General features: G+C 32.0%; 2 protein-coding genes across 5 annotated transcripts; one reads left to right on the top strand and one right to left on the bottom strand.

Annotated features, from left to right (window-relative positions):
• Positions 1–16,952: 16,952 nt before the first annotated feature.
• Positions 16,953–48,886, bottom strand: LOC100261775 (uncharacterized). 2 transcript variants are annotated; one of them, XM_010654146.3, is made up of 16 exons: positions 48,526–48,886; positions 48,333–48,435; positions 46,621–46,689; positions 46,350–46,505; positions 46,178–46,251; positions 45,138–45,240; positions 44,710–44,752; positions 44,096–44,158; positions 41,543–41,769; positions 38,305–38,425; positions 38,113–38,216; positions 37,727–37,840; positions 37,477–37,647; positions 37,206–37,349; positions 36,981–37,126; positions 16,953–17,374 (listed from the first exon to the last, which is right to left on the bottom strand). In XM_010654146.3, exons 1-16 carry the CDS (start codon positions 48,596–48,598, stop codon positions 17,223–17,225), a joined length of 1,863 nt encoding a protein of 620 aa, XP_010652448.1. In that variant the 5' UTR covers positions 48,599–48,886; the 3' UTR covers positions 16,953–17,222. The 2 variants fall into 2 exon arrangements, with proteins under 2 accessions (XP_010652448.1, XP_059593979.1); XM_059737996.1 differs by lacking the exon at positions 16,953–17,374 and having other exon boundaries at positions 36,990–37,126; positions 37,232–37,349; positions 48,526–48,873.
• Positions 48,887–53,787: 4,901 nt separating this feature from the next.
• LOC100246153 (trafficking protein particle complex II-specific subunit 130 homolog) lies at positions 53,788–57,711 on the top strand. 3 transcript variants are annotated; one of them, XM_059737995.1, is made up of 4 exons: positions 53,788–54,003; positions 54,692–54,782; positions 54,899–55,023; positions 56,998–57,711. In XM_059737995.1, the coding sequence occupies exons 1-4, from the start codon at positions 53,944–53,946 to the stop codon at positions 57,073–57,075; spliced, it is 354 nt and encodes a 117-aa protein (XP_059593978.1). In that variant the 5' UTR covers positions 53,788–53,943; the 3' UTR covers positions 57,076–57,711. The 3 variants fall into 3 exon arrangements, with proteins under 3 accessions (XP_059593978.1, XP_059593977.1, XP_059593976.1); XM_059737994.1 differs by having other exon boundaries at positions 56,965–57,711; XM_059737993.1 differs by having other exon boundaries at positions 56,956–57,711.
• Positions 57,712–72,089: the final 14,378 nt, after the last annotated feature.

Here is a 72,089-nt window from a genome sequence, read left to right as displayed (position 1 = left end):
TCGTGGAAATAAGGATCAATTGTTTTTTTATTATTTAATTTTATTCTATGACTTAAAACAATTCAAACACAAAATATATGCTAATTAACATTTTAATTCTAAGGTGTTTTAGAACATACCTCAAATTTAGATGTTCTCAAATTCTTTTATCAAGTTGATGAAAGGTAGCTTGAATACCAAATGTCTTTTATCTAATGACTATCTCTTTAGATTCTAACACATACATAAATGTGAACTTCTCTTTCACCTTAAGGGAATGGAGGTTAGGATTTTCTCTCTAGAGAGTAGAAGATGAAAAATTGTTTAAACTTAAGGCTTAAAATGATTTATATAGATCACTGGTGGGTTTAAGTAACTAGGATTTAGGGCTCAAGTCACTTAGTCCATACTATTTGATGCTATTTAATTAATTGACCTATTAGATTGACTCCAATTAATTGAAAAACCAACTAGAACCCATAAGCCAGTTAATTATAAGCACATGCACAACTATATGCTTATATATGAGTATCCTTGTGCATACATATAATCAATTAAAAAATTCTCTTATACCACAAAAGGATGTGAATTTGAGTAAGGGTCATTGACTAATATTGGCTTTCTTAGAATCAAATTCTAAAATTCACTCAACATTCCATTAAAGAGAGTCAACCATTTTATAATATTATGTGAAAATTAAATTAAGATAAAATTAATTGATTATCAATTAAATAATTTTTTGAGTTTGTAACCTACTATTCATTACATGCACATTTCCTATAAATTGATGTTTGTAATCTAGCAACTACTTTGTAACTATCAATTTTATGAGATTATTTCTCAAATTCTTAGAATCTTAGATCTACCTATGTCATCATCAATTGATGTACTCTTGCAAACAACGAACATATTAAATAGACTAAAGGAATTATTACAACCAAGACTTTCATGATCATAAATACTTAGGATCACCTAGGTGGACATACTGTTTCAAACCCATAAAACTATAATGGTGTTGCTATTGAGAATATCTATTACTACTTTTTTAAACCACCAATCGCCCAATCCATAGGGAATATATGATCACATTAGGATCTCCCCCATAGGTTAAAGTCACTAATGACCTAAGCACTAGTGCAATGCTCTTTCAAGGTTGAAAACCCATACAACATAGTAGCTTAGAGAAGTGATGACAACCTAATTGTCATTTAGTCATGGCTCCTCATAAGTGTTGTTCAATATGTAAACATATATATTATTACACTCGCTTTAGGAAAACTATCTTGCTAACCAAGACAAATCACCTCACCACTTTAGAGATGGGTCACTATAACTTTTAATGGATTGTTAAATTCCATGACCTAATCATAAACAACTTATTACTTTGTAAGGAACTTATGACTTAAATCTTCCATGCAACTTCTAATACACTTAAGTCATACATAGTAAAAATGACACATAAATAAAAGCTCCAATAAATCAAATAAATAATGCAAGTAGGATAGAAAAAACAAATGTTATATAATAAGTCAAATTGTTACATTATGTCACTTCTTTTAAAGGCTTTATCCTAACATTGTGAATCCCATTCCTCATTAGCTTTTATTAGTTCAAATTGTCATCTTCTTAATAAGGTCTTGATTATAAGAAGTACACATGATTAGAGAATAAAACATTATAATCTTAATGTAAACAATTATAACCCATGACATGGTTCTTTGTCAAGCTCGATATATGATTCTTATAAACATTATAATCTAATACATTAGTTTTAGGTTGACAATTTTGTTCAATTTCTTACTATCATAGGTGCATCAAATTCAATGGATTTAGAGTTGATAAAGCATAAGGTATACATACATTTGAGGTTATTAAGGTTTGACAAATGACAATTGAAAGTTAACATGGGTTTATTTTGATCGTACAGACGAAAAATAATTCCAAAAACTAGTTTCAGACATGGAATCTTTAAACTCCCTATAGGGAGCATTCAAATGCTCCTTAAGAAATAATTAAATATCCACACCAACATTCAAATGTTCTTAACATGATGTTTGAACATTGATAAACCTAGGTTTTTTTTTTCAAATAAATATTTAAATTTATTTTATTGAAATGTATGCACATGAGAAAATCATCTAAATAACCATAATACTTGATTTGTTTATTTAGTCTGCTGATTTGATATGAATTAATATATTTTATTCTTTATCCTCGTAGTATATATAATTTAGACTATGATCATGTAAAAGAACTTAATAATAGGTTGTATGTTCAATGTAAATAATTTAGAAAACTGTGATAAACTGCATACTTTAAGGAAATGTAGAAAACCATCTTATATTATTATAATATATTACAATATATTATCTATTAATATAATATATTTGATTTATTTATTTATAAGTATTATATATTAATTAATATCATTTTTTAAAATTTTCATTTTATATATTATTTTAATTAATTTTAAGTTATTTAAAGTAAATAACTTACCGTTAAATTATTATTTTATAATAATGAATATATATATATATATATATATATATATATATATATATATATTCTTAAAATTAATTTAAATTATTTCATTAGTGAAAAATAATTCACTCATTGCCTTTAGAGACGTTATCTCTTTCTATCCAAAGGGTTTCACCCATGTGGCTTGTAAATTTAAATTTTCAAATAATTATTAAGAATAGATAAAATTAAAATTCAAAATTCTTATTAAAAAAAATCATTACATTGAGAATTATTAAAAGATGATACCAATCATTATCAATTTTTAAAAATTAATAACTCAAATTAATTTAAAAATACTAGATTATTAATATTTAAAAATTTTATCTTTAGAATTACCATAATACATTTGAATTTTGCAATAGTGATAAGTAAAAGAATAAAAGTAAAATAAGTATCAACAATAAATTCACATGTGGGCTTTTATCAAACATAATGAAAAAAAATTATTACTCCTAAAAAAAAATTCAAACATTAAATGATATTGATCAGATTTGAAAAAGTTACCATAATAATTTTGAGTTAAAAAATTTTATTTGAATTAATAGAGAAAATTCTAGATCACTATGAGAAATAAAAATAAATTCATATGTGAGTTTCAATTTTTATCCAACATAATAAACTAAATAAAAGTTTTTTGAAATATTAAATTATTAATATTTTATGAATGTGATCTCTAGAATTATGGTGAATAAGAAAAATATAAAATATGCCTATAAAAAATAAATAAATATTAGTAGTATTTGAATAAGACATTAAATTGTGAAACCAACAACACTAATGCACGTGCACCATACGTGTTCAACTACTAGTTAAATGAAAAACAAAAAAAAAAATTGATTCTTAGATGAGATGGTAGGATAAAGGAACACAATTTTTTTTTAAAAAAAAAATTAATTGAAAAAAAATTATGTTTCTTGAATCTAAACACCATAATGTGATGGTTAAAAATAATTTCTTATTTTGAAGCTAGATCAACTTAAAAAGAATTTAAGAAACTAAATGCAATACTTAACCCTACTTTCAAATTTTTAATAGAAATTATTCAAAAAGAGAAAGCTTCTAGAGACAATAGAAGTATGGGTTACATAAGTAAGTTTGGAACTCACACAAATGGAAATATTATTTTTATAAAACCTAATGAAGTTCCTCTTGTAGGGAATCCACCTCAAAGCATGTCCCTAAATGCACTACATGTAAGAAAACTAAACATAATGCCAATAAGTGCTATAGTAGGCTCTTTGAAAATATCAATCTCTTATTAATAGACTAGTGAATGAGTCTAATTCTCTTAGAAATCATATTTTAAAAATCTAGGAATGTAATTTGTCTCATACTAAGCCTAGGACAGGAAATAGTACTATTAGAACATCTCCAAAATCTAGGTAAATTTGAAGCAAAGAAGATGATTTAATTGCACTTCAAAGTTCAAGCCAAGTATGTTTCATGTTCACTCTTTTATATTCTCCTAGGAGTTTATCTCCTAGAAAATCTTTGGAAGCTTCTTCGTCAAGTTAGCATATTTTGTTCTATATGTTAGGGTCCAATCTTAATTCTTTTATTCTTTATCCTTAATGTTAAATCATTTTAGAAGTCTTTAAGATTTTTCTTTTTGGTTTAAGACTTCAATCTTATTGTACTTAGGTTCTCTTCATTGAGTATGGATCTTGAATTTAAGGGAAGAAATTAGCTACATATGTAGATTGTTTTTTCTCTTTTGAATAACTTAATCATACATTTAGAATTTTATATCTAAGGGGAGTGTTACATATTCCTAAAGAAAGATTGGATATTATAGATTTTAAGATCTTGAACTTAGGGGAGCAATTCTTATAGATTTCAGAGGCTAGATCCAACCTCTTAGGACTTACCATTTCTTTATTTGTTATTGTTTTATTTAAATTTTTTAGTTTTATATTACTTTGTCATATCTAATTTGAGTTATTACCTATATTTTTTATGTCTCAAATTGGTTAATAAATGATTTGATCAAGTAAAAATCATTTTGAATATTTTATATTGTGATAATTGATTAATAAAACTCATAAGTTGAAATTATCACTTCTATTTATTTTCTAATAAACATTTGGCCCAATTTATTTGTTAAAAATAATTTTCGTAATATCCAGGTGACTACATGTTTGTTCTATTCTAAAGTGCTTAAAAAGAAAATTTTATTAAAATATTCATAAGTGAAAAGGGTTTTATCTTGACCACATTTATAACTCTTATGTTTAAGCCAAACTTAAAAACCATCATTTGAAATAATGGAAACAAACCCAAGCTCTGATACAGGCCTAATTAAATGTTTGTGCTTAATGCTCATAAATTTGGGTTCCTCGCATCTAACAAAATTAGAAATTATCAAAAATTGATATTAAAATTATTGAGAAATTCAAATATCACACGATATGATGTGTGTGTGTATATATATATGAAATAAATTAAGTTGTGTTAAATAGAAATTGTCTAGAATAGATACGAATTGAATGTTATCACTTACCCTAAATTAATGTGATGATATAATGAGGTTAATGAATTGAGGACTTTTGGCAGTTAGTAATTATTTTGACCTATGGTATTGATCATACAATTAAAACATATGCCTTATTCCTTGTGAGGTTGGAAAGTCATTGATTTTTATATATTATTCATTCGATTCATTTTACAATTTTACAAGCATTTATTCTTATGAAAGTTTTGTTAATTTAAGAGTTATTGAACTATTTTCTTAAAATAGTAATTCTTAGAGAGTTAAAGTCATCCTAATGATATTCTTGGGTTTGTTAGGTAAGTTTGTTCACAAGATTTGTTGATGAGATATGATTTTGGTCCCTTTAGACATTTCATACATAGGATAGGGACTTTGGATGTTTGAACATCATGTTGTGGACATTTGAACAATCATTTTTAGCTTGAATATCCAAACATTCCCTATTAGATGTTTAAATTTTCTTGCTTTCAAAGGTGTATCAATAGTCACTTATCTCTTCACTTGCACAATTTCTTTCTTTGTTCCTTCCAACACCTATCCTACACATTTCTAGAGTTGTTCTCTCATGGATTTGAGTGATATTTATTTAAATCTAGCTTTATAAGGCTTTAGTTCTATCCCAAAACAGTTTCATTTTTACACTTTCTCATGTTTGTTCTTATTTTTCTTGGTTTTCATTTATTTTCTCATATAACTCATAGTAGAGGTGGGTCTAGGAGTAGACGTACCTCTAGATCTAGGTTTCCTTGTACCTAGATTCCTATTCATCATATGTACATTGGTGATGACCTTTTAATTCATTACTTCATTATGTAGAGCATGAACCTACTTTTTATATTTAATTCTTCAAGAGGTGTATTAATCTTGATTGCTTGATGATCTAATTTGATTTTGAGGATACTACTATTCCCTCTATTTTCCTTAAGTGGGGATGGGAGCCCCTTATTATGTACCCTTATTATGCTCAAATGTTTTATGTGAACATCTAAGAGTATCTTTTTGGAGTCTAATTTCCCTAGTTAATGTATGGTTTATCATTCACAATGACTTTTAGGGCAATTTTCTAAGCCCTTGATATTAGACCCTTCTAGGGTATTGTTCTACCTAATATTCTAGATGTCTCAACCTCTACTAAATCTAAGGCCTTATCTTGTTCTTTACATGAGAAGGTATTCCCATTGCCTATTTATATTCCTAGAACCAATGTGGTCAAGCCAACTTAGCTTTTAAGTATGTTTGGGTGTAGTACCTTTTATCCTACTTCTCATCTCATCTAAATATGATGTTCTATTGCCCAATTTATTCATTATATTTTTATCGGGAAAGAGATAGACTTTGGGCGATTTATTTTGGATTTCATGGGGTCATATACCTCTTATGCTCAAGTTGGTGGATTAATTATCTTTCTCGATTCTAATTTCTCAAATTCTATTAAAGCATAGACTTGAGTTCAAGCATGATTGTCAATTTTCTATCAGCTTACCCTAATTTATAGGACTTCTCAATCTAAGCATGTGAGTCACATCACTTCATATGGGGCTGAAGCAAATAAGAAGGATGAGATTTAAGTTGCATAGTAAGGCATTTATGAGGTAGGTGCTTTTTGTTGACCAATTCAGCCTTCATTTGATTGTGCTAGAGGTTGTGGCCATGGAGTAGCTTCTATCTTAGCTCTAATTATGACTCTAGTGCTAGTTGTTGTTGATCTTTCCATTCTTGATATGCTTCAATAGGTTGTATGCACTATAGATGGTATTGCTATTACTACAACCTATATCGACTCTCATTTGGTGTCTATAGAGCAAGATGTAGGGTGTAGAGGAGTATCTCACAATTTTTTAGTCTTTGTTTGATGTAACTCCATATTTATTTTTTGATGTATTAAGGTGAATGAAAGAGTGTTTTAGTTTGATATACTTCTCTCTTTATTGTTATATTTTAATTCATTCATTATCAACCACCTAACATGCATGTATTATGGATTTTTTTAGCACTTTATTGTATAGTTTATACTATCTTATTCAATCTTTTACTATTTGCATTGATCTTCATTTGTTTGTTTATTCATTTCCTTCTTTATTCATCATTTGTGATAAAAAGGGATAATAACACAATTTTGTGCTTTTTAGTTTTATTTGATTCATTTTATTATCTTTCTTGTAACACATTGTATTTCATGGGTGTGTTGTTTATGCTTATGCATATTGTAGGTGATAGAGTTTGTTGCATAAGAATTGGTTAAGACATTGATTTAGAATTAGGTTTAGTGAAGTTGTTATGAGAGTATGGGGAGCCTTATTGTTCTATTTATTTTGTTACAAAATTACTAGAAATGATTGTTCATGTATTAGTTATAGGTTGACAATTTTGTTTCATTTCTTAGTATTATAGGTGCACTTATTCATTCTCAATCAAATTTAGTGGATTTAGAATTGATCAAGTATGTGAAGTATATATGTATTTAAGTTTATTAAGGTTTAAGGAATTATCATTAAAAATTAAAATAAGTTTATTTTGATCAAATGCATAAAAAACAAAGACGAAAATTAAACACACAAAAAATGAATATAAAAACTAATTTCATATATTAAATGTTTGAAGACCCTATAGGAAGCATTTAAACCTCCTTTAGGATGTTCAAATGCCTCCTAGGGAACACATTCAAATGTCCACACTAACATTCAAAGACTCCTTATTAGACATTCAAACAAAATTGGTCAATTTTTTTTAATAACTTATTCAATCTTCATATTTTTTAGAACATTTTTGTAAAATTTAAGGTATAATTTCTTTTCCAACACCAAGCCCTAGGTTTTTAATATAAATATTTAAGTTTGTCTTGTTGAAAAAGATGCAAATGAGAAAAGTCATCCCTATAGCCCAAGGGTTTCTAAATGGTTTTCTCATGTTAATATAGTGGTTTAATTTTCTTGTGCATGAAATTGATCAACCTTCACTCATAATTGATATACTTGTGAAAAAAATAAAAACAATGATATAGATTCTAAACATTAGGGTTATGTCACTTGGGCTATCCATTCAACCTCTCTAGATGGTTTCATGTATCAAGATAGGTTCTTTCACAATAAAGATTGATAAAATATCCAATAATTTAATGTTTCAAGAATAAAAAAAATTGAAAGTTGAAAAAAATATGAAATTGATTTGTTTCAATTGAAACAAAAAAAAAATTAATAACCAAGAATCAAAGCAATATTTTGGTTTTGTATCAAGTTAAACTAATAAAATTTCGAGTCCTAGTCTACTGCTTAGCCCAGACTGAGTTCACAACCATTTGCACTACCTAATGTAGCTCCAAAGTTATTTTTTGATGTATTAGGGTGAATAAGCGAGTGTCTATAGTTTAATTTACTTGCCTTTTTATGGTTGTATTTTAACTCATTCATTATCTACCACCTACCATACATGTATTTTGGATTTGTTGGCATTTTATTACGTAATTTATACTATCTTATTCAATTTTTCATTATTTACTCTAATCTTCATTTATTTATTTATTCTTTTCCTTCTCTATTTGTCATTTTTTTTTTGGTTTTGTTTTCTTTCTTTCTTTTTTTTTTTTTTTACAAAAAGGAGACGTAACACATTATTTGAGTTATTCTATTTTATTTGAGTCATTTTATTATCTTTCTTGCCACACTGTATTTCATAGGTGTATTATTTGTTGTTGTACATATTATCGGTGATAGATTTTGTTGTGTAAGAATTCATTAAGACATAAGTTTAGAATTAGATTCAATAAAGTTGTAATGAGAGTATAAAAGGTCTCATTATACTATTTATTTTGTTACAAAATTGCTGAAAGGGAAGATTGTTAATGTTTTTAGATTAACAACTTTATTTCATTTCTTACCATGATGAGTGCACTTATTCATTCTCAATCAAATTAAGAGGATTTAGAGTTGATAAAGTGTGAGGTATGTTTGCATTTAGGTTATTAATATTTAAGGAATGATAATTGAAAGTTTAATGTGAGTTTATTTTGATTGATGCATGAAAAGTGAAAACGAAATCTAATTTGATATATTGAACGTTTAAATGCCCTATAGCGAGAATTCAAACATCCTCTAAGATATTCAAATACTCTCAAGGAATGTTCAAATATCCACACCAATATACAAACACTCCTTATTGGAAGTTCAAACATTTGTTAATTTTCTTATTAAAAATCGATCAAGCCTTCATTTAAGGCATTTTTATAAAATTAAAGGTATAATGGTTTTTTAACTTGAAGTCCTAGGTTCTTAAAATAAATACTTAAGTTTGTTTGTTGAAAAAGGTGTACATGAGATGAACCATACCTATAGCCGTAAAACTTTATTTCTTAATCTTTCATGATAAGTCTTGAAAGAAAATTGATATTTTGAGGTTGATGATTCCACATGTTGAAGCCTTAATGCAGTCTTTTAGGTAATCCACTAAGGAGTATGAGAGAGTGTTTCACCAATAACATGGAAAAGGAGTATAGACACTAAAGGTATAAAACTCTAGGGAGTAGGAGTATTGGATTATGTAAAACCATGTATCATTTTCTTATAGTGAATTGATTATAGTTGATAGACCTCTCATGATTTTTCCACATCTAGTTGTTTTTGTAGGTCCTTTCTCACGTTATATCTTATGTTAATAATAGTATGGTCAAATTTTCTTATGCATATGATTGATCAACTTTTGCTCAAATTAAATAAAGACCTTGATATAGATTCTAAATATTTGGGCTATTTCACTTGAACCATCATTCATCCCCTCTATGTAATTTCATGGATTATTTGATAATATTTTGAAATAAAGATGGATGAAATATCCAATGAGTTAATAATTAGGAAAAAAAAAATTGAAAATTGAAAAAGTATCAAATTGAACTAATAAAATTAGAAAAATTCAATTGAATATATTTGATTTGGCTCTATTAGGTGGGTTTTTTTTTTTTTTGGTTAGTTAGGATATTTTGGATTGATCAATTTGACATTTTTTTTGTCCATCCCTACAAATTGAGGTTATGAATTTTAATTTTAATTTACTTTAGAGTTTCTTTCTTTTTAAAAGTTATTTAAAGTAAATTTAAAATCAATATTATAGAAATATGTTTCTAAGTAGTGATGTTTGTATACTTTTTATTATTATTATTATTTTTAGAAATAAAAACTCTTATATCAAATATGAAAGTCTATTTGGTTACTTTTGATAGTTCTCTGTGTTCTCAATTTAATATTTTTGAAGAATAATCTGAAGTTGTTTTTCTTGTTTTCTACATTGCGAACTAAAAAAACACAAAAAAAAAAAAAAAAAAAATGGAGAACAAAAAAAAGTGCACACACACATATAACAAGCCACAAATCCACAAACCCTCAAGGATGCAAAATTTGTGTTTCCCAGTTTCCAATGCCGTAATCTGAACTTCACATGGGGCAACAAGTTATGTAAATATGTGTGTGTGTGAGAGAGAGAGAGAGAGAGAAGAGGAGTGGGGAAATGGAGGTGATGAGAAGAAAGGTGAAGAGAGGAGTATGGAAGCAGCAACAACCATGAGAAGAAAGAGGAAGAGATCGTGAGAGAGATCTTAGAGGAAAAAGAAAAAGATTGAGATGAAAAAATAATTTGGGGGTGAGGGGTGGGTATGCAAAAGGTTTTTTTTTTTTTAAAAAAAAAAAATTATTTAAAAGGCAGTTTTTATATTAAAAATGGATACAATTTTTTTTTATCTAAAATTATTTATATTTTAAATATTAAGTTGATAAAAAAAATATAATTTTAAAAAATTATTTAAAAAAATAAAATAAAATAAACATGCTGAAAAGACTTTATATTTATAGATTAATTTAATTGTCAAATTATTTTTATGTTTAAAAAATATTTATTATTTTTATTTTAAAAATTAGAATAATTGGAAAGGGTGTTGGTGGGATAAGGTTTGGTGGAAAATAGGAGAAAAAAAATGGACAAATAGTTAAAGAAAATTTCAAATAAATATATCCTTATAAATCATAAATCTTTGAATAAATAATATTTCTCACCAGTATTTAAAATAATAAAATATATCTTATTTTACATAATCATCAATATTTTCTTTAAATATTTTCATGCAATGTTTCTACAATCAATTGAGACTACTAACAAAAGTTTTAAATTTGAATTATAATATTTTATTTTATTAAAAAATCTAACAATTTATTGAAGGGGATCACCTTATTGTTAATCCTCATTTAGTATGAAATTTAACCGTCTATTATTATATATAAAAAAAAGAATCAAAATTTAAAATAAAATAAAATAGTTAAAAATGTAATTTGATTTTCCATTCAAATCCATCACCCTCTCATTATTATCATTTGTTAATTTGTTTTCATTATTTATATCTTTTTTCATAAATTGAGAGAAGTTACGGAGAAAACATTAAATTTAAAAAAAATTCAAATATATATATATTTTTTTACTTGTTAACTCAACTAAACATGATTTTTCTATTTTTGAGAACAAAAGTTATTTTTCAAAATCCAATTTTCAAACGTAATTTTGTTTCTAAAAATAGTAAAAACTGTTATTAAAAAGTATTTTTTTTTACAATAGTTTTAAAAAACATCAACCACACCACCCTAAATTTACCTTAAATTTTTTGAAAATCTTTTCAAAATTTTAAAAATATAACAAAGTAAAAATTTGTTGTATTTCTAAATATACAAGAGATGCAACTTTTTTTTTTTTTTTAAATTCATACATTTTTGTATAAAACTTCTTATTTTTAAAATAAAACTTCTTAGTTTTGCATACCATAAAATCTTCATAGGGTACTTCCAAATAAATAAAAAATAAAAAACATTGGTAAAGACAAAATTGATATAGTATTAACATATCTTTGAAATAATCTATCAAAAAACTACATTGTTTTTTTTTTTTTTCCTTAAATGTACGTAGGAAAGATTTTCAAGTATCCTACCAAACCAAAAACAAATGGTTAACTACCATGTACATGTTGGTTATGGCCCATTGGAGTGTGACCCATGGTCAATAGGAGAGACCACTGTCGGTGGCTTTGGGGCTTGCCCTCCTCCATTGCCTTCCTTTCACCTTACTATTATTGTTCCTACTTCATTTAGTTTCTTGGGACAATGAAAAAATTTCATTGGAGTTTGTGGTCGAGATGAGGAAGGGTTTCTTCTTTTGTAGACAATTTATTGTGGGTTTGCCCCACATAGGGCTAGGACCCCACTTGTACATTGTGGTGGTGAGGCTGCACAAGAAATGGTGTTGTGATAAATTAAATAAGACTGAGAAAATAATAGAGATGATGTTTGTAGTTAATGAGATGAAAAAAAGAAAAGAAAAGGATGATGTGGGCATTGCTACCTACCCTGTTTGAGATGGAGAACTCTTTTTAATATTTTGAATATGACACATGAAAATTGATTTATGCTTCCATGGTACATCCATTCACATAACTTAGGAAAATTTTAGGCTATGTTTGATTGCTAAAAAAAATTATGGGAATATGTGACGAAAAGAAAATAAAGAGAAAAAATGAAGAAAAATAAAAAATGGATAAAAAATTAATAAATTATTTTTATATATTTTTTCAAATTCTTTATATTTATTCTCTCTTATTATATAAAGATTAAATAATTTTGAAATACATAAATTTCTAACACATTTTAATTATATTTTATTTTCTTTCATACTTTTCAAAATAAAACAAAATATGAGAAAATTATTTTGTTTAACAATTTTTTATTTCCTTAGTACATAGCCTTAAGATATCAAATTGATATATATTGTCAAATTGATATTTATGGAAGATGCAATTTGGATCATTTAAAGTGTATAGTAAGATTTAGTTCATTGAATGATGGTATAAATATATGATATTAAGGTATATATATATTGGTATTATTTATTTATATATATATATATATATAACTAGATTTAAGTACAAAATAATAGGTTTAAAATATATACATAGCATATTATGATTGATTTTGTTTTTTAATATACAGCCAAATTAATAATGTAGCAAGACTTAGGATTTATTAAAACATTACCTAAATGGTGTCGAGTTTTTTCAAATAATTTGAAATCAATACAAAAGTTGAAAAATATTGAAATGTTAATTAATTTTATTATAATTTGACTAAATATAAAAAATAAATTAATCACATTTAATAACTAAGTTAGTTTAGTGAGACCGTTGTAAATTCATTGACCCATGAAAAACAAAAACAAAGGTGTCATGCCTCTATAAGATGATTTAGATTTTAAAGTTCAGTTAATAATATTATAAATTGATTGAATAGTAATCTAATAATTTGTTTAATATAATTATGTTACTTTCAATAAATTCTTTGGAAAATGCTTATTTAGTCTTTTTATAAATAAAATTTCAACAACTTTTTCTTTTTCAAATTTATTTCAAAAAAATCTCATAAACAATTTTATTAGAAAAAACTTCAAATCTCATATAGTGTTTGTTTTATTTTATTTTTTTACTTAATTTTAAATAGAACTTAAAATTAAATGGTATTTAATAATGTTAAGTATTAAATTATTTATTTTTTTAATATTTTATTTCTATTAAGTATTAAAAAAAATCTAATATGTTATTTTTTTAATTTAAAAATAAATAAATATTTTACCTTTTATTATTCAGCCAAAAATTTATAACAAATTATAAAAAAATTAGAAAAATAAATAACATATATTCTAAAAGCAAATTGCTTTCAACAAAAAATTTTAAAAACAAACAACCTTTGCATATTTTGTCATTAATGACTTCTTTTATGCTCTATTAGTTGCAATTAAAAGTTAAAAATTAAATGGGATGCTTAAGTCAGAGACATAGGAAGATACATAAATAGCAAATCAAAGTTTCTTATGCAACCATAACAAATAATAATAATAATAATAATAATAATAATAATATAGGGACTAAGTACAAACACCAATTATTTTCTTGTTTGAGGTTTTAATAAAATTAGAATATTTTAGTACCCTATATTTTTTTTAAATTAAATCTTAGCATCAAATATTTTATTTGAAAATAAAAAATAATAATTTTTATCTGAAATTTGAAACCTAAATGGTATTTTTGCATGTATATGATTCAAATTTCAGAAAAATTCAAACATATTTGGATTTTTAATTAAAAAAACACCACCTAAATTATGACATCACTCTTTTGTTATATTTTTATTTTTAAGATTTATTTATTTATTGTGTTTAACATGAAACACCACTTTCTGAGTTTATTTCTGCTTCCTAAGGATAAACCCTAAAAATTTTCTTGATAGGGAGTGTGATACTGATGAGGGAAAAAGATCATCCATTGTTCTAGTCTCCCAACAAACTGAATATATGAACTTGGAAGAGGGTAGAATGAAAACCCAATGTAATTCTCTCATATACCCATACCCATATAAGGAAAAAAAAAATTGAGGAAAGGATTGGTGGGTCTTGAATTGAGATCACATTAATGATGAAACAGGCCTCCAGATTAAACATTGACAATGAGTCTCACCCAAAATAACAAACAAATAGTTGGGTGATGGGTCTTTCAAAGCATCATGGGAGGGTTTGTTAAATGGGTTTAAAGGGATAGGTCTCAAAAGGGGATGATGATTGGTACAGCCCACACATACAAGAAAAGCCTAACTTGATGACAAAGCCAAGCCACCAACTCCCTTTTGGACATAGCTTAAGAACTAAAGAAGATAAAGAGGTTCCCACTTCCACTTTTTTAGGGTTTTTTTTTTTTTTTTTTTTTGTATATAGTATTATACTATTTTTTCATAGGGTGGGTTGTGACAATATGATATGAAATGTTGAAAGCTTTACAGGTTGGCTGATTGGGGCTGTTGGAGGAGATTAGGCATCATCTCCTATACATCAGGGCTTGGCTTATTGCTTGGCATACCTAAGCAATGATTTAATATAAATACTTTTATCATGGGGTTAAACCCTGCTTTGAAGCCATGTTTGGATTCACTTTCTGAAGGCTAAAAAGCTTTTCTTTTAAGTCCAACATCTATATGTTAAATATTTGCATGATTTTTAGTTATTTTAAGGGTAGTTACGAGGAAGGTATAGATATTATTTTGTGTTGAGTTATCAAGGTTTGTAGTGGACAAATAATATGTAAGCATATTTAGGCTTGGATAGTTTTTGGTTTTTAAAAATTAGAAACTGTTAATACTGTTTATCCATTATTTTTTGGAAACGATTTTTAAAAATAAATTGAAATAGAAAACAATTTTTAAAGAACAAGTAGGAATTGTTTTACTGATTTTTAAAAAACAAAAAGAAAATATGGGTTCTTTGGTTATATTTTTTTGAACTTGTTTTTATGTTAAAGAATAAAAAATATTTTTTTAAAATAAATTTAAAAAAATATGGTCAAATGGGCCGTTAGAAAAAACAAATTTTAAAAAATATGATCAAATAGACCCTTATAATTTTAAAAAATGATTTTTGAAATATAATAGCTTAAAAAATATTTTCAAATATATTATAGGCAAAAACAAAATCAAATTAAAATTTATGTTTTGAAAAAACTTCGGTTTAATTTTGAAATTATCTTTTATTGATGTCTCAAATGGTATCATAGATTTGTAAATAATTTGTAAATGACCACATTTTAATTTTTTTTTTTAAATTACTGTATTTTTTTTATTAAAAAACCCATAAAACAAGCTTAGATATCAAATTAAACTTTAAATTAACTTAAAAACTTAAGTAAAACAAGACTCTGATGCTATGTTAAGCTAATGTTGTACTTAAAAACTTATTTAGGCTTTTATTTTAAGACTCAAAAATTGTTTCATACCTAATAAAACTATGATGAGACCAAAATTATCCCATATAGGTTCAATGATAACTTCTACTTTTTGCCAAAGTGAAAAAGCAAAATGTCATCCCAAAGAAAACCTAAAAAAAAGTACTGAAATTGTGCACTTGTTAATGAGTCTCCAATTTTGGAAGGATGGATTTCAAAGTTACCCATATGCATCATTCAAGAACATTTTCCCAGGTGGGGCACCTCCCTTTGAGGACCATTCTTCATAGAAAAGCTAACATTCACAACCCAAGCTCCTCCATTTCCTCAAAAGGAGATGTCTTTATCATCTTTTAGCTATACAAGTCAGTCCTCCAGGCCCTACTTTAATCTGAAAGGAAAAGAACATCAGAGCAGTTAAGAGAACCCTCACATATATGCTCCTAACAATGGGACCTAGTAGCAAAAGACCTTACAAATCATAACACAAACTAATCATCCAACCACAAATTTTCTTTTTTTTGGGTACCAAAACTCAGAATTTATCCCATACCATCATTTGTGATGATGGTTTCCCTCATTTTTCATAATGTGCCCATCTTGTTTGAGGTCGAATTAGCACCATCAAGTGCTACATCAAAATCATTTGCCTTCCCCTTGATGTCTAAAACATATCGTTGTTGATAATGACAAGTGGAAGCGAGCAATTAGCATAAACTATTGGTGTCATAATTCTCCTTGTGTGATTGTACACCTGATTTAGCCTCACACCTACTTTCTCTTTTGATTTCGTTTGAAGTTTGTGTTTCCTGGGGATCTTGATTTGCAAAACAATTGAGATTAAGGCAAAAGAACACCTAGTGAAACGACCTAAAAGGATTCTAGGAACCCAATACGGTTGGAGGTTGGGGTTTCTGAAGCACTGGGACATCTATCAGGGCAGTGGTACCATTTTCCCTGACAAATAATAAAAATAAAAACCCAGAAAATTGACTCTCTAAAGTGTCCCTGAAGTGTGTGTTGAAACTAAGGGCACCAAAAGTTGAGAGGGTAAGTTTGTTGGGGATTGTCAAATAAGTTCGTATGCAGCTTTCTAGAGCATATATCATTGTCAATGCAAGTCATAGCCAAAATATAAAATGAAAGCTAGTAAACGAAAATCGTGATAAGAGAAGGATGTACAAATAGTGAAATGGAGTTTCATTACTAATAATATCTCCTGATAGTTTACAGAAGCATCACCTTATGACTAGCTAATAGACTGAATGCACAGATATATCTTAGATCAAAACTGTGTGTATGATGGCTATGACTGAGAATATGATTCAGTAGCTATGAAGACAGAAGGCAATAAATTACACACAAGTTACATTACGCAAGCACAACACTACCTAATTTTGTTTTGGATAGACAAGAAACTCTAGCATGTCACATGTAGCAGCCACGCATCTATGGATCATCATCGTAAGGTTCATCTGCAGCAGGCAAAGGCGGAAGAATCACGATGGGTCTTCCACGATGTTGGAATTCATCAAACAATGGAGCATGAGCAGACTGACAGAACCGAGCATTACCCCTCAAGTCCAGACGCTCAAGCTTACCTGCATAATAGCGAGAGATGCTAAAACATTCAAGCTGTTTCAAATATATAAAGAGGCATTCAGACACCGCAAGGAAATGAAATTATTCCTCTTTGTTTCACATAATACTTTAAATTGGTGGGTATCTATTAATTTTTGTCGCATTTGAAAATTGGTATTGAGATCCTTGGAATTTTAAGAGTTTAATAATGCCTCCCATATTACAGGATGATCTGTGCCCTCAAATGCCAAGAAAGAAATTGGCAAATAAGGTGAGTATTTAATATAGAAGCGCCAAAAGTGATAGTGCATCAAAGTACACAGGATGTATACAATGTCTAAGACACAGCCAAAAAAGAGGGAACACAAAAAAAAATACTTCCTCGGTGAGAACCCATCCAATAAAAAAAATCAATCAAAGATATTGAGCCTTCATTAGTGTGCAACTTAATCCATAAGAAAAGATTACTATGATAAGAGTTCTTCAGTCTTTAGTTAGAAGGCTCCTCATTTTCAAAAGAGCTTCCATATTGTCCAAATATGCACAAAGAAGCAGCTCACTACACCTTTTACTTTTCCCCTACAAACCATGTCAACCTAAGAAAGTCTCTTTGACTGTGGAGGATATCATTTAAAATATGCTGAATAAAGAAAACAACTACTGCCATAAAAACCCTGTCTAGACATGGTGAAGGCGGATGTGATCAATAAATTTTTTCCCAACTTTACAAAAATAGCATCTATTAACTATCACTCTCTCATCTGAAGCTAATCTAAAGTTAACACCTTTTATCCTCCCACGCAAAAAAAAATTCATTTAGATGGTACCTACGAATTCCAAATTACTCCCAATGGAAAGGGAATTGTACTCTCTGACTCCAAGATAGAATATAGAGCTTTGACAGAAAAGGTTTCATTCCTTAAATACGTCCAAACCATTCTATCCTCTTCTCTATTCACCAACTTGTGTTGCAATCTAGCGAAGAAAAACTCTATATTGTCCAGCTAACAATCATTCAAGTGCTAGAGAAATAGAGATGCCCATGACTCCTTGACTTGTTTGTTCCCATAGGTTCGCATATTAGGGCTCTTTCAATATGGCTAAGGCATATAATAAGATGAAGGAAAACACAAAGACTCATTTCCACACCATCTATTCTTCCAAAACTTCACTCTCCTCCAATTACCCACAAAAAAAATGCTTTAACATTAAAGAGATTCCGATCCTTCATGATTGCTTTCCATAAATCACCCCACCTATAATGTGCTTCTAGAGAGCTTCCCTATTGGATGAATATCATCAACTCCACTTACAAAGAAGGGCCTTACTCAAATCGGAAGAATGGCTTGCTTAACGAATGACATGCAAAATTAAACTGGTAGCCGATTCAGGCATCAATCATGTTATATGACAAACCATTAAGCTTTCTCTTAACCTCAGATTCAAATCCTTGACCTTCCTAAATTGGGATGTTGCAACCTGGAGACTTGATCATGGAAAACGACAATCTTCTCAGATAAATAGCTGTCGAAGCAACCATTAAGGAACATAGATACAAGTGTATGTAGAGTTCAAATGAATTTTTATTAAAATGCTCAGAAGGACAGAAGTATGGCCCATTAGATAAACTATCTTCTAGGATCAGATCCAGGAGGCAAGACAATCCTCTTAAACACCAATCCCAAAACCCAAGCTTACAAATGCAGTCTATCTACCTCATGGTTCAAAGTCGCAATATCGGTCATTCACTCAGGAGGTCTCCAAGGCACATCAGCCTCAACATCTTAGATTGGTATCAGGTGATACTCAAAATATCTTAATTTAAAAACTTCAAAAGTTCTAAAAGCATTATTAAAATTATCACAAAAATAAATACAATCACATAGACTAAAATAACAATAATATTAATACACGCACACTACATATTAGATAAAAATAAAATAAAAATAATAACATTCTTAGCCAGATCTGTCCAGAGGCCAGACATTGTTTCAAAACAAATATTTTCCTGAGATTTCTCAGTTGAATCTAATCTTCTGTGCATAACACCACAGTATTGTCTGCGCATAGCAAATGAAGGCAGCCTTATCCTCCCTACCCCTCCTGATCAAAGCTGGCTAAATGCTAAGCAATTTTAGGAGGTAATCTATGGCCTTGTATGAGGAAAGGCCTCAACATTCCAAAAGTCTTTCAAATCAAAGTGAAGATTCCTAAAAAAATTCTACAGAGATAAAGAGATTGAATGCTAGCTTTAAAAAAAATAATTAAATGAGACTTGACAAATGCGTTTGTTTGGAAAAATGGTAACTGAAAATAGAATGGAAAAGATGAGAGATTGTTTTGAGCCCAAATTGAAGATGAGAGATTATAGTTTTTAATAATTCAATATGATAGTTCAATCTTTATGTTAAAAAATTTATATATTTTTTGAAAACTATGTGTTTGTATGCATATGACATATGGGCAAATATATTAAATAAGCACCTAAAAAAGAGGACAGAAACCTAGGAACATAGGATACATACAAGAAGCACCAAAACCCAAACAAGAAAAAAAGAAGCATGTGTCCCTTCCCAACAAAGAGCTCAACCCATCCTAAACCTATCTATAAAATCTAACAATAAAATAGCAATCCCCAAAGGGCATGTTCAGTTATGATATCTCCTATCATTCTGGAAGAGATTTAAAAAAAGAAGACTTTTAGCTTCAAAGCTGATAACTCAAGCCTTAAAATAATCCTCTCATTCCAGACTTTTCATAAACACCAAAAAATGCTCAAGAGTGGTTGCCTTCCACACTTGTACTTTCCCTTACAACTACCATGCTCACTTGATAGGGTCTCCTTCTCAAAAAAGGGGAGGACCCATGAAATACCAAAAATAGCATAAAATCAAAACCCATAAACAGCACACTACATCAAAATGTTCTAGAAGATGATTAACCATTTGCTCATCAGTTGATCAACAATCAGAATCTTCTCCACAGTTGCTTGCCAAGCAAGGAACCCTACTTTAGAAGATAGGAAGGATCACTACACCTACTTTACTGGTAAGGAAAAGGGGTTTGACAGAGAAAGGACCATGTAAAAGGATTTAACAGTGAAACAATTATTCTCAGAAACATTGTGAACTCCAGCCCTCTTCCACATGCCAATAATCTGCTACCTTTATCACTCCATTGCCTAACAACAAAATAAATCTGGAAAGTGATCCACTGCAGCAGCCTCCCAGCATCAATATCAATCCAAAACTTCGTATTTTTACACATAGATGTTATCTTGTAAAACACATTGTTTTTCTATTTTTCCATACCTTATTGTGTATTAGAAGTTTTTTTTTAAAATAGTGAAAGATAAATATAAAAAACATGCACACCTGTGCATATATATTGGAAGCTTGAATCATAGAGTAATATATAATCAATTTCATGAAAAATTTGTGGAATTTAAAGATTTAAACTATATGTGCTTATAGTGTTCTTGATATATAAAATCCAGAAAATTAAACTTACAAATTTTTAGATTTGATTTTTAGATCCAAATTATAACTAAGCATATGTGCTTATATGTGTTATTGATATATATGTCTATAAATCATCTCCAAAATTCCAATTTTTCATGTCCATCATTATTCCTTCACTACCAAAAAAACAAAAACCCAAATCAAATAAAACTAATATATTAAGTACAATTTTATTCACCAATCATCATCATTTTCAATGTCAACAATTAAACCATTCAAAATGAAAATTGTGGAATTTAAAGATTTAAATCTATGTGCTTAATATGTGTTCTTGATATATAAAATCCAGAAACTTATTTTAAATTTGATTTTTAGATCCAAATTATAACTAGGCCTATTTGCTTATATGTCTTATTGATATATATGTCTATAAATCATCTCCAAAATTCCAAATTTTCATGTCCATCATTACTTCACTACCAAGAAAAAAACCCAAATCCAATAAAACTAATATATTAAGTACAATTTTATTCACCAATCACCATCATTTTCAATGTCAACATTTAAACTATTCAAAATGAAAATTGTTCAATATTCATAGTAATTATAAATTTATTTTACTTCTACTATGACCTTTGATGACAAGAATGTGGCTTTTTTAGGATTATTTTACCTCTCTTCTTTTTGTTATCAATTTCTAACTTTTTTGTATGTTTTAAACAATTAATATAATAATTCTTTTAACAAAAAAAAAAAAAAAATTGATTTTTCCTAAAAATTTTGAAAAATAGTTGAACACATACATATCGTTATATCATACATTGTTTAATATATATATGTATATAATAAGATACACTCAAGATAATATATGAATTATGATACGTATCAATTTCAATAAATGTGTCATATTGTTGTATTGTATCATGCATCATAAGTTTTTAACAATTATGATTTTACACACTACCTTCATAAAAGGACAAAAAACACTCCACCCCCATCTAATAGCTTTTCAAAGCCCCAACCCAAGGGCTTCCCTTTCCCTTTTAGAGCACCAAACTCCTACTTCCTCCCTAAAATTGCCCATTACAACCTTCCTCCATAGTCTTACATTCTCCAAAGCAAATCTCCATAGCCACTTTCATGACAGCACCTTGTTAAGGATCAGCAAACATCCGGTATCTAAACCATTTTTCTCCTCTGTAGCATAGACATCCAACCAATGGGCTAGGTGACAGCTCCTTTATATATCCCCACTTCCCCATAGAAACTATCCGAAGCTTTAAATCTGTTGTGAGCATAACAATGGAGGAAAAGAAGTAGCACAGTAAACCAGATAAATTATTTTTTATGAGAGTCAACCAACATCCCTTAGCAAGAAGCTCTCAAATTATAAGTCCCCATTTAAATTTTCTTGTCTTAGGCCCTAGTTGATGTTGAACTGGCACTACTCCTGACCACAAAGCCTTCCAACTGGCCTACACCCTTCTCACATAAAACAAACTAGAAAAGCCTCCTTTTTCATATTGAATGAATATGGGGAGAGGACTCAATTTCCAGGAAGATCATATCTAATATTTGTCTTCACTCTAGAAATATATTTCTACAATAAGACCCCAGTATTAAATCTACTTTTGCCAAAAGCTTGTGTATGCACGCATAAACCTGATGTCCTTAAGTCCTTTCCCTCTTTTCATTGGGACCAGGAGAACAAATGTAGGCTAAAGCATTAACATTCTACTCAAACTCGCTTCATGTCTTTGAACACACACCAGGATCTCTAAAGAAAGATCCTGGACAAGCCATAATGATGAGGAGCCTTGTTCTCGTAGTTAATTTAAATTCATGTTTGAACTTCCTCCTCTTCCAACGATGTTTCTAACCCACTGCCTCCTGCACAACTACCAGTCATTAACTTAAAATGATCAAGAGCAAGTCCCTGAATATCTTATAAATACAACCTTTTTCAGATGCATAATCTCCATTAAAAAATTTAATCTCATTCTTTCCTACTATTTGAACACCATCAACCACAAAAGTCCGGATGTAAAATGACAATGGGAATTAACCCACAAAGAACTCAGTATTCTGGTTGCCTGCTTTTAGCCACTACACACTAGGACTTTTTGCCTTCAAATAATTTCTTCCTTTTTCACCAACTTCCAAACTCCGTTCAACAAACTCATTAACATCAAAAGTCAACAATTTACAAGATAATATTAGATTCAACGAAATAAGCAATTTTTTTTATCAGAATCAAATAAGCAAATTTCAAAGCATACATCCTTTTCCTAGTTTATTTTTCTTAAAATTTTGAGCTTTTCATCCAGCGACCCATCAGAAAGAGCATTCAATATATAATTGGACCATGAGTCATCTTCTAAGACTTTCATACCATCTTGGAATAATTATTATGGAAGGTACTATTTTAGAGCACCATAAAAAGACTCAATTTCCCATCAAATGAAATCATAAAGAAATTTTCACTCTCATAGAATTCTCTCCTTAATCCTATTATCACTCTCTCCAACCACTCTTACTCTCTAATCTAGTTTCCCCTCGAACTCTTGACACTCGCCTTTCCCGTTGTAGTTGACAAAAGTGTTCAAGATTTTCAACAATAGAAGGCCTAGCACATGGATGGTATAATCTCAAAAGTTTGAGAGGACAATGAATTAGGTTTGAGAGTCGAGAGGAGGTTGGAGAGAGTAGTAGTAAAATCAAGGAGAGAATTTTTTTCTTATTTTGTTCAGAAAAAAATTGGACCTTCTTATCATGCTCCAAAATAGTAACTCTCATGTTAATTATTCTATGATGGCCTAGAAGTCTATAGAGATGACATGTCATGAAGACACAATGGTCTTACCTCCCTTTCATTTTGACCAAGAGAAAATTAATGCATGTAAATCTCCCCTTGGTGAGCCTTTAACTCTAGTCGCCAAATCAAGATCTCAAACCAATCCTAAAATGCTAGGTGATGAGAAGGCTAACAAGTCCAATTTGAACCCCCAAGCCTTACTCTTGACTCAAGGAAGCATATTAGCATCAAGCTACCATGTCAAGGGTGCTTTGAGGGGATATAGGAGATTATCTAACCACAACTATTTTGGAAGAACCATTCACTCTTTCCTGTAAAAGGAGTTAAAAAAATCATTCTTCTAAAGTACATAAGGTGTCATCTTGATGAGGATGGACATTAGTGTTAGTTAGAATTAATTTAGGATTAGTGTTTATTGGAGTTAAATTAAGAGTAGCTAATTAAGTTATAGGAGAATTAAAATTAGAGTCATAGTCATAATAGGCTATTAGAATTCTAATAGACTTTGGATTTCTCAAAAAAGCCTGTAAATAAGGTTAATTAATGTAAACCAAATTAATTAATTAGTGATTAAATAATATTAGCTTTTTGCAAGTGTTGCAATTTTCAATTATGAGATTCCATTGATTTTCTTTTAAGTGAGACTCTTAGAAGCCCTTAGTAAGACTCGAAGGTTTCTATCTCTTCTTCTTTGTATCTTTTTTTATCTATATTTTAATTTTATTTTATTTTTCTCTACCATAAATTTTATTCCTTATTCCTCTCCTTAAACCCTAAAAAATAAAAAACCTAGTCCACCTATCTGATTGTATCCTAAAAAATAAACAACCATCCTACTATTATCCTGCAGCAATTTTGGTATCAGAACAAATGTTCTGGCTTGAAGGCGTGTGCAATTAAGGAGCAAAGCAACTTATGCAAGCATGAGTTCAAAAAATATTTCTAATAATCATGATGTCATTATAACACACTTAAAGGAAATTTCTATCACACAACAATCCCATCAAGATACAACAATATAACTAAATAGCAAACTTGATGAGATCATGAAGTTATTAGAAAAGAGTCAAGAAAAATGCTCAATTGAAAATGAGACTGCAAGCCATCACTTTGGACAATCGCCTCATAGACCACGTGACGAACAAGGCAATTTTACGATGGAAACCAAAGAAAGAGCAAAATCTTTGAGCAAGATGATGATGTGACAAAAAAGGTATGCCTTGAAGTTGTTGAATTTTATGGAAAATTAAATCTAACATCTCCATCTCGCCTAAGTTTGGGCAAATCTATATTTTTAGAAGTTATAGGTATAGCTCAGGAGATGGGATTGGATTCGGAATTCTAATTGGCTCTGCATCATTTGGAACTAAATAAGTTTCAGGGTCTTGATTTCATATTTGATTAGTATGCTATGCCTAAAAGTAGAAAAGTTCATTTTGTTAAGGCAAAGTTGAAAGGAGTTGCATGGTGGCATAATATTGAGAATCAACTTTATAGAACTAGACAACCACCTATAGACACATGGGACAAGATCATGTTGAAGATAAAGGAACACTTTCTCCCAACAAACTATGAACAACTCATGCACATAAAATTGTTTTCCCTTAAACAAGGTACTAAATCAATTGAACAATATATGGAGAATTCCATGAGTCAAGCACTTGGAATTAAGTGTGGGAAAGTGATGCTCAACTTGCAACTCATTATAAAGTTGGACTTTGTATGGAGATTCAATTTGAGATGATAGTTGCACACACTTATACTGTGGATGATGTTTATTGAGTAGCCTTTAAAATAGAAGGGCTCAAGCTTTGAGCTTCCAATCGTCCTAGTTGACAAATTGGAAGCACTTTCTACAACCAAACAACAAACAAACCATTAAACACAACAAATTTCCAAACTTCTAACCATGTGAATGTTGAGGGGAGCAATCAACAAGCTTTGAATGTGCCTAATACAAATGCTAACAGTGCTGTCAAAAGCAAAAGGTGACGTCAAAGCAATAAGACTCCTTTTAGCCTAAGGCAAAAAGCAAAAAATAAGGCGATAGCCTGATTATAATAAGATGATAAAATATATACATATATTTACCTATTCGATACTTAATCAAGATAAGCTTAGTCTTTTACAATCAACACTACTAATTTTTCATCCCTCGTGATGTTTTACAAAATTAATAAAATAGTAATAATTATTCAATGTGTTAAATATTATACCCCACATCATAAGAAACATCATATTATTTAAAGATATTCATCTTGTCTAAATACATATTCTAATTTTTCAGACATCTAAAAATCAGAATAAAAAACAAAATAAGAGAATGAACATCTTAGAGAAGTTTTGGACACTATCATCATAGTCATCATTGAAATTAAAATTGTTATTACTTCCATCAAGACTAGAATGAGCCCTTCATTTTATTATCTCTATGATTGATAATATCATATTTCATCTAATACTTTGTTTAATCCAGTGTTAAATTGAATGAAATTATAATCTAAGTATGTTTAATCTCAACTCATGGTCAAAGGCAACCGCCTTTATGCCTTGCGCCTTATCCCAAGGCGATTACTTAGACATTGCCTCTTTGAAGCTACCTTGCCTAGGTCTTCAAGAGGTGATTGTTATTTTCCCCACCTAGCTTGATGGCCTAAGTGACCCAAGCAATCGCCTTTGATAACATTGGATGCTAATAAGGGTAAAACTTTGATGAGTACTAAGATAAAAAGGCATGCATGACTCCTTAGTGCTTTAAGTGTGGTGGGCATGGTCATTATGTTGTTATGTGCCCAAGCAAAGGTTTACACTTTTGTGTTGAAGAACCAAAATCTAAATTAGAGAGTCATCCAAAGGAAGAAGAGTCCCGCAATAAAGATTAACTTAGTGAAGAATGTGATTACTATGATGGTATGACAGAAGGTCATAGTCTTGTAGTGAGAACTTTGTTAGTTGTCCAAAAGGTGAAGAGCGAAGAAGATAAACGATAGCCTTTTCCATGCACGTATCTCTTGCCAGGGGAGGTTATGTACCATGATCATTGATAGAGGTAGCAATTTGAACATATACGAGTTTGTGGAGAAGCTAAACCTTAAAACAAAGAAATATCAAACTAAGTAGCATAGGTTAACTACACCTCCATTAAGTTTTCGTTGTTTAGTCACATTTCTTTTTGGTAAGGACTTTGAAGAGTCGATATAGTGTGAGATCCAACCAATAAAAGTAAATCATATTTTGCTTGGAAGACCTTGGCTTTTTGATAGAAGGGTTCAGCATGACGACTATGAAAATATATATACTCTCATACACGATGAGTGTAAGAAGATCCTTCATCCAATGAAAGAAGTCTTGCCAATTAAGAAGTCAAAGGAGGCGTAATAAAAAAATGTGTTTACCATGTGTCAATTTGAAAAGCAAAGCATGGAAACTAAAATTATTTTGACTCGAATGGCTTAGGATGTGAATGAATTTAAAGAGCAAGATAAGGAATATCCAATAGAAGTACGAAATATCCTTGATGACTTTTCCGACTTGTGGACTGTAGAATTACCTAATCAACTTCCTCTTATGCGTAACATACAACTTACCACAAGCTTGTTGATCACACATAATTATTTTCAGAACTATCAATTTGTTTCACAACTTTGGAAACTCTCTCAAAATTTGATATTTGTCTTTTATGAAATTGAAGAAGTTTCAGACATCTAGAGATCTTATCTTACCGTGGTGCAAAGTTAATGAAGAAAAAAGGATGGAAGGCATTGCTAAAGATTTAAACTAATCGTGGAAAATTACTAAAACCCAAAGTCAAGTTTTTTTCAAGTTAAGGGGAATTGATGAGGATGAATACTAGTTTTAGTTGGAATTAAATTAGGATTTGGAGCAAAATTAGGAGTAGCTAATCAAGTTTTAAGAGAATTAGAATTAGAATCATAATAAGTTATTAGAATTCTATTAAACTTTGAATTTCTTAGAAAAACTTATAAATAAAGCTAATTGATGTAAACCAAATTAATAGACTGGTACATGTGGACTTCGAAAATAAGATATCAACAGTAACACCCCTGCGCAAGTAGTGTCCACAATGGCAAAGCATGCTCACACACAATCATATTGAATTTTAGAACTCATCCTTGATTGAAAAATTATCCTGTAGGCATGCAAATGACAAAGTGTACTCTACCAAACAATTTATCATGAAATTATAAACCTTTGACAATTGGATCAACATTAAGAAGGAAAAATACTAACTCACAAATTCATTTTTTTAATCACTTTTGCTTGGAAGCATATGCACTGAATTCTATAGCCACAAAGCGTGTTATTTTCTTTGTGTAATTATTTTAAATTTTGTTTCCTAACCAAATCAAGAAAGTGAGATTCTTAGAGTGCAACAAAGGAAACACAAAGCCCCTTGTGTTCATCTAGACATGGCCTCTTTCAATTGGAGAACATTCTAAGCAATTTTTTAAGTGATAAAAATATAAATAAATAAATAAAGAAGTTGTTATATCTCCAAAATTTTTATTTATTATGTTTATCTGTTGGCATTAAATTGCAAGAAATATAAATTTTTTATCATCTTTCATGCATATCCAGGTAGGAAAATTAAAATGAATTAAATAGTATGATTTTTTTTTACTTATAAATAAGTCAATAAAAAGCATAATGAATTCTTAGGTGGTTGACAACAACCTTACACAAGGTGGTTTGATAACAACCTTTACTCCATTTTTTTTTCCTTTTTATTATTATTACTATACATATGTTTTTTTCTAATTTAAGTCAATGAAGGCAAACCCTTAACCTATTATCCATATAAGGTGGAGGCTAGCTCACATAATAAGGTGTGCCTCTCCTTTTTTTTTCTTTTTCTTTTTTGATAGGTAAATAAGAGCATGTATTAGAAACGCCTAGAAATGGCGAAAACAATACACACAAAGTATGCACTAAACGCCCAAAAAACTAAGCATTACAAAGACAAAAGAGCCCACCCCTTACTTAACGAACAACCAATCTATAAAGTCAACCAAAGACAAAGTGTGATCCTCTATATACACCCTAACCAATTCACAAAATAATACAAAAAAGAATATTTGATAGCTTGGTTAGCCCATTTGACATTGTTAAACGCTCTCCCGTTCCTTTCCTTCCTTCAAGTCCACATTAGGCATAAAGGGGCAGCCCTCCATGCCTTCACCGTTCTTTTACCCACAAAAACTCCATTCCACCCAAGCAAGTTCCCCCTCACGGTGGAATGCAGAACTTAATGCACACCGAAAAAGGAGAAGATTAGATTCCACAACATACTAGCCTTGTTACAAAACAGAAAAAGGTGGTCATTAGTTTCTTCTTCTTCTTTACACAAGAAACATCTATTTAGCATGTTCCATCCCCTTCTTTTCAGTTGGTCAGTAGTCAAAAGTCTATTTTAAGATGCTTCCCAAGCAAAAAAACTCTCACTGGAACCCAAGACCTCCAAATAATGCACCAAGGGAAAGTATCACTAGAAGCCCTTGTGTAGGAACGATAGAGAGAGCTAATAGAAAAACAGTCATTCCCACTTTCTCTCCAGCTCAAAGTGTCCTTCACATCTCTTCTAATAACCAGAGAATGAAGCTTTCAAAACAAAGGCTCCATCTCTCCCATCTCCCAATCATTAAGGTGTCTTAAAAAGCAAAGACTCCAATAGCCCAACTCTCCACCCTCCTTCCAAGCATCTGACACCCAACCATCTTTATCAACAGCCAAGAGAAATAAATTAGGAAAAACTTCTTTCAGCGTTTGATCCTCACACCACAGGTCCTTCCAAAACTTTACCTTTTTCTCATTCCCTACTAAGAAGCGGGATCTACCTCATATGCCCTCCCATTCTCTTCTAATAGCTTTCCACACCCCCACACCAAAACCTCCTCTCCCTACTCTCGAGCACCACCGCCCTTTCTCCAAACCAAACTTGTCAATGATGACTTGTTTCCAAAGGGGCTCCCTTTCTTCTGCAAATCTCCAACTCCACTCCCCAAGCAAAGCTTGTTAAGGGCCACAAGGCTACGAATTCCTAGTCTTCCCTCCTTATCAGCATAACAAACTTTCCACTTCACCAAACGAGGCCTTTTCTCTAAGGCTCTACCGCCCCAAAGAAAGTCCCTTTGCATCTTTTCAAGTCTTGCACTCACCTTTTCGGGAATGACAAAGATGGACATAAAATAAATTGAAAGACTAGAAAGGGTGCATTTGATTAAGGAAAGTCTCTCGCCCTTAGAGAGATATTGTCTCTTCCACATAGATAATCTTTTCCTAAATCTCTCTTCCACTACATCTCACAACCTTAGGGATTTGAAAATGACACCCAAAGGGAGGCCCAGATAAGAAGTGGTTAGTTTCCCTACTCCACACCCCAACCCCATAGCTAACTCCTCCATATTCTCTACCCCTCCGACAAGAATAATCAAGTTTTTATCTATATTCACTATTAAACCAAAAAGCGCCTCAAACCACATAAACACTCAACTTAAATATCTCAGCTAGTCACTATTGGCCTCAACTTAAATATCTCTGAGCAGCAACTAACTGAGTGCCTCCATGACTAGAATGAATAAGTAGGGAGACAGTTGGTTGTCTTGTCTCAAGCCCCTTGAGCTGTGGAAGAAGCTTGAAGGAGTCTCATTGATCAAAACCGAAAAACTAGCTATGGAAATGCACCACTTGATCTAGCTAATCCACTTTTCCCCAAACCCCATTTTAGACATAATAGAAAGGAGGAAATCCCAATTGACATGGTCGTACACCTTCTCAATGTCCATTTTTAGGAGGAAACCAGGGATATTGCTTTTTAATCTTGAGTCAACGACCTCACCGACAATGAGGACTGCATTTAAGATTTGTCTACCCTAAATAAAGGCATGTTGAAACTTTGAAACCACCTCCCCCACAACCATCTTCAACCTACTTGCTAACAACTTGGCTAACAACTTGTACAAACCCCCAATCAAACTAATTGGTCTGAAATCTTTTAGATTCACAGCTCCCCCTCTTTTTGGAATCAAAACCAGGAAATTGGGATTTAGGCTTCTCTAGAAAGTGCCATGACTACAAAACTCCCCCAAAAAAAGCCATAATATCATATTTGGTGCAAAACTGCCAAAAGGCCAAGGTAAATTTGTCTAGGACTAGCGTTTTGTCGCTTGAGAAACTGCAGAGGACTTCAAAAATTTCCTTTTCTGAAAAAGGAAGCTCTAACTTTCTGGACCTTTCTTCCCCCAACACTCTAAACTATAAACCCCTTACACTCGATCTCTAATCCCCTGATTTTGACAACAAAGATTAGTAAGCCCTACACACCCTAACCTTAATCTCATCCTCATCGGTCAGTGTAACCCCATTGATTTTCACCTTGGTTAATAAATTCCTCCTCGCATGAGCATTAGCCATCTTATGAAAAAACCTGGTGTTTTTGTCTCCCTCCTTTAACCAAATTTCCCTAAACTTTTGTCTCCACGTAGTTTCTTCCAACAAAGCCCATTTCTTGTAATCCTCCAAAGCCCTTTTTTAGCCTATGCCTCCTCAAGAGAAAGAAGGTTGTCCCTCTCCTTCAAATCCCGAAACTGAAGGTGAGCAAAGGCTTCTGATTTGCTAACAGAGACAATGCCAAAAACTTTTTTATTCCACTCTATTAGATCCTTTTTAAGAGCCTTCAATTTCTCGACAAGGCAATGACTATCGGTGCCTGCAACTATATACTCAGTCCACCACTTTCTCACTAACTCTTTGAAACCATCCGTCAAGAGCCACATATTCTCAAATTTAAAAGGGGTCTTGCCCTTTTTAACCCCTCTACCCTCGAGAACAATAGGATAGTGATCTGAAATTGCCCTAGGGATTGAAAGGTCCCCGAGAAATGGTCCTCCAACTCATCAAAGACTAAGATACAATCCAACCTTGAAGCTGCCAGAGAATTAATGCCTTCGCACCATGTGAACTGACTACCGGTTAGAGGAAGGTCCTTCAATCTTAGCTCCTCAATGACTTATGTAAACCTCCTCATTTCTGTCGTGAATCTAAAATCATTCCTTCTTTTCCTTAGGAACCTAACAAAGTTGAAATCCCCACCTACATACTAGGGATCATCCCACAGAACTCTAATTGCACCCAATTTATCTTAGAAATCATGTTTCTCTCCCCAAGATAGGACCATAAACACCTGTGAACACCCAAACAAAGCCATCCTCAATATTTTTAAAACAACCAGAGATGGAGAACCTTCCTCGCTCCTACACCAAAAAATCCAAAACCCTATTGTCCTAAAAAAAACATAATGCCTCCCGACACTCCTCTAGCATTGACTGTTTCCCAATTCAAAAACCTTCCAACACCCAAACCTTTCACTACCTTTTCTGACATCTCTTGCATCTTAGTCTCAAGAAAACAGACCAAATCTACCTTTTGGGACCTAATCACCAATTTAATCAACTTCCTCTTCTCCCCCTCATTGAGACCTCTAACATTCGAAGAAAGTATTTTAATCTTCATCAATCAATAGGAATAAATTCCCAATTGTTCTTACCTCTCCTTCTGGGTGCTAAAGAAGAACCTCCATAACTTACTGAACAGTCCAATCTCCTGAGCTCCCTTTCGGAATGAGAAAAGGACACAAGTTACTTATCCTTTGCTAGGGTTCCCACCTCCAACCTTCTTCCTTAGCTTTCTCAACTTCGACCAGGTTTCTTCTTCGAACCCCTCAACCGGCATTCCCAGAAATCTACTAAAATCAGTAAGCTTAGAGAATCCCTTTTCTAAAGAAAGGTCTTCACCAACCAGGCCACTGTCACTCCCCTCAAACGAAGAGGCTGAAACCCCACTGCCCCTCAACACAGCCCCTCTTTCTTGAAAGGGATTAAAATTGTCAGGAAAGACAACAGCTGAACCATCTTTGAAAACCATAGAGAGAGGCCCCTTCAAGACATCAGCCCCTACTTCCAACGCTCCCAATCCCTGCTCCAAAGAATATCTCTCCTCTCTCTCAAACCCTTTTGTCACAGTGCAAATTCCACCCTCATCTTTTGGCACCTAGAAAGGAGTAGAAGAAGGAAAAAAAAAAAGGCCCTTTCCCCTAAGAGGATTGAAAGCAAGGAGGCACACCTTGGAACTAGAGAGCTTCTTCTACCATAGCATCTTCAACAGAGGCTTCAACCGCGTCTCCGTGACGACCGTCAGCAACACCAAGGATCTGCGCAATCCCAGTGCACCAATGCAACCGACGAGTTGTTAGGGCACTGATCTCCACAAACTTCTCTGGAGAGAACCAGAGATTTGAACCCAAGGGCAAAAAAAACCCCGTCTCATCTCCTTTCCCCTATTAAAGCCCACCCGGCCCTCATGGGCTTTAAAAAGTGCAGGCCTTAATGGGCCCTTGCCCTTCCTAACACTCAAACTGGCCTTGGGTCCAAAGGGAGGGCCAACCCTTCAACAACCAATCCGCCAACCTTCAGCCCATTACCAGAGGAAAAAAGGTTATCCTCTACAACTCCACCAACTCCCATCATATCAGCAGCAAGTCTCTCTTTCCCTTTAGCAAAAGGCAGCGTGTTACGCAACAACACCTGGCCATCCAGTGTCATACTACTCTCCTGCCACTCTCAGGGAGATGTGTGGCCTTGCCTCACCCTCAACTCCTTCCCTCTCAACTCTGCAACCCCACAAGGGCTGCACCTCACACCTCCAAAGGGGAATCTCCCACCACAGCTGTAGAGCAAAACAAGAAGAACCCACCACCACCTACAGAGAAGTAGGCATCTTCCTCCCTTCAATCTCAATCAGAATTCTGGTCCATTGCAAATTCCTGCATTCCATCGTATCATTGTCTGACGGTCACAAAACTCTTGCACTCTGCCCTTAACCTTTTGAACAAACCCTTTCCACACAGATGGAGGGCGAGGCCCAGAATCCTAACCCACACCTTGCAAACCTCTTTTCCTCTGAAAGACACCCAACAAAAGGGTCGAGTCTGAGACTTTTTCCATAGAAACACTTGTCCCCAGAGAAGAACACTCTCTCAGCTTCCCTTTGGTCTTCAAACTCAAAAAGAAAAAGGGGTCTTCCTAAAGGAGCCATGTGAAGCTTTCCTCTCAACTCCCAACTGGACTGAGCCCATTCCTATGGGATCCCAAGTTGGGAGGTTGGTCAAAAAGTTCCCCCATCTCCCCACAAGGCTCCATCTCAAGACTTCCTCATTTTTGTCTAACACTTTTTTTTCAATCTCAAACCACACTGCATTATGGCAATTAAAAGAGCTAGAAGATGAGCCCATCTTCCCCTCAACGTCCCCCCTTAAAAAGGCATCTACTTGATAAAAGTCATTTCCACATGGAAATAGGCAATTTTATGTCTCCCCTATTGTACCATAAAAAGGACATGGCTCACTCCCTTGAGATTTTTAGGAAAAAGAATATAACATAACTACATATAAAAGAAAATGTACCTTAGTTGTTGAATTCATTACATGCATTTCCAAGCAAAAACAATTAAAATGATCAATAACGAGTTAAAAAACATGCTTTGGCTATTGAATTCAGTACAATCAAGGATTTATATTTTTAAGCTATTATTTCGTGGTAAAATACATGTTATCTTTCACACGATTACTGATTCTTCAGTTGAGGATGAGTTCGAAAATATAACATGGTTTTAGAGGGGTGGACAACCATGTCCCATCATTATGGACCTTGTCCACGCAAGGGGCAAAATTCTTCGTGTCTTTTTTTTTTTTTTTGATAAGTAAAGGGATTGTATTAAAAAACCACCAAAGCAGTGGCTTAAATTTACAAGAAAGAAAACACCCCTCACACCCTAGCTGAACGCCAAGGCCAGAGGAGCAACCCAACCCACACCCTTAACGGGTTGCCACCCAACCAACAAAATCAACTAAGGTCGAGGGACCATCTTTTATAGACAATTTCGTCTCCAACCAAAGAAAACATAAGCCTTTGAATTGACAGCTCTTTTTCCTCAAAAGCAACTTTGTTCCTTGCCTTCCAAACCGTCCAAAAGAGACACAAAGGACTTGCTCTCCAAACACCCTTCCTCTTCTTTCCCACAAAAGTCCCATTCCACCCCAAAAGCGTCTCCTTAACAGTGGCTAGCAGTACCCACTGCAGCCCAAACATAGAGTAAAACAACGCCCAAAGAGTCCTTGCCTTTTCACAGTGGAGGAAAATGTGATCTATTGATTCTTTGTGCCTTTGACAAAGGTAACATCTGTTCACTAGAGCCCATCCTCTCTTTTGAAGCTGATCCAAGGTCCTTCCCCCAAGTTGCTTCCCACCCAAAAGAACTCACTCTAGGCTGCACCGAGACTTTCCATATAGCCGACGAAGGGAAGGAGGCTGGATGGCCTGATACTAATGATTTGTAAAGAGACTTAACTGAAAACTTCCCACATTTAGTCTCTCTCCAAATCACCCTATCATCCACTGCTAGCTGAATTCGCTTCCCATATAAGGCCACAAAAAATCTGCAAACCTCATCCAACTCCCAATCATTAACGAAAAAAGCAGGCTCCAACTTCCCCCACCCTCATTGCACCTCCACACATCTTTGACCCAAGCATCCTTGAAAACAGCCAGAGCAAATAAGGAAGGAAAAGAAACACAAAGAGGTTCATCCCCACACCAAATATCTTTCCAAAACTTTACCCTTTGCCCATTCCCCACAACAAAAAATAGCCTACTTCTTACAACATCTCATTCCTTCCTAAGAGTTTTCCACAACCCCACACCATAACCATCCCCCCCCTCCTTTGAACTCCAACCATCTTGCTCCTCCCCATACTTCCCCCTAATCACTTGGTTCCAAAAAGCCTCTCTCAATAGCAAATCTCCAACTCCATTTACACAAGAGAGCCTTATTGAGGATAGAAAGGCTCTTTACCCCCAACCCCCCATTACACTTCTCAAGGCAAATATGGATCAATCATTATATACCATGTTTTTGACTTGTGATATGTGAGCCACATTGTGGCACAACTAACTATGGAGTGTCATTCATCTTGGAACTTAGTATCACATGTACAAAACAGTTATGCATTTAACATCTAATGTACCTCGCCTCGAGGCTCCAATGCATGGATAAGTTCATGTTTTCTCATGTACCCATTCTCTCCACATCTCTCCCCATGTCACCATGCTATAAAACTTGGATACAAATATCTATCTTCAGGCACATCCCACATCTCTCCTTATGGAATATGGATGTTGCCCATGGAGGATGCTTATCGGCTTTCTCATATTCTACTTGGTAAATGTGACTATATGCACTTGAAAGGAATGATTGTCTCACTCTTATTACAAGAAAAGTGAATATCCTTTCAAAATAGTTGTAGCTAGATGATATTCTATATCTCCTCCGAGGTCACTTTTGACACAGAGCTTTGCTGCTAATATGAATACCCAAGTTAGGAGTAGGACTCGAGAGGTCCAAAATCAACTTGGTTGGGATTAGTTTGAGGATCTTGGTTTGGCAACTAAATTTGAAGGCTTGCTAAGCCAAAATTAACATACATCTAGCTCATCTTAACAGGAATGAAAGGGGAAGGGGACAATGATTCCCTTGTGACAAGTATCATCTCCAAAGGCTTCCAAGTCATCATAAAATAATTAATATGAGAGTTACCATTTTGGAACACTAAAAAACTTCACATCCCACCAAAAGACACAAGAAAGAAATCCTGATCTTCTAGAATTTTCTCATCGATCCTACTGCCACTCTCTCCAACCCCTCTCAGCCTTCACTTTGTTCCATCGCTCCTCAAACTCTTGACATCTCACTGTTAAGAAGGCACAACTTCCCAGTCCAGTCTGGTTTTTAAGAATTTATTGCAACCATAAAGTCCCATTCATACTTATTAGTAATCAAATAAAAGCAGTATGCAATTTCGCAAATGGTTTATACCTCCTTTTAGGAGTTGTAAGAGCACAAATTGGCGTATAATCAGTTGGGTTTTAGAGATGCAACTACAACACTGCTATTACAAAATGACTATAACGGATGCAACTGAAAATCGTGATGCTATATAGCTGTGAGAATCGGTATGGAAATTTATTATAGCTGGGTATGACTCAAGAAAATAGGGGTCACAATTTAGATTAGGAAATGAGATGGATCAGTGTGAACTATGAAGCAACGTGAAGCTTATAGTGAAGATTTGTAATGAGAAGATGCCATTCAATTAATATGGTATTCTAGAACCATCAAACAATATTAATGCTAATTAAAGGAGAACCAGCAAAATGAAAAAATATCATAAGTTAAATATCAATATCTGTTAAAAGTATTGATAATGCTGTGGATATATACCTTTTCCAACCTTCAGGGAAGAGTGTACCACTGTCAATGATTCTACAGGCATAAAGTTATATGCTGCATTAACAACAACAAGTTCTGGAGCCTTTGACATGAGCTTTAACAGAAAATTTGCAGTTTCAAGCCTACCACGGTTTTTGCTGGACAAAAAATTGATTACAAGTTAATTTCATGCATATGCAATCATAGAAAAAGGAAATAATTGGTGCCAACTAGAACCTTATGTTGATGGAGACAAGCTTCACCTCCTCTGGCATATCTTCTTGTAGCTTTAGAAAGCCAGATGAACCCAATCCAATGTCTTCAACATTGAGTACTCTAATAACTGTGCGCAAAAACTTTCCCAGAGGTCCTGCTGCTTGGCTGGAGGATGGAGATATTAAGACCAACATATATATATATATAGGTATTAAGACCACCATATATAGAACATTGAAACATAGCTTCAGCAATGAATGTTTAATTTCTGCCAGTACAAAGTCAGACTAACCTGCCAAGTTCATTATGTGCAATAGATAGAGAATGCAGTGGGTTCTTTAAGGTTGATAGAACATCTAAAAGTTGAGTTACTCCATTGCAGGAAAGATCACAGTCCCCCAAACTCAAATCAGCCAGGGGAGAGTGTCTTTCAGAGGCCTCTACAAAGTAGGGGATTAGACTACTGCAAAGTTCAAAAATAGCTGGTGAGTCATTCTACCCTACTATGTTCAAAATATATGTAGGAACCAAATACCACTGACCTGATTCCATCATCCTCAATAGGATTGTCACTTAAATCCAGGATCTCCAAGTTAGGCATATAAATCAGAGCATATTTAAGACTGTCTGCATCATCTTTACATAGATTGTTTCCCCTGAAATCAAACAAGTAACCATGCCATGCTAAAAAAATATTTGAAACCAGAAACAAATTCCAATGAAGTAATCAACTTTGAATCTGTGCAGAAGATGTTCATTCTCTGAAGATTACTTCTAAGATTATGGAGAACGGATCAATAGGCATTAGGCACAGTTGTAATTCCAGCAATTTTTGTGTCATGTTCATGAACCCACTAGGCAAAATCTAAGTGTAGAGGATATGATTTCCATAGAAAACAGAGCAACTGTGCATCAATGACAGGGATACCTTAGATTAAGCACACGTAACAATTGCAAAGATTTGCCCAATCCGAAAGAGGGTAGGGGCCAAGTAGAAGATCTCTGGTTGAAATTAAAAAGCCAGCCTGTGATCTGCATGATCATTAGTGTAGTTTTATGTTAGTTTATTCTAAAGTAAAATTAAAAATTATCAAGCATTAAACAGAGACTCATTACTCACATTGTTATCTTCAAAGTTGAGGGTGGATAGACGAGACGAAGCATCAAGAAGAGTATTAAAAACCAGTTTGGCAAAGTTTTTCCCAAGGCGGTTATCAGAGAATTTTAATGAACACAAGGACCTGCACCAAAATGATAGACTTTGTAAACCAAAGTTGATGATAGTGGAGTAAATTGCTTCTTAAACTAGATAACCTAGGACTATGTGATGTAAAAGAGGCTTAGATATAAATCAAGTCAGGTTTTTTTTAACTAGTAGAGATTACGCATACAAACAATTAATAGCATAATGAATAACTTCTACTATCCAAGCCCAATTCTGTTTCTTTATTATCGAGCCAAGAAGGAAAAAAGTTGAGAACAAAGAAGTAAAACAATGCATGCAGTTGGGTGCATGAAGAGAAAAACATACTCTGACCCCTGCCTAAACCCATTAGGCAACCAAAGGTGCTCAAGAGAACTTAAAGCCAAAGGCAAATTTCATTATTATTAGTAATAATAATAATAATAAAATCACTTGTACCAGCTCCTTAGTGTCTATTTATAAAAGTATAAGACCCTAACATCCTTAGATTTCCTAGTTCCCAAATTGCTCTTCCTCAAGTTCAATCTACCTTTAATTATTTTCCCTAACATTTGACATGAATTTATTGTCAACATGTTAGCCTTCATCCCACTCATGATAAACATACACAAGGACTCATACTTGGGTAACTTGTTTTTTTCCAATTGACTACATAAGTAATGTCTTAGAAGGCATGTTAATACATTTCTTCAAGCTATGTTTGGTTCTTGGAAAATGCAATGGAAATAAAATAGAGAGAAAAAGTTCAAAAAAGAAAATTTGAAGGAAAATAAAAAATGGATTTAAAGTCAATAACTTATTTTTGTATCTATTTCAAACTCATTTCACTTATTTTACATCTTTTATATAAAGATTAAATAATTTGAAAGTATATAAATTTTTAATTTTATTTTATTTTCTTTCATATTTCCCATAGTAAAACCAAGCACAACAAAATCATTTTCCTTAACATTTTTTCTTTCTTTCTTTATAACTTTCCTAGAACCAAACATAACCTCAAAGAGTTCATTCATCGATCTTCATCATTTATAACCTCTTGAGTTTGACTTGCACAAAATAAAGTCTTCCTACATACAAAAAATAAAGATAAAAATAAAAATAAAAATAAAAATAAATTAAAATTTTAAAAATTAAAAACAACAACAACAATAATAATAGCTGAACCCACCCATTCTTTTTGGGAATTTATCTGGAATTCTAACCAAGGCAGCCAACCATTAGTGCCTAAAAAGTCAACTTAAGACATTTGTTAAAGCAAACATGAAGTCACAATCTTTAGTACCATTAATGCAAAGAAGCAAGAAGTTAACTTGCCTGCATCACTTTAAAAAGGGCAGTCATTCTAGATTGGCTAAGTATCCCAATCCATAACACAAGCTTCTAAACTTCTATTTTAAGACCACATCTCAATATGCCCCAAAATTCATGATTTCCTTTCGGAATTTCCACAACAGCTTTCACTTGTTCCCCTTCAAGTTTGTTTAGTCCCCTCTGACCTTCACTATTTTTGCTGTTCTGCAAGCAGCCTTTTTATTGTCAAAAAGCTCTTTTTAACCACTAAAGAGCTTCAAACATGTTTATTTATACAGTACAACACTCAAGTAAAAGGATCACGAAGTCGAAAAGATTGTTCAATAAAGATGGTGGGTCAGATGTGTTGCAGAAGCAACAATATACTGATATGGATATGGAAGTACCACGATGAGCTATTCCTCAAGAAGATAACAAAAAGATTTCAAAAACCAAACAAGAAGAAGTAAGAGTGACTAGAAAAACCAAGTTGCCAAAACAATAGGAAAAGAGATCACTTGAACAATGCTATTAAACATCCATCCTCTCTTATTTCTTAACCATAATGAAAGTGAAAGGGAACCAAAATGGTGAAAAAAACAACAGAACAGAAAAAATCAGAATCAGGAAATTTTTTTAAAGAGTACACATAACTACCAGGAAACAAAATAAGGATAAAACTAATATATATTTGTGTTGTTTACTGACCATCAAAAAGTTGAACTAAAATGTTTATGTTTACCCATAACAGCCTCATACAAAAGGATATGTTTTAATTTATTTTTTCAAATAACTTTTATTTCAATGTTCATATTGAAAATTATACATTAAAAGTATTGTAAAGTCAGTAAATAATGAACTAAGGTATATATATTGAAAATATTCATTATGTTTTTTTTTTTTTTTTTTTGAAGAGAGCTTATGCCTCCTAAGTGAAAATATACTCTTAATCACACTAATATTTTATATTTGCAAGTTCAAAATATATGGGTTGTAAGGACAGTCTTGCCAAAATGTATGAGTTGCAAGGAAAGGGAATGGGAATCTTAGGGGGGAGTAAGGAAACTTGGATGGGTTTCCTCCAAATGTGTCAGCCCTGTAACTATTTCATTCCCGAATTGAACACATTCAATCACTGGAAACAAAATGATTCCAATTGAATCCATTTTACCTTAATGAAGTAAAAATGCCCTTAGTTACATTACAATTTACCACCATTCCAAAACACCAAAATCTACCCTTCTTGGCATTCCTAATTGAATAATTTCTAACAATTTCCAATCCCAGCATTCAATCTCTAAACCTACGATTTCACCAACCTAATAAAATCTCATGTTTCTTTCACTAGTTTGACAGCTGAGCTCCACAACATGCCACCCAGTGCTTCATATGATGGTCCCTATAAATATCCATACACTCCAAACCTCTCCTTCACAAAACCTTTATTGCAGCTCTTTAAATTTGTCCCTGATAAAACAATCACATTAGTCTTTTGAGTTCAGAAGGAGCCTAATTGGAATGCTTTGCTCTAAAATCAACACTACTGTAACCGTAGAATGGATATATATCCTAATTTTGTCAAGTTTTAGTTGCATGCCATTTAATGGAAACAAGACCAACCTTCATGTAATAATATTATTGGTTCGCCCTAGATTTCATCTTTGATGATATGGATAATCTAGTCATTTGCTTATGCTTAGCATCAGTATAAATGTTTTCCCCTTATTATGATGGGAAAAAAATAAGGTTTTTGTCTTCTTCCATTCTTAACATCATAAGAAAATAATTGTCACAGGTAATAGATTTTTCCACAAAGCAACAAATAGACAAAGAATGAAGAATAAAATGAGAGAGGCAGGTGTACCTGCCAGATGACAGAAAAGATACAAGTCCATGAGGTAAAGAAAGCGGGTTTCTTTCGAGAACAGTACTTGTGATTGAGAAGTGCTGTACTCTGTATGTCTGCATATCCTTCACGCGTAGAGAATCACAAATTGCATTTAAAGAAGCTGACGAGAGATTGCAAAAAATGAATTCAAGAGATGATAGAGTTTCATTGTTCTGCTGCAGAAGTTGGCACAATCCATCCATCTGTGAGATTGCCCACAGAAAAAGCATCAAATTATTGGTTAAAAGGTAGCATTCAAAAAAAAAAAAATCTTTCTACATCTTTTATTTAATTTTCATTAATTTTGACCATTGATAGCATACTTTTAAAAAAATATATGTTCCAACAAGAAATTAAACCCATATTCTATTAAAAGGTAAGACTGTACAAAAGAAAGAAATATGAGAAATCCTTCAGGCTTCAGGAAGAAAAAAAAAAAGGAAAAAGAAAGTCTACAAGAGATTGAGGATCTCCTCTTTGTCTTGGGATCTTATCTTCCGCCGGAATCTAACTAATGTGGAGATTGAGGATCTTGAAAGACTAATGTCTTTACTTTCCCATGTACATTGGACTCCTTTTGTTCCCAATGCGATAGCTTGGGTACCGTCCTCTTCCGGAGTATTTTCAGCAAAATCTTTTCTTTTAGCCTTATCCAATTTCTCAGATTTTGTTCCTTTCTACCCAGCTAATTTTTTGTGAAAATCAAGAATGCTCTCTAAGGTCATAGCCTTTGTCTAGTTAGTTGCACATAACAAGGTAAATACCAATGACATGCTATAGATGAAAAGGTCTTTCAAAGCCCTTAGCCCTGATTGGTGCATCCTATGTAGGAGGAGCAAAGAGACAATTGATCATCTTTTCTTACATTGTATGATTACTTTGGGATTGTGGCATAGGATATCCTCACAAGCTGGGATGGCGTGGGTTGAGCCAGGCAATATTCACGATATGAAGGTGATTTCTTTCTAGTGCTTTGGGAACTCTATTAAAGGCAAGACTCCTTGAAGGGTCGCATGTCTCTCTTTGTTGTGGATTGTATGGAGAGAAAGGAACGCTAGAATTTTCAAGGACATTTGGAAGACACCGGAGATGATGTGGAATTTGCTTCATTTCCATGTTTCTTTTTGGGCTTACTTTACAAACATTTTTAAACCTATCCTTTGAGTGTAATTCAACTTAGTTCGCTTTCAATATGTACACCCTAGGGTTGGGCCTATAAGGTTAGGAGATATTATACTTGTATAGGCTTTTTTGTTCTTTTTGTATATCATGGGGAGGTTTCTTCAAGTCTTTTTTATCAAGTCTGTATATCATGGGGAGGCCTTTGAGTTTGCACTCCTAAAAAATAAAATGTAACTGAGAAGGTTAAACTTTAAGCATCTAGTTAAAACCATTTCATGAGTAACTCTAGATTGAAATGGGTTTGGAAACAATGAAGTGTGGAATCACCTGCTGAGACCATTTTATGTGTAACCCATCAGTTATTTTGAAACAATGTGTCTTTAGATTGTAAGCGTGAGAGATGTGCATATATAGAATTCGCCAGAGGGAAAGCTGAACTCGGTAGGAAGGCCCATGTAGCTGTGAAAAATGTAGTAACACTATTGAAGCAAATGCCTAAAATTGCTAGTGGCCCTTTTCTAAGCAAATGCCTACATATTTCAGCATGGTATTAGATTGCCTGTTACATGTGATGTGGCAAAGAGGAATTCATACCTTATTCTGCTCCTTCTATAGATCAAGAAGAAAGAAGCCAAAGCTTATTTTGGGAGTTATTTTCTAGTGGAGCTGAGATCAATTACCTTATATTCTATGTGGCCCTAACATGGATATGTGGATACACACATGGATATGTGATACAACACACACACAGATAAACACACACAATAATTTTGACTTTTTTACTATATAAAATGAAAGCTTGTAAACACAATAAAGTTGTAAGTTTCTTTTATAAATATTGAAAAAGTTGAGGCACACAGCAGGATAGATAAAGAGGAGGGAAGGAGCAAAGGAAGACAAGTAAGAAAAGGATCATGACAAAGGCACACAGCAGTAGAGATAAACAGAAACAGGAGGAGGAGAAGTTTCTTTGCATTGCTGTCCCCAGAACAATTTCAATTTAAAATAATAATTACAATTTGGAATTCTAAATATGTCCCATGTGTGTCTGATATGTGTTTCACAGTGCCACAGCTTTAGGAACCATACATGCTTCCTAGCATATCTCTGTCATTGTTAGAACCCTCGTGAAAATTTACAGGCAAGCCAATGAATGCACCCAGAAGCATGCAAAAGTCAATCTTTTTCCATCAATGTTCTTTAGCACAGAGAGCTTAACCACTTACCTGATTGGTATTTATGCTTTTGGTGTGCTTGTTTGAGTTTGTTTTTGTTTGTGTACATAGTTTCTTCTATTTAGAAAAGAAGTTCCCAGTTTCACAGAAAGAAAAAGAAAAAGAAAAAGAAAAAGAAAAAGAATTGCAAGTCACCCAAATGGATATGAAATACAAACTGAACCAAACTCACATGCTCAGATGATTTGATCCAACGCAGTACCAACTGCTGCAACCTGCTCTTCCTTAATAAATGCTGCAACAGATTCTCAATCAGAAATGCACCAAGTGAAATTGTAATTCAAAACCACAATATTACTTGTAAATATTGATTTTTCATTTTCAATTAATTTTTAAAACTCGCTACATATAAACCCCAGTATGTATCCTAAAAAAGAGAATTTTTTGCTCTCTATACATAAAAAAAGAAAACTGTATTAACTACTAACAATCACCTTTTAAAGTATCATCAAATTAATCATATGGTAAGAAAATTTGCATTGTTCAAGAAAATACATGTTTTTGAGAATAATGACTAAAAAAACATGTTTAAAAATCTATATTGTACAAAGTCCTCTCCAAAAGCCCCTCAAAAAAAAAGAGCAAACTTCAATTGCTCTCTTTAAATATGCAAATTCCAATTGAGTAAGCATCAGATATCATCTTCCAACTTTGCAGAGATAGAAGAAGTAAGAGGCAAATTTGACATTGTAAGCAAATTCCTTTGGGACAGTGATAACCCAAACACATATCGATAATGACAGCCAACTCATGCAATGTTTGAGAGAGGTTTACTTCTGCACTTACAGAAGTTTCTGCAATGCAAAGCATATTCTGAAGTTTCAGACACCTACAACCAGACAGGAATATATTGTAAGAACGTGAATTTGGCATTACTCTGAAATTTTATTTTTTTTCCTCCATTTTTCAGTAACAAGGCAACAGAGATAATAAGAGTAGTGCTGACAATTAAAGCAACAAAGAGAATTGTGATGTTTGCATATGGACATTTAATTGCAATCAAGCCTTTAAGATGCAATGAACATGGTCTGAAATGGCAGTTAGCAACTAAGACCAAAAAAATGAGCAGAAGCCAAAATTTACAAATGTCTACAGTAATCAATGGTTCAACAAGTAGATAACCATGCAATTAAGTATCATCCTTTTGTTAACAAGGATTGTATTATTTCACATATTCCTACCCTCTTGTTCGATACAAAATCAAAACATGTTACCTGGCATAGGACCCAAATTGTTCGCAGTGATAAGATAATTTTGAGTAGTCACGCGTTGAATGACTCCTGTGCCCTTTATAAACAATACATTTTATTATTGTGTCTGCACAAGACCAAAATATGAAACCATGAATCTTTTCTAAAATAAACAAGGCTAATAATGTATAAAGAAAATGCTAAACACAAGTGGAAAAGAAAAAAAAAAGGTTCATTTCAGAGAAAAAAAAAACACACTTGCTTTACAATGACACATGCAGTATGAAGTCAGGTGCAAATTGCATTGATTGAGTTATCATCAACATGGCTTATTCATTGTTTCTCATCACAGTCATTCAAGAGGTCCTCACATAATACATCATATTTTAAAGTATTCCAGAACTAGAAAAACAGATGCATGAATATACAGAAGTATGTCTATATCTTTTATTTTATGTACAGGAAATCAGATTAAGGGGTTTAAACTCAGGCAAAGAATTGAACAGAGGTCTATGGTACAAGTGTACAACCTCCAATAAGCTTACAAGCAAGATCTTGACGGGAAGGGCAATATGGTGTAGATTAATCAGATATTAGACTGGATCAGACAAATTGAAATAAGCTCAGAAGATCTTTGATCAAAGTAGGGGATGATTTGGGACATGATTTGAAGACAAAGGTAGGTTCAGACAAGATCAGATTCATGATCTCCCTCCTAGAATTACCTTGTGTTGCTTAATATATTACGATGACCTGAAAACCCTCAATATTTAAAATCAATTTTGGTAATATGAACATTAGATCATAGGTTTTAGATCTCTTCTCAGTATTGGATACTTTTGATGGGTGGAGCAGAGTTGGGATGGGATTGGAAACAGACTAGGTATGTGGGGTGAACATATGTGTAAGGCCTGTCACAAATTTGTGGTAGACAATAGTAGGGCCAAACCATTAGTACAGGGGCAGCATTGTGCACAACCCCTTCCATGCCTGGACCTATTGCCAGCATCAATTTTTACCTATTTTAAATAACAAATATAACAAACAGGTAGTAATGAACTCACCTGGAATTTCTATCTCACCCAGACCTCCATCAAAAGACGGGAGTACGGCTATCTCTGCTGCTTCATCTATGCAACTGTCTTTTGGGTCAACATAATTAAAGGGCTGAATAATGAATATAAATCAATAAAAAAATGTATGGAGAGATATATTATTCCATGAGATGGTGCATACTTCTGCAAGTGTGTTTCCCAATACATCTGCTGCCAGTCAATTATTGATTCATATTTTGCTACACCTGCTGACCAATCCACTCGTTGGATCTTCCTAGCAAGATCAGGCCAACGTGACTTAAATAATGCCTTCCATGCTGTATTGAAGTTCCCACAACTGTAAAAAAGTTAAGTCCATATTCAGAGTGATTATGCTCTTGTACTTTTCCCTCCTACTTAAGAAGGAGATTCACATAGTGTATTTTAACATAAAGCACCAAATTCTTCCAAACCTTCCACGTTTTCTTCCATTTCTGAAGCAAATGTTGGTGGATTCATGGCCATTCCAGCACCTCAATGGCCTGCTCAAAACAAAATCCAAGAAAAACCATGAATTATTAGAAGATCCAAAGGACACGGTCAAGTATCTTTCCTCTAGTTTCTTTAACAAAATGATGTTTATGACTTATGATAATGACTACAGTCAAAGGAACCAAAGGGTGGAAAATGATAGGCTTCCCACATAAACAGAGCTGCTCAGCAGAAGTTCCAGTAGAAGAAGAGATGTTAAGAAAAAATTATGAATCATAATGTGTATAGGACATATCTTGGGGAATAGTGTTCTTTGTATAGAGAAACAGAAAGCTGATCACCTATTGATCCATTGTTTGGTGACTGATGATTTATGGTGCATGTTTCTGTTCTTTTTGGATAGATGTAATATATAAAACAAAGTGACCAAACATATCTTTGCCTGGATGGACATGAGAAGAGCACTAATGGAGCTTGTGTCCATTTATTAAAGGGCTGTTTAGCCAATAACCACAAATACACTGGACGAACCTACAACGCTCAAAATGAGAAGCACTGTTGCATGTACAGCTTGAAAAAAGCCCAATATCAACTGTGCTAAGTAATGAACTTTTGAATAATCTTAAGTTTGCATATACTATCTAAAGTTCAACTCTAGAAGGTGAGAAGTACGATCATAGAAAAATAAGCACAACACACAGGTATTGATGAGGACAACTGACATGCTACTGCAAATGATGACGGTCTTGTCAAACCTATATGAGGTAAAACAGGCAAAAGCCCCAAAAAAATAATTCCTCAAATTTCTTTTCATTTTCTCCTTTTCCTTTTTTTTTTATAAGCAAAGAATTACATCAAATACCGCTAAAAGGAATCAAATTCTAGCAGGCAAGAAGTACAGATGGGATAACCAAAAGGTGAAAAAAGAGAAAAAGATCCCAAACCAAGCGACTACAAGAAGCCCAAGTCAATCCTAATCCATCAATGAAATTTATAGAAGACAAACTTCTTCCTGAAGAGAATATCTAGATCTAAAAGAAAGGTACTTGAGAAAAATGTCTTTCAACTTAAATTCCAATAGCTCCATCCAAATTCAGATACTTTGGATAAAGGGATTTTATTTCTTCAACTTCACCTTCCTTTCCACCATATGAGCTCCAAAGATGGAACTCACGAATCCAATATAGTCAGTAGGTGCACTACATAAGACAGCCTCCCTCTCTTCCTCTCCCACTCTCCTGGTTTAAACCCCCACACAATATCATATTCTTGCCACATCCAACATGACACCCACAAAAGGAACTTCCCACTCTAGCTTCCCCTAGATTCCAGGTTCTAAATCTTGTATAGTAAATATAGGGCACAGCAGGATAAGGATTCATTTTAAAACCCCTGAAATTGTGCATAAAGCACATACATGGAAGGCAGGCAGACCAAGGACCAAGCATGTTTTACCCAATTAACTAATAAGAGACTCAGGTTTTAATGAAAAAACATGAAATACCCACATTCACAAAATCCTCCAACAATTACAAGTAACCATTAGAAGTTCAGTGAATCTATGTACTAAGAATCATCAACATGAAACCAAAATGAGCTTGAAATTGATTGTAGATACATATATTGAGGCAATTAACCATATCACACCAGTAATACTAATTATAAAGACTGAGAACGCCATCATCCAACTGACATTTCTTCTTGTAACTTTTGCAAGGTTAATGGAGGCAAATGCATCAACAGGCCATCAAACAGCACCGATGGAAGTTCATATATAGCGGACGAAAGATCATTCCCTGCAACCATAAGAGTAAAATAAAAAATAAAATCAAGAACTTCACGTATTAAAAAACAAATTTCCTAGTAAATTCAGTAAGCAAGAGCACCAAAATCATCTCGAAGAATATCTTTTCCAAGTTTTTTCATGCATAGAGACATCAGAGAGGGGACTTCGGCCATGCTTGAGAGACCGCGATCCCAGAAAACTGCTCGGTATGCCAGAAACTACATCAAAGGTCGTAGGTGGATTGACTATCCAAGTATCGAAATGAAAAGAAAAGAAAAAGAGGAAGAAAAAAACATAAACGAGAAAATGACTCTGTTCGGTTGCTGAGAAAGAAGTAGGAAAACATCCTAAGAAGAAAATAAATCAAATTCTTAGAAATTTGGAAGCCGAGAACATACAAAACCCTCGCTAAGACTCAAATACAACTGCTATATGTTTGCTTTGGGAAAATTTGGGCGAAATGAAAAGGTCAAAAAATTAAAATTAAAAAAAAATATTAAAAAATTAAATCTATAAATTATTTTTAATATAATTTTAAACTTATTTCATTTATTTTAAATTAAATAATTTAAATATATTTAATTTTAATGAATTTTTTTATTTTTCCTAATAAAATCTAGGGTTATAATGATCTCCTTTTTTCTTTTTGCCAAATACTTTTCTTAAGAAAATGAAAAAAAAAAAATCCCTTTCTTGAACTTAGTAGTTACATATAACCAATATTTTCAAAACCATATGGGATATTGAACTGAAAAAGTTATCAGTTCACAGTTCATTAATTGGACTAGTGGTTAAATCACAGTCAAACCGATAATGTCATAATATATATTTTATATTTTATTAAAATTAAAAATAATTATAAAATATCTAAAATATATAATTAAAAATTAAATAATATCTATAATATTATCTCTATTTATAAAAAAAAAATGTTGGACTTGAGTCTTGATAAAATTTGCGTGCTTGAAAGTTTTGAAATCCGCCATCAAAACTTGGATAGTTGGATGATTTCTTGAAGTCTACCAAATGAGGTAAATTTCTTTTCTTGTTAGAGGTCTTTCAAAAAATATTAAAGAGAATAAATTCTCTTTCTCCACATTTCTCTTTGAAAAACACATCGGTAGACAAAAACTATTGTTGAAATAGTATTTAGCTATTCAACACTATTTAAATAGTTCTTTTTCTTGCGTTTTATACGCATTCTTTTTAAAAAAAAAAATTATTGGATAAATATAATGAGACAAATGTACAAAGATACAGATGTATAAAAGATTCTTTGATATCTTTTAACTAAGCATTTCCAAGAGATATTTCTCAAAAACCTATTGAGCTTCTTTTTCAATGAATTCATCATTTTTGTACTTATCACACAAGATAGGTAAATTGGGTTTGGAATGGAAGAGGGACTTCTGGAAAGTTATTTGAAAATATGATTTTTTGAATATTATCCTCTGTCTTGAGATTATAGTTAGAAAACTATAAATCTCAGAATCAAGGTTTTCTTGCAATCATTTTTGACCTCCAATGTCTTATTTGTTTTTTGAGGCTAACTTTAGTACAAGGCCAAGGGTCGTCTGTACCAAACAATTGATGTTTTATGTGATTGGCTTTGAAAAGAATTAAATGTTAAGCATAATAGACTCCTTCATCATTTGACCATTCAGAAGGCTTACTTTCAATAATGAGTTCAACTTATTTGAATTCTTGAATGAATCAACACACAAATTGCTAATTTTCTTCAAAATCCATCGGTTTGATCAAGATGGGAGAAAATTAATTGAAAAAGTAATCCATAATTCATGAGGAGTGCAAGGATTAGCTCTATTGACTCATTATTGAATTTGATGACTATAGACATATATCTGTCTAAGTTAATGTTGGTTTTGCAAATATTGTAAGTAAGAGCACACTTACAGTTATGTATTTCTAATGGAATTTCCCTATACAAGGGATCAAGCTTTGAACATTCAAAATTGGTGTTGCCGTAATGAGTATGTCAAATGAAACTCATCCCTTGAATAGTAACTCCAAAAGTGCCAAAGTTAGTAAGAAATTGCATTATGTGTTCTTGCTTAGCCTCTCATGTAGCTTAAGCCTTTTGACTTATTATATGTCTAAGGTCTTAGGGAAGATTCAAATTCTTTTGTTTGAAAAATGAAAATGTTGATTTTTGAAATTCTAGGCTTTCATAAAAAAGTTTTGGAGATTCATTTTGAAAAGGCAACTTTGGACTCCTAATAAATTTTTCTACAATTGAAACGTTCAAGATTTGTATCAATTGGGGTGTAATGCATATCAAAACTTGAAATGTTAAAAAAACTGTCTAAGTTATCATTTAACTGTTTAAAATGAAAAGACAAAGCATTCAAAACTTCAAACTTTTGGATATCACTTTTTGTATTTCAGAGGTTGTCTAAAATGCATTTTTGTGATTTGTCTAAACCTTCTATATCTTTATGAATCTGAAATGACAGATTACTTTTAGGAAACATTGGAAAAGTGAATTTCCCAAACTTAATCCGTTCTTGCTTCATCTGTAAAGAAAATTCAAAATTTATTACACATTTAGAAGCATGAATAAGATATCTAATGAGTTTATCTTTAATATATCAAAATTGAAAATATATTGAATTTATGAGGGACACATAATTGCAAATAAAAATATTTAAATGAGTTTTTAAATTTTTTGAAATCAAATTTATCAATTTATAAGAACATGCACAAATACCATCACAATCATTTTGATCATCTGATTTAGTTTCATCTTGACTTGACTCTTTATTTGATATTTCTTGAGTTATTAATATTTGATTATCTTCTACTGACTCATAATCTTCACTTGAATCTTCATTTTCTTTATTAATCATTAATCATGTCATTAAATGTTTAAGTTTATCACTGATTTCTAGAGAATTGATTTTACTTTCTAGTGTACAATCTTTTGAATAATGACCTACTTTGCCACATTTATAACAAATTGGAGTTTCCCTTTTTAGGGTTTTTTATTAGAATTTTTTGATTTATTAGGATTAAATTTTACAAATTTCTTTTGAAATTTTGACTCAATTAATGGTTTTTTACCTTTTGTATTATTTTGTTTATTTTTTTCTTTTTGAAGGAGCTATTATTGTATCATACCCATAATATGAACAAAATTTTTCTAATTCTTTCTTACTATCTTGTTTTTCTTTTTTCATTTGACTCTTTAATTTGAGGTTTGTGCAAAAAGCTAAACATTCATTATTAATAAAAGTAATTAGTTCTCCATAAGTTAATGACTAATACTTCCATTATGGATATTTTTTATTCTTTGTCTAACCTTTTTAGCAAATAAAGTTGACAAACTAGATATAAATTTTTCTTTCCAATAATGACTTCCACAATCAGGTCTTGACATAACTTTAACTAAAAGCATATCATATACCACTTAAAATCTTGAAGTTTTGGACATCTAAGATTATTAAGGATTTTAGAAATTCTTTCTTGAAAATAGACTAGATCTCCTATAAAATGTTTTGTTATTGCTAATATTAAAGTATTTACAACGTCTTCTTCATAAGTTTGGAGTGATGTTCCTTCTTATTTGATCATTATCTTTTTTGCATTTAATATATATTTTTTATTATTTTGACTCAAATAATGATCCCACCAACCTTTAAGCAAACCGTTAAATCCTATGACTAAAGCATCAACATTATGAAAATCAGAATTACTAGTCTTGATTCTATAAGCATTAACAACTATTACCATTTCATGAAGTAAATTAATTATTTGATGTTCATTCATTCCATCTATATTCCATTCATAAAAACTACTACCATCATAACTAGCAGTTAATTGATAATTTCTTTCTTCTAGTTGAACGTCAGGAAAAGAGGGTTTTGAATAATAATTTTTTCTACTTACAAAATTATTAAAAATTGCATTAATTGTTGAGGGGATTTTGACTATCGAATCTAGAGACATTTTGAATTGTTCTTCTATTTTATTAACTTTTGATTTTTTCCTTTTGTTATAGTTTGAATTTGATTCTTATTTTGATTAATGTCATAAATACTAAGTTTATCTAATCTAAGTTGTATTTCTTTTAACATTATTTCTGTTGGTGTACCTAGTTGTATTTTTTATTTTGCAACATTTATAGGAATAATAAAAGGTTGATCTAAAGACTTAGCAGAATATGATGATGATGATGATGATGATGATGATGATGAAGCTGAAGAAAAGTCTAAAGAAAAAGTTTATTTTGATGTTTCTCCTATCTTTCCTTCCAGGACAAAAGAAATCAAAAATTGAGAAATTTTTGTTGTTTGTTGAGTTAAATGTTGAAGAGAATGATTTGTGTAATTTAATTATTATTGAACTTGTCTAATATCTTTCTAAATTATGGGACTTTGTTCATATTTAGTTCTTGGAATTTTGAAGGGTAAAATAGAAATTGAATTTTTATTGAAATTAAATTGATGATTATTTAGGGGTGGTTGAGAACCTAATTCTGAGGTTATTGTTGAAATTCTTTTTCAAACATTTTTTGAGTGTTTTATTGCTAATTGATGTCCTTCTTCATTTCTTAAAGTTATAAGTTGTTTTCTTTGTTTTATAAGTTTGAAAAACCAATAGAAAAAAGGAATAGTCATTTTCTTTTGATTCATGTATTTTTCATATTGTTTTCTTAATACATTTCTAGCTTGAGAAGGAAGTATTTGAAACTAATCTCTTTTAGAACTATTGTAAGGGGAAAAATAATATGATTTTAGGGAGAATTGTGTTTTGGGCCCAACTGGGCCCAAAAATTAACAAATGGTCCATATATGTTACAGAATTAAGCCCAACACCCAGACAAAGTCTCAAAATTGATAAGAAGGCTATACAATTTATAATATGCCGAAAATGCCCTTTGCTGGCTAATGTAAAAAAAAAAAAAACAAAATCCATGTTGGATTTGCAATTCGTTTTCCCCAAAATTGAGAGGCGTTTTCACATTCCTGAGTGTTTCCCTCGTTTCCGCCCAAAGAATGCCCTAATCCTCTCTTCATCTGGAGTTTGCCGACCATCCGATTAAAAACAAAATCGACGTTGGATTTCCATTTTGTTTTCCCCAAAATTGAGAGGCGTTTTCACATTCCTGAGTGTTCCCTCGTTTCCGCCCAAAGAATGCCCTAATCCTATCTTCATCTGGAGTTTCCTGGCCATCCGATTTTAGGTGTAAACGGTGGAGTTTTTCATCTCTGTCAATCCATTGGTGTCGACGATCACCACCGGATTTGGGTTCTACACAGGATGAAGCCAAGACACCACAACCAGAGAGTGTGTTGAACATCAGATATGGAATTGCTGGTAATAGAAAATCGGAGCTCATATGCCTGTCACTATGGAACCTGCTGGATCTGAGGGTTCTACACAGGATTTAATCTTCAGGAGTGCTCTTGTTTTACAGAGACCTGTGATGGATCCGTGCCTTGCAGTTGGTTTTCTTCCTCTTTCTTTAGGAGGCCTTAGAGTTGGGTAGCTAGTAACCATGAAATGGAGAGTTGAAAGGTTGAAGGATTTTGATGAGAATGCAGTTTCTCAAAACAATGTAAGTGAGAGAACTTTTCATTCTAGATTACTGCTCAAAATGATTGATTAATTTAGGACACCAGGTGTTCCTTTGGTACTTAGGGTTTAACTTTGAGAGCATGATCACTCTCAAGCTAAGTCTGTGCCATGCTGTGGTAAATCATCGCCTTAGTCATTTCATTTGTGAAAAAAAGGGCTTATCTATTAATCTCCTCCTATTCTCTTTTCAAGTGAAGTATCCTTAAATACCCTGATGTTTCACATTTTTTCCGACTTTGCTAAAGTAAACTAAGTTGTCTGTGGCATCCTAATTTAATTTTTTTCATCAAGATAATTATATTTTTAGTTAAAAACTAGCTCTAGCACTATTTTTCAATTGGTTAACACTAGCTCCAGCACTCGATCCATGAAAGTCTTAATGCTCTATTCACAATATGAAATTCTTTTCCCAGGGTAACACTAGCTCCAGCACTTGATCTATGAAAGTCATAATGCTCCGATCACAATATCCGAAGTTCTTTTACTTGGGTTCAATGTTAAGAAAAATTAGATAGTAACTCAAGTTGGGGTATTTTGTGTTTGCTGTTAAAATCTAAAACTGTGTTTGGGTATTATCCTATTACTTACTGTAAGGGATATGTGACTTTAAGAGGAACTGTTGTGCACATTTTTCGGACGGATGACATAACCCTTTCCTTGTGCAACAGGATGAGGTATTATACGAAGTCAATGCAAATTCTGAGAATTGGATGATTGTCGGGATGAAGAGAGGCCATGTATCACTCTCAACAAAGCAAGGTTATTGAATTACTTTTTATTGATTTTGTGGGTTTTTGTTAAAGGAAATCATCATAGGATCTTATTTGTACTTAGCATTTTTTATGACATGTTAAATATCTCTTTTACTGTTATAGGTTCGAGGATAGTTATTTCTATTTTGTGCATGCCACTGATGGCCGGATACGTACATCCCCCAAAGCTTGGGCTTCCAAACGTAGATGAGGCAAATATAAGTTGTAACCCTGCTGGCCCCCACCTGGTCTGTGTTTTGCCTCCTGTTTTCAGCTCTTTTTTCTATATTCCAGCATGATTACTCAAGTTCATCATCCATTTCCATTATGGTTGGATTGGGGTTTTTCTTTTCATTTCATTTCATTTCATAAAAAAATTATAATGATAGATATAGATATTAGATATCCGATTTTTGTTTAACGTTGATATTTGTAAATCTGTAATTTTACCCCCAACAGCCAACCAAGATCCACACCTCCCAACTGCTTGGTGGTTGATTGTATTTTTGTTTGCTTTTCAATTTTCAGAAAATCAGAGAACTCTCATTTGAATTGAATTTGGGTTGGGTAACTATCTGGGTGTTTGAAACATCTGTGAGTGGTGTAATTTCCTAGCTCATGTACAATGGAACTTTGGACTATTACAATGTTGTAAACAGGAACAATTTTCTTCTTAGTTGATTTTTTTGTTGTCATTCTTCTCTGTTTTCATTTTCTTTTCCAGTGAGGATTGATGATTAACTCTTTGGGTTAAAGAAGTAAGCTAGTTGATGGCTCATTTCCTTGTTTATGGTGTTATATGCATAAACACATATATTCTACCTAAGCATGCTGTGCACATACATATATGGAAAGAGCTCATGTTTCTGCAAACTTTTAACAACTAAAATGAACATATGGTTTGTGGTTTTAGAAATTCTGTTTTGAACCTTCTTTTCGGAAAAAGACATGTGTGAGACATGAGCACAAGAAAGTGTTTTAATACTCGTTTTGAATATATGCATAAATATATGTACTTGCATGCTTACTACATATATAGAAAGGAATCTTGTTTCATCAGAACTTTTGATGGCTAAATGAATTTATGTGTTGTGGGTTTTAAATTCTGTTTGAGGGGCAAGACATCACCTCAAGAAGCATAAAAATACCCCTTTTTGAATAATACCACAATTAATGAGTAAAATGCATTTTAATTGACATCCTAACTAGAAGGTTGGTCGAGTCTTGGGGCTCCAGATGAGGCACAATCACTTTGATTTGCTGAACTTACAAGATATTTGCCTTTGCCTTGACATTGGATGTGATAATGCTACAAAATTATTCCTCCCTCATGATCTTAAGTGTTTGGAAGTAAAACTATGAAAGAGGCTGGGTTTTCCCAAACTTAAAATTTTAGTGCTGAATATCAGGACTCAATTTCAGTGTTTTTCGGTGGATACTCCTCATAGTAAGAGGTTTTGTTAGAAATATTGTATATGCATCAAGTACTACAATATACTAAAATCTTCCTTCAAATTTTTATGTATTGTTGTATGGTATATGGTATGGGGTTATTGATTCTCGTTTTTATGTATTGCCCTATTTATAGGCACGATGCACTATTTTGGAATTTTTCTTATTTAGAGTTGCTTTCAGTAACCAACTTAATTGAAAGTGCACTTTGAATGTGGTTTTTTTTTAGTTGTTATTTAATTCCATCTCTGTGTCTACATTATCGAGCATTTCTTATTTGGAGCCTCATTAAGGATGACAATTTCTGTTACATTATTTTACGTATTGGGGTGACAAATTTTTTTTTTCAATAAAGCGAGACTTCCCCTATATTTATTTCCAAGTTGTGAATTAGTCCTGTTATCGCATTATTTTCTGGTTGCACCTATTTCAATGTGCCATCAATTTCTAAGACGTCATAAAAATTGTCTTTCAATTTGTCCTCAATTAGATATACTTGTTACACACGTTGTCCATATGGTTATTATCTAGTAATTTATCTGGTTGCCAGTTGGATAATCGATCATACACGTGTTTGCTTCCAAATTGTAAGCGTTTTCCTAAAATGCCATATTGTTATGTATTTCATTTATTTTTTCCTTACAACTATGATTATGGAACACCATTACCAAATTAATCAAACAGATTAATTGTCGAAATAGTCAATTGACCTTTCCCTTTATTATTAGTTTCTCCAGGTCATCAATAACTGCAATAACACCCATTTCCAGGTGCCCATTCTTCCAAGGTTGAAGCTTACAACAATCATTTCATTCTTCTATGGCCACTACGGAGGTGATGTACGCTAAAACTACTTGTTACTTTACACATTCAATCCATCTGAATCACATTACAATTTGGTTATCATTGCTATATTGTTAATAACTTCTAATCAATTTTCTTTTAACTAGTTTGAAATTAAATTTGCCTATGCCAATTCGTTAACATGTGACAGGAAATCTTGGAGAAGTACTATGCAGCAGAATGCGCAATAAATTCATATCAAAAGGGCATTCAGCAGCAGCTTGGCATCATGCGTGGTCTGATCCATAGATTGGATGCTCGAAGAGAAAGAAGTGTACATTCCCCTACTGCTGGTCACTCGGGCTATGCAGCGGATGAATTTCCCGAGGCCGAGCATGATTCACCCTATGCCCGATATGACATGCCATTCCATCGCACTGAAGAAGTACCAGACACTCCTATTCGACATCTACCTATTATTGGGGCTCGTATGGAGGAGGTTGCTGTTGTCAGCGATACTCGATTGTAATGATGTATTGTTTCATAATGTCATGTTTTTCAAGGCTCCATTGTAATGATGTATTAGATTATGACAGAAAATGTTTTTTTGGTCATTTACAATGCCACCCTCATTCTTCTATACAAGATTGGTTCACGATTTTTATCAAACTATAACAAGCAAGGACTCTTGTTTACTATCATGCATTCATCTTGAGATTGAAGGATAGGCAAGGATGTTAAATGTTGGTATAGTTACTAGAGCCCTTTAGGTATCAATAGTACAATAATGAAAGAAAAATGGTAAGAAAAATGATTTTCCCATGTTTAATTATATGATAGAAAATAGAAAAAAAATTATATTTCTCACTAGTAAAAAATTTATGCATTATAATTTATTTAATCTTAATGTAGAAAAGTTAAAATAAGTTAAATAAGTTTGAAGTAATATATAAAAATAATTTAGTGACTTTAAATCCATTTTTTATTTTTCTTCACTTTTTTATTATCTTCTACTTTTCCTCTCTTTTTATTTTCTTTCCTCAACTTTTTTACTCAGATTTTTTAGAACAAAACATAGCCTAAGAAAATGGAATGAATTGATCACTTGGTTAGAACTAGGATGATGACTCATAACCAAAAAGTGTAATCCCACATTACCAATATTAGTCATTTCATTGCATTGTTTAACAAGTTGATTTTCTTAGAACATCCAATATAAGAAAAAATATTTCATTCTCTCATGAAATGTGAGTTCTCAAAATAGTTTTAGAACTGATAAAATTTTTGAATTAATAACTATTAAAAAAATTAACAAATTTGCATATTTTGGAACTCTTTTATTAGTGAGTTGGCATACTTGGATTAAATTCATAAATGTGTACCATTGGTTGAAGTAGTTGCTGACTTCCTAAAAACAAGTTTTGATATATTTCCTAATAAGAGGAAAAATCAAATGAAGGCTTAAAGAGGAAAAATATAATCAAATTAATTAAATTGACAAGGGAATTAAATTAATTATGAGCTACCCGTAGATGGTCGACCGGGGATGGATCCGGTCGACCGGTTACCATCGACCGGTCGACATCCGGTCAACGATATTCATAGCAAGCAGAAAGGGCAACAACCGGTCGACCGGTTATCATAGACCGGTCTATGACCGGTCAACGGCCGGACGATGATCGGTCGACTACCGGTCGAGGCTAAGTATGTGCTGCCAGGTCTCTGTCCATGAAATAAATACTGGGCGATTGGATATCGGTTTGCAGTCGCGAACTGCTCGCTGATTCTGGCAGAAACCAATATAACGCATCCATAAGCATCCTCTTCCCAGTTGAAGTGAACTATTGGACTCTCAGAAGCCGAACGTGCTCCGATCGGGTACGGGTGAACTAAAATAGTTAGTTAACAAATAATGTTGGTGAAACAGGTATGAAACGGGTAACAAATAATTAATGAAATGAATTTAATATTAAAAATATGGGCTATGAAATTATCTTAACAAACATGATTAATGTATTTAATGACTTAATAAAATTATCAAGTAAAGAAATTCTTCAGCAAACTTGGAGAATGACATGAAATGAGAATGAGCCATTATTTGTCCAACAACCAATATAAACGGAGGAAAAACAAAATTTAAAAACAAGAAACATGTGCTGACAAACTGCGAAATAACCAAAATTTAAGTTCAATACATTGGAATTTTAATTGGAATGAAATGCATAATTACATGTCCCGAAACGTATATGAAACTATTTGATGAAAATAGTTACAATGTAAAAACTTAAAAGAAGGTTGGTATCTTATTATCCAACTCTTAACATAGATTGGCTTCCTATAAAATAAACTATCTTGATCATTTAGACTTCTCTGTTTTTTCTCTTCTCATCTTTCATCTGATGTTAAGCCTCTTATTTTGAAGTATTTGTATTAATCGTGACAAAGCTCCCACTTCAAGAATCTACCCACCTGCACACATAAAGGGAAAAACAATTAGTTCAATGATAAAAGATCATTTATTTGCTTCATCTAAAAACGAAAAGGAAAAGGTGCAATTCGACACCCTCATGTACTCGTTTAAGTTCTCCTATTATCCGTCACTCAATACTGTGCACATAATTTTCCATTGATGCAGAGTCATAAATCCGTCTTACAAACAAAAGAAGTCAACATATTAATAATTTAAGAATATTGGAAGGATGAAAATTAAGAGAAAATAAACCTCTAAAGCCATAAAATGTGAATTAACTATATGATTTTTCATGAAGCTGTTGAATTAGAAACCTCAAAGAAATTTGTCCTCACATCAACATCAAATGAGAGTTTTTCATAAAGGCAACAAATTGGCTTATTGAAATTATGTGTTGTTACCCAAGATAACAAGGCGAATAGAAGGAGACGGAAATTGTTTGTCATAACACTTACCAACAATAAGTAAACACCACCATCAACGAATTTTTTCAAAAAAAGTTGTAATCCTTCAATGTAGGTAGGGTTGTACACACTTGTACAGTTAGCACATTTGGGTTGTACAGTTAGTGTAAATGGCTTGTACAGTTATGCAATCCACCGAAGGGACGACCGAACAAGTGCATATGGGTGGGGCAACAATGTTTCCATTCTCGTGGATGAGGGAAAATGTGGAAAAACTTAACCCTCGTTTCGGTTCCTACGCATAAGTAATGTGGGGGAGCTAAAACAATGAACTAACATGGTAGATATCAAACAATATACGTGGAAGGAGTGTGTTGTCAACCGATATGTGTGAGGAATGTTCACGATGAGTGGAAAATGTTGATGACTAAGTTCTTCAAAATCACTTGAATTACCTTAAGGTACACACCCTTGTACACCCTTGTACATTTAGTACATTGGCCTTGTACACTTTGTGTAAAGGCCTTGTACACTTGGAGCAATTGCACATAAATGCAACTAAAGGAGCGCATATGGCCGGGTTAACCACATTCCAAAGATATGAGTGAGTGAAAATGGTGCAAATGAAACCCAATTTAGGTTCCTATGCAACATAAGTGGGCTACCACAAGGCATTTGAATGTGTACGAAGGGAAATGAGGAATGAATGTGAGGGATGTCCCCCTAGTAAAAAGAAAAAGGAAATGAGCAACGATTGTTTTCAAAAAAAGTCGAAATCCTTCAATATAGGTAGGGTTGTACACACTTGTACAGTTAGCACATTTGGGTTGTACAGTTAGTGTAAATGGCTTGTACAGTTATGCAATCCACCGAAGGGACGACCGAACAAGTGCATATGGGTGGGGCAACAATGTTTCCATTCTCGTGGATGAGGGAAAAGATGGAAAAACTTAACCCTCGTTTCGGTTCCTACGCATAAGTAATGTGGGGGAGCTAAAACAATCAACTAACATGGTAGATATCAAATAAAATGCATGCAATGAGTATGTTGTCAACCAATAAGTGTGAGGAATGTCCCCCACGATTGGAAAAAGTAAATGAGCAAGTTCTTAAAAATCACTCGAAATCCCTTAAGATACACACCCTTGTACAATTGGTGTACATGCCTTGTACAGTTGGTGTAAATGCCTTGTACAGTTGCAGGAATTTGACCTACCTACAATTTAAAGAGTGCATATGACCGGGTTAACCACATCCCAATGTCATGGCTGACTGAAAAGGGGGAAAATGAAACCCAATTTACTTTCCTATTCATCATAAGTGCGCTAACTAATCCCCACAGCTCACCGTCTCCACCATACCCATTTATTGCCTACACTATAAAGCCAACAACCAGATTATAAAGTGAAGAATTTTCAAACAGGTGAAATGCCATTTAATAGGAGATCTTTTCGAAAATATTCACTGTAAGTTTCTTCAATTTACTTACCTCATGCTTCATTGCTATGACCCGAGATGGATATGATCAAATCAAAATGTGAGAGAAAATAATTTACACCCACCGTCATTTGGATTTTGAAATGATGATGATGATAAAATAGATGCAAGGCTTTTCTAATTTCTGACTTGCTTACAACCCTCGCTTGCCGAATAAATCGATTGGGGGACATTCACAATGGCCATCGTCTTTGATCATGGTGTTTACGGAGAGAGATAAAGGGGTAGGAGGGTGGTGACCCTTTTCGCAGTCAAGTGACATGGCATTTCACATTTAACACAATTCTCCCTTTTAATTTACAACAATCTGACTTGGAAAATTAGAAGGGTATATAGGTCACTCAATATCTGATAGCCTTTCTATAAATTCTATAACATATATGGACCATTAGTTAATTTTTGGGCCCAGCTGGGCCCAAAACACAATTCTCCCGATTATTAAAAATGGTCTAGAGTCAAAATTCTCTTCCACATAGCTGTCCACACAAAGAAACAACCATAAATCTTTAGTTGGGAAAACAGCTTCCTCTCCAGTCATTAGCACATGGTAAGATTTCATTGAAAATTCCATCTTATTACAACCTTACATCGCAAAATATCTCATCTTCCTGTATGAAATAAAGATGTTAATAGCTTCCAAAGTATCCCTTGCCAAACCTAACGCCCTGGACATCACTCACAAACATCAAATTTCAAAAAGCCCCACCTCTCAAAAAGCCCTAATAACTCGACCAAAACCTCTCTGTCCACAGCAATGGAAAACAACTCAGGAAATCTGACATGCAGCAGCAACTCCCCACACCATATATCATGACAAAACCTAACTCTTCGCCAATCACCCAAAGAGAAGGAAATGAACCTCATGAACTCATCCCACCCCTGATTGATGCTCTTCCATGAATCTTTACCATTGAGAGCTCCTCACTAAGTCAATAATATGGTGGACTAGACAGAAAATTAAAGCATGGAAAGAAATAAAATCCAATAATGCATGATTTGCATAATTTCAAATCTATTACTCAACAAAACATAACCACTGGTAATATTTTCCTCTTTGCCTATAAAAAAAAAATTGATAAAGGACGAGAAGGGGTTTCATGTATATGTGTGCCTGTTTGTTTTTTGACAAATAAAGGTAAGTGTATATTTTTTATGTTCCAGTTTCAGATTCATTAAGACTTTGTTCAGATCATGGAAAGTGCTATGGGAAAGAAAAAAAAATAGTCTCGTTTTCCATAGAAAATTGATGACAATTGAAATATAATGAAAATTATTTAAGAACTTATACATTCTTAAATTCTTTATTCTCTATAGAAAAGAAGAATAATATTGGAAAAGTATGCTAGAGAAGTTTAAGCTTTTTTTTCTTCCTTTTCCATTTTTTCTCCCAATTGAGTTTCCCTCCTACTTTTCGCGATCTAAATTCAACCTAAACGACTAAAAACAATAAAAGTAAAAACAAACTACAACCTAATCAGATTTCAGTATCACTTTATGGAAAATCAACCAACTATAATAAATGAATTGTGAGAACAGAAACTTTTACAGATAAGAAGACAAACCGTGTCCAAAGTTTCAAAACCCTTCCTGGAGCTTGCCATTACCAAAGGATGTAAAGATGTAAAAGGTGAGAATATATCCTCTTCTGCTTCTTTGGGGGAGTTCCTATAAGCGGTTTCAAACTCATGCAGAGTGCTGAATGCTCTCTGCAAATTCCCCAATGCTGCATCAGCATATATTTTTGCAAGATAAGATTCTGGTTGAGGTGCCTTCTTTTGACGCAATGATCTCGTAGGATCGCCCATGATGCATCTACAAGAGTAGAACTGTAAGTCCTACCAGCAGTTCCAAGTGCTGATACAACAAGCCCCTCATCCACAGAGAGTAGAACATGACCCCTTGCATTCTCACCCCGATCAATCCATCTGGCTATGAATTACAGGGCATAAAAAGCTAACTTGTTATTATCCTATTACATCGCAATATCTGCAATGAAGATGCACATGTTCCAGGAGGGAGAAAGAGCTTTATTTTGATCCATTGTCTGGTACACACTCCATAGAAGCGAGGTCGGAAACAGAAACATAACCAGAAAGTGTTCCTCCTAACATAGATGATCTAGAAAAAAATTCTAATTAGTCATGTACCTTGCACCTCTCTATAATAGACACCAAAGCATCCAGCCTGCCTTTGTTAACACAACTTCTCACACACTCAGCAAAAACCCTCATTGACAACATATAACCAGATTTCAAAGTCAAATCAACATATCTCAAGGCAACATCAATCTGGTCTGTCAAAAACAGCATACCAACAACCAATTCATATGACTCATCATCAGGCATAGATTCTTTTCCTGTCTGCAGCATCCTGATATAAATAAAGTAAAGATCCATCCATAAAAAATACTTGTAGAGCGGGCTCCCTGAGGCGGGGTTGGGAGGAAGTGGAATGGGAGATGGTAGGGGAAGGCTGGGCTCGGCGAGTTGGGCTTCCAGGGAGAGGAATGTGAAGGTGGAAATGGAAGCTTTAAAGGGATTGTTGTGGTGGTTTAGGGTTTTGAGGAGGGTTTTACGGGCTCTGGAGAGGATCGCCATTTGGGACGCCATTGATAAGCTCTGCTCAGTTCAGCGGATTCATCGAGAGTACTGACAGAAGGGAAGGTGACATGGCATTTCACATTTAACACAAGTCTCCCTTTTAATTTACAGCAATCTGACTTGGAAATTAGAAGGGTATATAGGTCACTCAAAATCTCATAGCCTTTCTATTAATTCTGTAACATAGATGGACCATTTGTTAATTTTTGGGCCCAGCTGGGCCCAAAACACAATTCTCCCATGATTTTATCCATTCTACATTAGGAGTAAAAAGAGTCTTTTTATAATTTTTCTTATGAATAATATTAACTTGATTAGGATACATGTCAGAATGAGTAGGTGACATAAGAGGAGATTCTTGTTGTTGATAGACAAAAATAAGATTTTTTGGAGTAAAATCGACACCGTTTAAATTTGTATTTGAAGTAGAAGATCTTGTAGAAATAAAATTTTGATTAAATGAATATTTTGAAGTTGGACCAAATTTTATTTGAATAGTACTGTCTGTATGTTGTATAATTTTTGAAGGAGTTGTTAAAGGTTTAATTGGTTTTGGATTTATTAAATCTTTTAATTCCCATTGACCTCCTTGAGTAATTTCATTCCATTTTAGTTTTTTAGGAACAAAGGTTTGAGTGTTGTTAGGATTATATTGTAATAATAATGTTTCATCTTTGACAGATTGACACACCGCTCTAAGGTTTAATTGGGTAGTCATGACTTTATAATATATCCTATAAATTATTGCTATAGTTTAAGCTTTTTCTACAAAATTCATAATTTTTGTTTTAATGTTTAAAGTTAGACTTGAGAGAATACTTGGATAATTTATGTTCATGGAAAAGTTTTGAAAATAATTAAAATAAATGACCATTTACAAGGTTTGAATCAATCATGCTAAGGACAAAATCAATAAATTTTGTTGACTTAGCATATCTTAGGCAGACAAACACAAGAATATCTAAACCTAAGCAAAACAAGGGTTTTATTGCAACTTGAACTAATCCTATATGAATATAATTAAAATTTTTTATATGATGATTAATAGTGTTTTCACTTAATAATTGAAGACTTTCTAAATTTTGATTAAGAAAAATAATTTTTTCTTTAGTTTTAATTGAATAATTTTGACTAAATTCAAAATTTCCTTGTTGATATATTGTATTAATTTTTCATGTGTGGAATTTACCAATTATGTTGTTGATTTTCTATTTTTGTAATATTTATTTCTTGACTATTAACAATATTTTGAGTAAGTGATGTGTGTGCAAAATTATCAGATAAGGATTCATAACTATCATTAGACCTAAGAGATCTGGTAGAACTAGATCTACTTAATTTCCTTATAATATTACTCATTGTCATAGAAAATAATCACAACCTTGTCCTTAATCAATTCAAATAATTTCCTAAACAAGGACCACCACAAGCGGGTCAACATGGGACTTACATTCTTTTTGCCTTTAAACACCGCTATCTAGACTCATCAAGTCGTTCATAGGAAATTCAATTCGAACTAAGTCAGGACTAAATTAGATACATCTGATTCTACAATGAGCAATGCATTGGGATGAGGGATGTTAATGCATGGTAAATGTTTGACTCTTTGTTTGATTTCTTTGACTAAATTAGTATGATTCTCAGTCAATGTCGGTGCATTTTTCCTAAGTCTTTTATATAAAGGTTCACAAATGATTTTCAAATCTTTGAAATAATCAAAAACATTATTTAAACATCCTAAAAATCTTTGCAATTGTTTTTTATTTTTTATTTCATCAGGAAATTTGTAAGCAAATTCTATTAACCTTTGAATCGGTTTTGTTTTACCTTGATAAATCTCATGTCCTAAAAATCTAATCTTATTTGAAATAGTTTCATTTTTAGAGCAGAACATGCCATTCCATTTGCTTTTATTACTTTAAAAAACTTTTTTAAATGAACAAAATGTTTTTCTAATGAATAAGAAAATACTAAAACATCATCAATGTATATAATAATGAATTGAAAATGAGGGTTAAAAATGTCATTCATAATATTTTGAAATTCAAAAGGGGCATTTTTGGGACCAAAAGGCATGACATTTCATTCATAATGACCAAAAGGGATTATAAAAACAATTTTGTATCTATCTTTATTTGAACTTGCCAAAATCCTGATTTCATATCAAATTTTAAATAAATTATAGCACTATGAAGTCTTTTGAGTAAATCTTATTTATTAGGAATAGGGTATCTTATCTATTGTAATACTTTATTTAAAAGTTTATAATTAATGACTAATCTGGGTGCACCTCTTTTTAGTTCAGCAACATTTTGTACATAAAAAACAACACAACTCCAAGGAGATTTTGAGGGTCTAATCAATTTCTTATTTACTAATGATTCAATTTCTTGTTTGCAGTATTCTAAAAGTTTTTCATTCATTTGAATAGGTTTGGCTTTAGTGAGAATTTTAGACTTATCAAAAATTTGAATATAAGGTAAACTTATCTCATGTTCCTTTTTGGACCAAAAAGCATTTGGAAGATCATAACAAATTTTTTTTTTAAAAAGATTTTGAATTTTTTTTATTCTCTTTTGAACTTTATCTTCTAGGAGTTGTTCTTCTACTTTTTTATATTGAATTTCTTTTGATAGAAAATTTATATGAACTTGTTTTCTTTGAATTAAATTTATCTTTTTATTTATTGAATCACTTTGGACTTGATGCATTTCGTTTTTCGTTAATAGATATATAAAGGGGAAAAATATGGTATTTTCTAATATTGTAATTTTGACACCTTCATCAGTTACTTGAAATGGGCAAAGCAATGTAATAAAAGGAGATTGTAAGATTAAAGGTTCAGTTATGTTTTATACTAACACAAATTGAGTTCTAAAACAATAATTATCTTGACATGTATGAACATTTTGAAGTTTGTATTTTATGTCTAATTTTCCTTTATTTGTAACAAAAAGTTATTGTCTTGTTTTTTCATAATATTGAGTAGCGATTAATCCTTCTTGAATATAATTCATATCAACTCCTGAGTCTATTAATGCTATCATTTCTACTTCAAAATCTTCAATTATGACTTTAAAATTTGTATACCATCTTTGAAAATCTATTTTTGATATTGTATTTATAAATGATTCTATGAGAGTTTGTTTATTAGGTAGTATTATTCCTGGATCTTGATTATCAGATGTTTCAGTAAAATTTTCTTGTTTGTATTGTATTATATTTCTTATTTGTTCATTTTCTTGTTTTAATTGATCTATTTGCTTTTTTATTTCTTGTATTTCTTTTTTCAAATCTTCAATAGTTATAGGTTTTTGAATATTTTTGAATATATTAAAATTTTCGTTTATTAAGTATTGTGCAAATCTGATTTCTTGAGTTTTATTTGGATTTTCCATGAGAATTCAATTTTTTAAGTTTTATAAATAATTTCTTTGTTTTTCCTCATCATTTATTTTATTTATAACATAAAAAAAATATTTGTTTATCTACTTTTGAAGATATTGAATTTATTGTTTTAATTGTTTTGTTTTTTTTCTTTTTTTTCTTTTTTTTGTACTTCATTAATTTCATTTGTTGGGTTTTCTATCTTTCTTGATTCTTTCACCTTTCTTGGGGCAGAAGAAAACAAAATTTGATTAAACTTTTTTTTGCTTGACTCTTCTCTTGATTCTTCTTGGTTTAAGTTTTGTTGATCTAATAAATTTTTATTATGTGGATAATTTTCTATTGCTTTTCTTGAGGTTAATGTTGCAATTATTTTAAGGGGTTTCCTAAATTTGAAAAACTAATGGAAAAAAAGAATTGTCATCCTAACTTGTTGCAGATATTTTTCATATTATTTTCTTAAGGCATTTCTAACTTGAGGATGAAGTTGTTTAAAATAATTTCTTTTAACATTATTATAAGGAGAAAAATAATCTAATTTAATCCATTGTATATCAAGAACAAAAGGATTTCTTTTAATATATCTTCTTCTGATGATATTTATGTTTAAAGAGGTTTATCAGGGTGAGAGAAAATAGTTGACTCGAACTCTTCTTCAAAAAGAGGAATTTTTGAAACAAAGTTTGACATATTTAACAAATTTTTTAGTTGATTTTCAATTTGAATAATTTCTTCTTCTAATTTTGAATTATTAAATTTTATGTGATGACTATATGATGATGCAATTAATGAATTTGCAGATATGTTTAACTCACATGAAGAACTGACTTAGTTAGATGCAGAATTATTGGATGCATATGATGCAAAACTATCATGGGACCTAAGAGATCTAGAAGAACTAGCTCTACTTAATCCCTTTATATTACTCACTGTCATAGAAAATAATCACAATATTATCCTTAATCAATTCAAATAATTTCCTGAACAAGGACTACCATAAGCGGATCAACACGGGACTTAAACTCCTCCTGCCCTTAAACACCGCTATCTAGTTTCACCAAGCTGTTCACAAGAAATTCAATTTGAATTAAGTTAGGACTAAATTAGTGATTAAAAACGGTTCCAACTTGTAATACTACTCAGTTCTTAAGCAGAATGTGGCTTTGATACCATTCACACCCAGGATATACAACAATTCATACAGTTCATGCACACAAAAGATTAATTTTGTCTAAGGAATCCAAGCATAAAAACATAAATATTTATTATCTAATTCTGTCTAATTTATTGTAGAAAATTAAATATAAGAACACAAATATTTGAATATGAAAATAACTTTTGTATTGAAAATTTATGCCTTGATTACAGAGTTGAACTTGAGTACAAGGTTGTTGATAGAGAGATGAATACAAAGGAAGAGATTTTTGAAAGGAGAGGCATAAGAGCGAGCAACGAGTGTTCTAAAAAATTCTCTTTCTAGCTTTTGTAATCTCTCCTTTCAAAAATCTCTTCCTTTGTATTCATAAAATATTTAAAATATATAATTAAAAATTAAATAATATTTATAATATTATTCATTCATTTTTATATAAATGTATTAATGATTTAAATTTATTAAACAAAATATATACAATATTTAAATATGAAAATATATTCAAAATGGTAAAAAAAAAGTTGTATTTAAATATGAAAACAAATTGAAAATGAAAAAAAAAAAGTGATATATATATTATTTTTTGAAATAGCCTATGTAGTTATTTTTTGTTAAACATCAACACAAACAAAGATGCATCATAGTAAAGTAGTTATGCCATTATGAGCTTGTGGTCTGTGGTTCAAACCCTCTTGTTGCAGAAACAAAGTTGATTTTTGCTTTTAAATCCTTTTAACCTTATCCCACATCGAAAGTAAGAGGAAAAATAAAGTGCTTTATAAACCTCTTTCCAACTAATTAAGCCACGTGGTTAAGTCGAGTGGGCCTTATGGCACAGTGCTTGATTAATGACCCATTTTACAAGATGGGGGTGGGCATTTAATATTGGCCTTTCCAGGGGAACCAGACCGGAAAGGTCATGGATGGTCCGATTCGGTTTATATAACCCTTAATGATAATTAATGTAAAAGACATTTATTGTTTATTTATATCATTATTGTATATGATATGGACCTTCATTAGGTGCTACTAAATTTGCCTAGTGCAATTTTGTATAGGGTCAAAAAAATAATATTTACCTTATGTTGGTGCCAATTTGAAAATATTTTCTATTTTTGTTTTTAAAATTGAAAAATACAAATAATTTTTATACATGATATAATTTTTTTTAATTGTTTTATAAACTATTTAAAAAATTAAGTTATAAAAAAAATTATTATACCAAAATTTAAAATTTGAGAAAGTGACTTTTAAAATATGTTAGATTTAAATTTTAAAATAAAAAAAATGAAATATATTCAAATCGACAACAAGGTGGTGTTTGTTTGTTTTTCTTTTACTTAATTATAAATAAAATTTAATTTAACTCAATAGTACTTAATAGTTTAAAGTATTAAGTTGTTTGTTTTTTTTAATCTTTTATTTCTATTAAGTGTTAAAGTTGCTTATTTTTTAAATGCTAAAAATCAACCTCTTAATGTATTAAGAAAATTAATTTTTCTATTAATTCTTATTTGACCAAAAATTAATTTAACTTATTTGTAAAAAAAATTAAATAATAAAAATTATTATAATAAATAATTTATCATTATCATCCATGCAAAAAATTATTATTATTATTATTATTATTTTATATAATTAAAAAAATATTTAAAATTGATCATTGCAAAACTAATAGATTAATAAAACCTAAATCAAACTAAGAAAAAAAAAAACAATTCAAAGTACATATTTTCAAATGTCCAAAGAAATCACATTTTATGTTATATTTAAACATCAAATTTCTTACAATGATAAAAGCTAAAAATGACAAGTTAGAGGGTGTTTGGTAAAACTTAATACTTATCACTTAATGATTTAAGTTGACTTTTAATTAAATTAATCTTAAGTTATTAACTTAAAACTTATTACTTATTTTTTACTTTAAGTATTAAGGTTGTTTGGTAAAGTTAAGTTGAATTTTACTCAAACCATCAAATTGACATATTTATCTTCATTAATTTTAATAAAGATTTATATTTTTACTAATTTTATTTGTTAAACATTCATATTTAAAGTATTGTAGAAATATAAGATAACTACAAAAATATTTATTATAAAAGATAAGTTGTGAATATAAAGTCATATTTGTAAATATATTTTCGTTAAATATGGATAAATGAGGTCAAAGATATTTAAAATTAATAATAAATTAATTATCTTAACTTAATACTTAAAGGTGTTTTTGACTTTAAGTTATGATATTAAGTTATTTTATCAAACATACTTAATTTATTTAGTGACTTAAATTAAGACGGTCTTTGTCTTTTAGTTGAATAGAAAAAACCAAAATATTTGGTTTTTTTTTATTCAACTAAAAGTAACTTCTTGATATCATTCAAAATAACTAAAATGGATTTGTTATTAATAAATTCAATTTAGTTATATTGGTTGACATCAATATGTTACTTTTAATTAAATAGAAAAAATCAAATATTTTGGTTTTTTATATTCATTCAAAAAACAAATACCACCTAAATCATTAAGTCATATTCAGTCATTAAGTTAATGGACTCAACTCTCAGTTAAATACTTGAAAGAGTTCATTTGAAATTTAGTTATGAAACTATTATATGAATTCTTGATCAAATGCTGCAAAAAAGTTATCTATAGTTAAGGTTTGATTTTGATTTGTATTGTCACTTCCTAATTCTGCTTCATTGTCGTATTCATAAAATAATCTATTAGCAACTAGGATTTATCAAAGAAAATTGTGAATGAAGATGCATGTCGTGACAATTTTTGTTTGGGTAGTAAACGAATAAGGTGTCATTCTCTTTAATATTAGGCAATGTGCATTAACAACACCAAAAACACGTTCAATGATATTTCTTAATCTTACATGACATTAGTTGAATGTCTCGTCTTTTCCTATAGCTCTACCACCACTATAAAAATCACTCAACTAATAATATACATTACGATATGGTGTCATAAAACCTTGAGTGTGTGTATGTTGCATCTACTAAATAATATTTTTCTAAAAAAAAGCATTGAGTTAAGTATTATTATGAATAAATACAAATCATATTGAATAAAATGAATATATAAAATTTACCTAATTGGGGCATTGAAAAATTATGTTGCAAGTTATGGATAACTTCTATCAAGACTCTTAAATCATGAGTTATTCTTTCTCATCCAACAATATACCTAATGATCATGTCAAAATCACAAACTACCAAAATGTTCTAAAAACATTCTCCTTTCCCATTACCTCAATATGGTACTTGTTGATCAATATGCATGGATAAAAGTTCCATCAATTGCACCAATAGCACTCTATATGGAGAGATATATATATTTTTAAATATATATAATCAATAAAAAAAATATACCTTAAAACATTTTGTCTTAGCTGACTATTAGAGACACCATTTGAACTATTATTGAATGATGAAGGAATAATCATCTCTTTTAAGGATTTCACCATGGCCACTAAAACCTCATGAAAGTATTTGTAAATTGTTTAACCTGAGTGTTGGAATCTATTCTTAATTAATTGACTCCTAAGATTATGACTAATTGT

Source organism: Vitis vinifera, chromosome 7 (genome assembly GCF_030704535.1).
Source record: "Vitis vinifera cultivar Pinot Noir 40024 chromosome 7, ASM3070453v1".
Classification (NCBI taxonomy): Eukaryota; Viridiplantae; Streptophyta; class Magnoliopsida; order Vitales; family Vitaceae; genus Vitis; species Vitis vinifera.
Note: the sequence above shows the minus strand (reverse complement) of the source record. Positions and strands in the feature narration are given on the sequence as shown.

Excerpts from the sequence above, each read along its gene's own strand:
- LOC100261775 (XM_010654146.3), bottom strand. The coding sequence starts at position 48,598 with ATGGCCGAAGTCCCCTCTCTGATGTCTCTATGCATGAAAAAACTTGGA. Across the intron at positions 38,426-41,542 it reads TCTTTTCTGTCATCTGGCAG|GTCCTTGTGTTCATTAAAAT; the intron begins GTACACCTGCCT and ends ATTTTGGTGCAG. Across the intron at positions 37,841-38,112 it reads TTACGTGTGCTTAATCTAAG|GGGAAACAATCTATGTAAAG; the intron begins GTATCCCTGTCA and ends GTTTGATTTCAG.
- LOC100246153 (XM_059737993.1), top strand. The coding sequence starts at position 53,944 with ATGAAATGGAGAGTTGAAAGGTTGAAGGATTTTGATGAGAATGCAGTT. Across the intron at positions 54,004-54,691 it reads ATGCAGTTTCTCAAAACAAT|GATGAGGTATTATACGAAGT; the intron begins GTAAGTGAGAGA and ends CTTGTGCAACAG. Across the intron at positions 54,783-54,898 it reads ATCACTCTCAACAAAGCAAG|GTTCGAGGATAGTTATTTCT; the intron begins GTTATTGAATTA and ends TTACTGTTATAG.